Source organism: Haliotis rufescens, unplaced genomic scaffold (genome assembly GCF_023055435.1).
Source record: "Haliotis rufescens isolate VD_foot unplaced genomic scaffold, xgHalRufe1.0.p SCAF_47, whole genome shotgun sequence".
NCBI classification, from domain to species: Eukaryota; Metazoa; Mollusca; class Gastropoda; order Lepetellida; family Haliotidae; genus Haliotis; species Haliotis rufescens.
The window spans coordinates 1,441,472-1,513,560 of NW_025964190.1; the positions used below are offsets into that span (position 1 = coordinate 1,441,472).

The 72,089-nt window shown below is 38.7% G+C and overlaps 1 protein-coding gene across 1 annotated transcript; it reads right to left on the bottom strand.

Moving 5' to 3' along the window:
- Positions 1-6,449: 6,449 nt before the first annotated feature.
- Positions 6,450-35,637, bottom strand: LOC124151253 (sodium-dependent multivitamin transporter-like). The gene is made up of 16 exons (XM_046523639.2): positions 35,302-35,637; positions 33,945-34,013; positions 30,730-30,781; positions 30,284-30,351; positions 29,693-29,773; positions 25,968-26,041; positions 25,187-25,324; positions 22,541-22,676; positions 21,685-21,773; positions 21,071-21,183; positions 19,944-20,014; positions 16,382-16,468; positions 12,892-13,109; positions 10,931-11,031; positions 9,929-10,053; positions 6,450-7,244 (listed from the first exon to the last, which is right to left on the bottom strand). The coding sequence occupies exons 1-16, from the start codon at positions 35,635-35,637 to the stop codon at positions 7,116-7,118; spliced, it is 1,887 nt and encodes a 628-aa protein (XP_046379595.2). The 3' UTR covers positions 6,450-7,115.
- Between the last annotated feature and the right edge of the window lie 36,452 nt (positions 35,638-72,089).

Genomic DNA, 72,089 nt, shown 5'->3' on the forward strand with positions numbered 1-72,089 from the left:
GCAAAGTTTAGTCCTAGTAAAACAGAAATGCCATTTTAGTCTGTTGCAGAAAATGCGCAAGTAACATATCATGCAATATTATTATATTATAATAAACTAAATGGCAAACTTATTTGCTAAAGGGTTACAATTTATTAGGTGAATCTATTCAAAGAAAGTTTAATTATAGCGTTTTCAACATGGTTTCTAGCACGTAAATGTACTCACCAGTAAGATAAAGCGTGGTGTCGAGTAGTTGTCGTGGATTTTCTTCGCCCAATGCTCCCTTCTCCCAGAGAGTATTCTCCTCGGCTCTGGCTATCACCTCTGTTGGTTTCCGACAGTCTGCACCCAAACCACTTGCTCATCTTTCTCTCATGCATGCGTCTAGACCTTTTCTACATTCGTTGAATTCTCATCATCCATAAGATTAAAAGGTGATCCGTTAAGTTTGAGAGCTGAGACTATTGCTGTGAAAAAGGCCATACACCGTTATAGCTGGATAGGACGTACCATCAACTTTTCTGGCTTCAAACACACAGAATTTCATAGCAGTATTAAGATCTTCAGAGTCCATTTCCAACAGATCATCTTTCAATACCGACAGCGAAATGGCGATATTATCATCGAGAGAACGTTGCCTACGCTCTTCTTGCCACCAGTCACCTTTCGCCCAGTCAGTTTTATTCTTTGTAGATTTGGGTTCGCATGTTTCTAATTTTTTCTGGACATCTGCTTCAGTTAATGGGTCAGCAAAGCGATAAGCAAAGGCACACTCATCATTATCAGGGTTTCGGAAACTTGACTGTGTTATAAACAAAGTCTCGTATTTGTCACTCATCCAGCAAGTCATATTCGGTTGTAAGCTGCGGTAGCTAACCACGTGGTTATAACCGTGACGCAATCACGAAAATCTCGTGCAGTTTCAGCTCTTGAGCCAGCTACCTATGTTCGAGCGAGCATTCGTCAGTTCGCGTTATAAAGGTTTTCGCAAATACTTCGTTATAATGTAATGTTTTAAATAACGTTCAAAACGGTTTATAAGCCGGAGAAAACACTTACCTCGTACCTCCCCCTCGGGTTAACATTTTCTACCAAAACCTCGGAGGCATGTTTTCTCCTATACATAATACTACCAGATATTCATAGCATACATTATGCCGAAACACGAGACATGCATGCATTCAATGTAAATGAGGTAATGTGTTTGCAAGCTAATTAAATGTATGTGGATGAATGCATCTGAACTCATTGTACGCATACCAGTCCACGTTTCTCTGTCGGATGTTAATAGCAGGTCTCGATTGTGGCCGCATACGCAATGTTGAATCCCGGCAAAAAAAACCTCCATGAAGGAATTCCCTTGGCGAAAAAAAGTGTGTGGGAGAGTTTGCTTTTAACGCCACTTTTAACAGTATTCCAGCTATGTTACAGCGTGTCAGCCTAGTGTGGGAGGAAATCCCGAAGTGATGCAGGTCTCAGACGTTTACCACTTTTGTGAAACTCATGACCACAGGTGTTGTGCTGTCAAACCTAGAAACATAATCGAGGCGGACCGGAATTGGAACCCACAATCATAGTTTCCTGGAATGCCCTAGAGACTCAACTCTGCAGAGCGATTTGCGGCGCCTTAGATGAATGGGCCACCCGTGCCCCCTTTGGTGAAAGGAGGTGTACTATAATGTACACCTATATCATGGCCCCTTGCTGTAACACAATGATGTCCTTATCAAGACGGCCATTCAACAAGACATCGGTCCCTGAAATTGGCGTTTTAGGAATTATGAACATCTCATACAGGAAACTATTGTTAAAACGAACTCAAAGGGACGTGACAGTACAATAACTGCCTTATTTACCAATATTAATATTATTTACCAAAAAATGTTATATCATTATAAATAGCCAGACTATTTTGTAAATATCTTTGGAATAAAAATCAATATTAAGAACAATTGCTTGTGTAAATATCATTGCATGATTTGATTATTAGTGTCACTGGGGCGGTAGGATAGCCTAGTGGATAAAGCATTCGCTCATCACGCCTGAGACACGGGTTTGATTCTCCACATGGGTGCAGTGTGTGAAGCCCTTTGTGGTGTCCCCCGCCGTGATATTGCTGGAATATTTCTACTCACTATTTGTGTTACTACTGTTCTATCTAGTGAATCAAGTTTATTTCGTATCTCATGCCACATAGCCCACAGTACAGTTGTAAGATAAATTATATTTTAGGTCAGATCTTTGACGATCTCATTTTAAATAATATACATAAATATAAAGCGAAGTACATTAATATCACAGGACTTAAATAAACTTGCAAACGTCATATTACCTTTATAATATTTCTGTGATAGGGTAAAAAAACTATTTCTCCATTGAATATATTTATATAATTAAAAAAGACATGGTATTCATCCTCTACTACATGAAGGTCACATTCTTTACATATAGATTCTGTATGAGGTATATTTTTACGAATAATGAAGTAAGCCCGAAGTGATGCAGGTCTCAGACGTTTACCACTTCGGTGAAACCCACAAACACGGGTATGGTTCTGACAAACCTAGAAACATAATCGGGGCGAACCGGGATTCGAACCCACAATCATAGGTTTCTGGCGTGCCCAAGGGACGCAACTCTGCACAGCGAATCGCGGCGCCTTAGACGACTGGGCCACCCGTGCCCCCGAAAGATGTGAAGAGATATTCGAAAATTACACATTGTTGTAACTAATCGAGTACAGATATATACAATTGTGGTTACAGGAGAGATTTATATCAGGATAATGCACGAAAACAGTAGACGGTTACAAACGGTGGTACCATGTTTGTTGCTTCTTATTTAACGCCGCACTCAGCAATATTCCAGCTATATGACGGTGGTCTGTATAAAAATCGAGTCTGGACCAGACAATCCAGTGATTGACATCATGAGCATCGATCCACGCAATTGGGATCGATGACATGTATCAACCAAGTCAGCGAACCTGACCACTCGATCCCATAAGTCGCTTCTCACGAGAAGCATGGTCGCCTTTTACGGCAAGCATGGGTTGCTGAAGACCTATTCTACCGCGGATCTTCACGAGTCCGAAACTGTGGTACCATGATTAGAAATAGATATAGATATCCAATAATTAAATCCTAGTAAGGGGCGAGTCAAGGTATTTTTAAAGGGGGTGGGGTTGGATTGGGAGGGATTGACAAAACGGGAAACTGTGCAACCATTCACCACCTAAACGTTAATGTGGAACAAAACAAAATTACATTTCTGTGCTGATCTTAGTTTAGAACTTTCTCAAAATAACAGAGTTTAAGTGGTTGTTGGTGCAAGTGTATACTGAAGTTTTGAAAAAAATAACAAACAAGGATATTCATTGAACTTCACCAAAATAGGTCCTATCAACCAAGTAATATGCCGCCAATGCCGTATTTAAGTAAATCATGCATCAGAGAGTTCTTGGTATTGTATTTCAAACACCGTCTATTTCGTAGCCGGACAGTCGGGGAGTTGGGGTCAGATAGGGGGCAATTTGGAAACATAATATGGCAATAGGGTAAAACCACTTGCCTCAATAAATATAAATTATGGGGATAAGTTAATGAAAATATAATGGTATAGTAGCGTAGATAAAGGAGATTGGCTAAATAATAAGTAAAGAAAATAAACAAAACTAAAATTATAAAATATAAATCTAAGGTGGCTACCTCTGTAAAGCTAGGTTGATAATGTAATAAAAAAATAGAAGCTAGTAATATGTTACGTAAAAAAAAATATAGAAAAAAGAAGAGAAAAGATAAACAAACAAAACAGTGGTTACTCATAAACATAATCATATTCATATTCCTAATCATATTGCATGGTATTTCCGGAACAAGAAAAAATATTTTTTCTGCAAATTGTGTATGAGGCGGCGGCTACTGGTAGTGCTCACTCATTTTCAGTGATCCGTTCATACCACTTTCATCACTCTTTTGCCTTTTTCGCCCAATTGAATCTGTTCTGCAGATAATGGATACAGATTATTCTCTAGCCTTTTATCTTATACTTGGCATACATTGCACCTGTACACAATACTAGTCAGTGATCGTAGGATGATATCGCATCATTTCCCTGTAGATGCCTACCGACCGGTTCCTCCGTATATAGGTGAACGTGAGGGACAGTAAAATCTGTAGAAATTTAGTGTTATGCCCACTTAGACCAGCCTTTGGTTTATGGATTTTTTTCCCAAAACATCAGGTCGGTAGGACGACAAATATGTCATCAAAATGCAATACGTTGGTGTGCCGAGTTTTAAAACAGTCAATCCTTATCTAGTTGGCACGTTTTATTATTCTCAGTGTCTGGGAGAATAAAGTCAGACCAGCAGTCAGGTGTCCCCAGCATGATATTGCTGAAATATTGGCAAAAGCGACGTATGAACAATACTCCGCACTCAGCAATATTCCAGCTATATGAAGGCCGTCTGTAAATAATCGAGTCTGGACCAGACAATCCAGTGATTGACATTAGATCATCGACATGCATCAACCAGGTCAGAAAGCCTGACAACCCAATACAGGTGGTCCCGTTGGTCCCGTTGGTCGCCTCTTACTAGCATAGTCGCGTCTTACGACAAGCATAGTCGCCTCTTACGACAAGCATAGTCGCCAGTCAATTCTTATCTAGTTGGCACCTTTTATTATTCTCAGCTTCTTTGGGAAAAAAAGTCAGATCAGCAGTCGAAACAATAGATAATATAGAATTGTTTTATAAGAAACTAACATCATAATTGGTTGGAGAGGTATATAACTGTCATTCATACATAAGTATATACAACAGAAACACATATCCAGTAAATATGTGACAAATGTTTTCACGAAAATTTTCTTGGGGTAGCCTAATGGTTTTAAACGTTTACTTTTCATGCCGAAGACCCGGTATCTATTTCCCACATGGTTACAAGATGCGAATCTCTTTTCAAGTGTCCCCGGCTTGATACTGCTGAAATATTGCTAGAAGCGACGTATAAACTCTACTCATTCACTGACCCACTCACTCGTATCAGGAAGTCACATTACTCATTTAAGCATTTCATTATTGCTGAAATAAGCTTAGCACTTTCAGTTTTGGACATTATTTTCATTTATTATTTTAAATAATTAAATAATTAACAATATATCATCGCCCAGTTTTATAGCCTATATTCCCCGTGCGGATTGTGGGATGGAAAGGATCCCAGTCGTAAAAGCCCGGCCAAACTACCAATCTCACTTTCGGCTATTTACGTCAAGCCCTCTGTTGGCAAATTGCCAACCTATCGCTTTGGCAGGCTGGATGCTTGTGCGGCATGTACTGGCTGTGTGGGACTTCATCTACATCATAAGTCAATGTTTTGTCTTGTCCAAACTGTCGAAACAAAGACTGCACATTGCTGATGACAGCGTTAAACAAGAAACAAGCAAATGAAACTCATATATTAGTATAACTATGATTGTTCGTATTCTGTAGGTATACTACGTGCGCTTCCCACATTATAGTGTCATATGTGCATCTCCCAGGGACGCCGGCTTTTCATCTGTCTCATAATATTTGTTATTCTGATTAGTTTAAGCCTCGGCAGTGAAAGAGATAAAAACCTTTGAGATGATCCTGCAATAATGTTTTCATGTGATGCAACGCGAATCGACACATTTTGAAACTCGGATCACCTGAGTGAAATTTAGAACTAGTTAACTTTCTTAAGTATTAGGTTGTTTACTACTGTTAATTTTGTAACTTTGGGATAACAGTTTCCCATTATTTGGCTTTGGGTTAAAATGGGCAAGTTGTGGTTGTTTCAGTTTTTATATCTAAGAAAATAAGGAAAATAGGTTCAACGGACTGTTTTTCCAGTGTGTTATCTAGTTACAGTTTAATAGAAAAAAACAATTGTATAAATTAAAGCAGACAAAACTGATGAGATTGATCAACATTTCAGGCAGAGGAATACACACTGTGGGATATGAATGTTGCAGGGAAGTGCATGACGAGAAATCACGAGCTGCGGGTGCGTGTTGAGGTGACATTTGTTCCATCGGACATGGTAAAGTGTACAGAATCAATGAGTGAGTCAGTCTATCAATCAATCACCCCTGTGGGGGACACCAGGGTGTGTCTACAAACCCACATCATGAATATAGGATATTGGCATTGCTGCGCTATTTGTTGTTAATGTATTGCCCATCCGTGAAGATTCGGGTAGAGAATAGGTATTCAGCAACCCTTGCTTACCGTAAAAGGCGACTATGCTTGTTGTTAGAGGCGTCTAACGGAATCGGGTGGTCAGGATCCCTGACTTGTTTGCGTAGATCAATGCTCATGATGTCAATCACTGGATTGTCTTGTCCAGACTCGATTATTTACAAACCGCCGTCATTTAGTTGGAATATTGATGATTGCGGCGTTAAACAACAAACAAACCAATCCATGTCTTGTCTGTGCAGATTTTATAAGCAGAATCACTGAAAGTGTACAAATGCAAAAGAACAGGAATAGAATAACCTGTCCACCCTTAAATAAAATGGACCAACCGCTTGGACTCTTAACCCAAGCACATAAATTTATACTGAAACTAATAAAGACAAAAACTACTTGAAATGAAAAAGCTAAAACAATATCCCTGAAAACGATACAATATCCTGTTACATGAATCAGGTGATTGTTTAATTCATGCACATAACTTGACACGCCCACAGAGTCAGCCGCCAATCAACGATGAGAAGCATCAAACAGAGTTCAAAGGACCTGTCAGGCAGGAGGCAAAAACAGCAACTGTCAGACTGTATACAACGAACTGGAACAAATATGTCAGAGAGAAGACAGCTGATTCAAATGACATGGTCAGTAACGGTCAGATTCAAACATTAGTTCCATGAGAATGGGAAGACACAGTTGGGAATATGCGAGTGAGAAATGAAACCAGAAGACATAAAATTTGTGGAACCAAGACGAGCTGTTTAATTCATTCTCGGCCTTCAGGCTCAATAGGTGGTTTGAATGTTCAAGAGATTGGTTCTTTTTAGACTGAATTTCCAAACTTTACCAGGAAGTCTATTTTTAAGTGAGTCTTAACGCGGAGAGAAGTGTTCGTTCATCCATCGGATTAAATATCATATAGTTTCGACCCCGCTGCATGGTTGTAAGGGAGACAACTCCTCCGACCCTCTGACCGACAGCGGCAGTTCATGTCCTCCCTCTGTTGGCGTCATCAGCCGAGGCCTAGCAAGATTCACTGCACTCTACAACACACAATAAATATTGTCAATAAAGGCATTTATTACTTGCCCGTGAAGAGATCACCCGTTTAATAAACATACAGCTGTATTACACATTGTGTAATATCAAAACGCGTGCTTATGTACTCTCGGAACACGTTTCAGGAACAAATATTGAAAGCTCTCAACATCCCTTGGCTTATTCAACGAAATTGCGTGTGGAGTTGATAGATCACTGAGAGGAGCTTATGCACACTCGATGACCCCCAGCAACCTTGTTGCTAGGTTGATGTCACATGGCATTGTTTCCACAAAATTCCACAAATTCCACAAGGCGATGGTATTGTAGCGCAACGACAGTCGTTAGTCTTAGTTAAAGTATGTGAGTTGCGATAGTCTTAGCCCTACGATAATTTTGTGTTGTATGGTATTAAATTCATACGTTTTAACTTTTGACGTGTTTGAAGTATTAGTCTGTTAAAGTCAATTGGACTATGCCGTGGATCGTGTAGGTGTCAGCCTATTCATACTCAACAGTATTATTAAAAAAACGTTATAAATGGCAAGTAATAAATAAAATACTAAACTCCCTCCCGTTTTATACCAATTTTATTAAACTCGCTCGTCAGATACCACAACTATTCACTCGTTTCATAAAAAATGGTATTACACGGGAGCTCGTTTAGTATTCTCTATATATTTTTTTAAATAACTTCTTAACTTTATAACTTTATGCATTCTAAACTGCGAGGTTATGTTTGCTTCAATCTTTTTTCTCATTATTTACTGATTAAGCGACCCTCGAACGAACACTTAAAATTTGTTTCTCTCTGTGCAACCAGCAGCTGATGTCGACAACCAATGGATTATTAGCATAAATTTGCAAATTGGAAATACGTTTTGACCCGCGTAATCTGCACCACCTCCGTAGAGTATATAGCAGCAGAACATATTATTTTGCTGTCTAAAACGGACAGAATTACATTCCATGCATTATCTGTAAATGTAAAATATTGCTGAAATGAATATAATCTTTTTCTCACAAAACTCCGCAGAGTACTCTAGAAACAGGTTTGAATATTTTGATGTGAATTAAACTTTACTATTTGCTGCGTTTATGGTGGTATGGGTAATCGATATATTTAGGTACATCGACAATGTGTAATTTCAAAGAATTGATTATACTCTTCAAAAAAAGAAACGCAAAACGGGTAATTAGCGGACCAAGAGGTGAAAAATTAAGAGGTTTAATGTGTTATAGTGTTAGTGACAAATTTCCAGACGAACCATTAGTCGGGAAACACGTACGATTCGGAAAAAAACGCACACAGTGCATAACTAAAAGGGCCATGGAGTTGCACGCACTGCACGTGCAGCAGCATTATGAACGGTATTGAAGTGCAGGGTTTTTGGTTGCCTGGCGTCTGCATCAATCGAATAGTGACAGTTCAACATGCCAAGATTAACAGAAGTGCAAAGAAACAACGTCATAGGCCGCTTGCAGGCAAGGGACTCCCCATCAAGGTTTCCAATGTAGCGCCCAACACAATCACAAGGCTATGGGATCGGTTTCAACAGCATGGGTCAACACGTAATCGGCCAAGGTTGGGACGACCAGGAGTAACCACCCCGCTTAAGATCCCTACATGCGACTGCAACAGTTACGTGAAAGGACGATCACAGCCACCTCAACTGCATCCCAAATACCCGGACTCCAAAAGTCTTCGACCAGACCGTACGAAACTGTTTAAGAGCAGCAGGTCTACGAGCAAGACGTCCTGTTTGACGCGTCATATTGAGTCGACAACATCGTCAATAACGACTGCCTTGGTGTCGTCAAATCTGGGTATGTCCCCAACCGCGATGGAGAGATGTCTGGTTCAGTGACAAATCAAGATTTCTCCTCTGTTGAGGGGATGGAAGAGCACGGGTCTACAGACGTCGGGGAGTACTTTACGCCGGAAACTGCGTACTGGAAGTGGACAGCTGTGATGGGAGTAGCGTTATGATGTAGGCGGCTCTCTCTCATCATGGCACGACAGGTTTGGTCCATATCCAGGGCAATCTTACGGCTCAACGATACATCAACGAAATTCTTCTGCCACACGTCCTCCCAATTGCAGCCAACGGCCATGGTGTATTCCAGCAGGACAACGCTCGACCGCATACAGCACGGATCACAAGAGGCTGTCTACACAACAACAACGTTGATGTTCTCCCCTGGCCCTCCATCCGATAGAACACCTGTGGGATGAATCAGATAGACGGCTACTCCGACGTCAACCACAACCCCAAACGTTGCAGTAGTTGGCTTTTGCGTTTCATGCCGAGTGGGCGACCATTCCCCAGGATGTGATTCGCGTACTTGTCTTTTCCATGTGCAGGAGATATCAGGCCGCTATCGGTTCCAACGGGATACATACGCGTTATTGATAGTAGCTGACCTTCACCTTGGACTCTTCCTATGTACCGATAACTGATGTTCTCTCCACAACATTTCGGCTCAATACCTAGTACGGTTCTTCATATACATGTATTTTCCTACGTCACACAAATCTGGCTTTCCGGTTTTTTTCTTTGAAGAGGACATTTTTGTAAAACTTCCCTCCCCTAAGCACCCAATATGAATTTGACACCGAAAGCTCACATAACATATGGTTGTAGGTTTGAATCAACCTTGACATACAGAAACAACATCCTCAGACTACCGTGATGCTATCCTCGTTTGTTCTTCGTGAAAGGAAAGCCCTGGTCGATCTGGGAAGACAGCAGCACAGTCTGTCAACTACAGGCACCAAGTACCTGGGATCTACTGGGCTGTTGCGATTAAAACCTGAAATTATGATCAGAGATGATATTCATACTGTATGCAGCGTGTTAGGGCGAAATAATCTCGTTTGACTTGGATGCACTGTTGTGATGATAGGATCAAAACTATCCCTTTGAAAGTTTCAGATCCCAACATTTCTTCAGGCCCCCACATTTCTTCATTTTTGTTGTTGTCATTTTCGAAAACAGTTAGAAAATGAGCAAAACTTGATTAAAGCCGTGTCGGCAATATTGCAGCTACACGTATTCGTTAGACGGGATAACAATTTTGTTATCTGTTAAAGAAGTTAGCTCTATGCCCATGTGTAATAAAGAATAGGTTTGCCCTAAACTTCTTAGTAAATGCACCAGAACGCTTGCGTCCGAGTGCTTTGACGCTTGAACGTTTTTCTAAAAAAATTCTACCTCAAGCCTAAAAACGGTGTAAGAATCTACATCGAAACCTTGCTATATGCAATAAATCAGAGTTGTCATCCATAAAGTTTACGTTTTGGTTTTCTAAAGGTCAAGTATAGTTTGAGACATGTAAAGTTTCTGAAAAGATTAGGGGATCGCACAAGGCCTTACAGTTATTCAGTTGACAAGGCCTAAATAATCGTGTCTGGACCAGAAAATCAAGTGACATGCATCAACAAAGTCAACGGGCCTGACCACCCGGTCCCGTAATTCGCCTCTTAGGACAAGCATTGTTGCCTATAACAGCAAGCATGGTTTTACCTAATAATGCTGTTACCTGTACACAACTGGCAATACCGCCGATGTGTGTAGTCAAACAAATGACAAGGCCATTCATGCGTCCTGGAAATATTATAAGAAGTAAACACGTGTATGTGTAAACTCCAAAGTTAAGTTATCCAAGGTTTATCTGATAATGTTGTTACCTGTGATCCAACTGGCAGCGAAGCCAGTGAGTGTAGTCAAACAAGTGCCGAGAAGTCCAAGCCACACATAAGAGAGCCGGTAGATTTCCTCTATCCATATGCTAAAACATGTTCACTCAAGATGCAAAAAATCCAAATAGTTATGCAACACTCACATTTGTGTATGACAACAGGTGCACACATCGCAGCTAATTTGGTTATTTAATTACACCGATTCAGAGAATGGATTCATATGTCAGTTAGAAAATCACACGTCCTAGTGGAGATTTCAAAGTAGACACAATTTATGGATAACAGCAATCTCATTAAAATCAGACCTTAGTTCTCGCTACCGCTAAACAAAGATCTGAAGACATCCTATTAGGGGTCACGTCAGAACGACATTTCATCTGACCAATCAATGCGTCGCTTACCAGATTATGAAAGTGACAGTCGGAATGTGATTTCTAGTCATGCAATCTCGAAAACTTTAACATTGTGTATTCTGAACGATAGTTACGGGTTTAACGACTGAATCCTTACAATCTAGACCATCGTCAAAATATGTTTTGAAGCGTACTCGCCAATTGGAAATTTGTGCCGTAAAACGTGAGAAAGCTACCTTCTGATTGGTCATTCCATTGGTCGGTCAAAGTTCGCGCAAGGTCGGCCTGACGTGACCCGCAATGGGATGTCCTCAGATCTTTCTTTAGTGGAAGCGAGAACAAATATCTGAATTGAATGAGATTGGGATAACAACATCTTTTTTTACTGTAATGGTGACGTTTGTGTATAGATCCTTATACCGTATATACGGATCTATTTCGAATCGTCGCTATTACAGTGAAATAAAGTTGTTGTCCATAAATTGTTGTTGTCTACTCTGTCATCCAGCAACTTCTGATCAATGACCATCAAATAATTCATCAGTTGAAATTTGTTTCTCAATAATATTTTCCCATGGTCGACATAGTCACCTTTCTCGTGCCGCTTAAACTGACAAATGGGAAAATATAAACAAAGATAATGCCAAATATTTAAATAGTTTATGACAAGATTACCCATTGTAAGTCAATGAACGACAATACAGGAAAATGGTATGCCATATGATCTCAGCGGTCAGCCTATTGTTCAGACGTCATGGACAAAGGAGGACGCCATGTCATATCATTTTCCACAATGGAACAATGTCTCGTCATGTGACCAGCCTTATTTAGAAACTCTAAAATACACGAATACTCCGCATTCACACAGCTCGATCAGTCTACCGTACTGGTAAAAAAATGTACATTATTATCTGAACTAAATATTAATAATCAACTGGTTTTGAATCAGACCTTTTAACACTCAGTATTACAAAAGCAATTTGCAATAAGAAGATAAACCTACCGTGTTTTGAAATTTGATATAGACCTGCTGTAAAGTAGATACCTCTTTTTTAAATTTTGGTTTATTCAAATGTATAAATAAGAGGTATCTACTCTACAGAGGGACTACATCAAATTTCAAAACACTGTAGGTTTATTTCCATTCTACCATGACGGCAGCAACGCTTTTAAAAACGGTGCTCTTTTAAAAAATCAGTGTTTTTTGATGGACTTTCAAATCCCCTCCTGCCAAATCCTTATGGTGATCGGCAATCATTTTTTTTATGAATCTATTGTCTTCTTGCGCACGTTTTTTGTGTGAAAAGGCTAGTAAATTTAAAAGAGGTTTCAATAGCAAAAAGAAAACATCTTTTTAATCAATCAGAATCAAGCATTCTTCAATGTCATGGTAGAATATCATTTGAATCACTTAAATTTACAACTTAAAATAAGTTAAAAAGACATCACACCTGATTATTTTGCCAAGGCATGACATTCTGACTATAGCAAAATGAATGAATGATGGTCTTTAACTTCTTGTAAGTATTACATGTCACCAAGCTATTTCATTTCAGTGCTGTCTCACATGCTTTTTTCAATTGATTTGATACATACGGCTCTCGGAAGGTTTCGGCCACTGATGTGTTGTACACAGATGGTGTAAACGTCGTCCACGTAGACGTGTTTGAAGCCACTGGTGGTGTTGCAGTCATGCATTGGTCAGTTGATGCAGGAGGAAGCCATGGTGTCGGCTTCACAACATCGGAAAATGCAGAACCCAGGCAGATCCACATCATAATTATTGAACCCACGAGTGTACCGGTGAATGCCCCCTGACACATGCATAGAATGAGTTAGTGAGTGAGTTGGATTTATTGCTGCCTTTAACAGTATGCCAGTTATATCACAGCGTGTTAGCTAAATGTTGGGGGAAAGCCCGACATGATGCATGTGAAACCCACGAGCAAAGGTATGGTGCTGACAGGCCTAGACACATCATCGGTGTAGCTTAATCTAGAAGGAAAGGAACTATTTGCATCATTGGGTTTGGTGATTGATATAAACTTTATAAACACGTTATTTCTGTATTGAATTATGTATAATGTTTGGTCTGTTACTGGAAAGGGTGTCAACTCAAAGTGTGGTGTAAGCCCAAAGTGATACAGGCCCTAGATTTCCGAAATGTTCGTAGCCCTAAAAGAATCTTTAAGTTATCGTATGGAAATCGCAGTCTATCGTAGTCTATTTTCAAAACTACCGTAGCCCTAAGATATTGAAAGGTTGTCATAAATCTAAGATAACCGCATACCTGTCATAAGTATACTTTATCTTCATCAAAGATGGCGGCATACTTTGCAAACAATTTTCAAAGTTCAAACTTTGACAAACCGTGGGATTCAAACTGACACTTTCGAAAACACAAAGAAAGCATAAAGGTTTCACGCATCAAAGATTTCACGTCAGAAATGTTTTTAATAACAACAGCGATCCACATATGTTACTCAATGTTACAGTTTTCATAAACCGCAGAGTTCCGCTGTAATATTTTCTGGATTGCATATGTAACAATGCTTTAGTCTTTATTTTCGCATGTTTATTACATCAATCCACACATGTGAAATCAAATAAAAAATGGTTTCCCATGCTCGTTTGGGTTTAAAATGTCATCATAAGGTAACGGATGTTGAACTTTTTCCAAAAATCACTTTCCAATATATTTTCGTAGACAATGTTCATTGAATGAAATTTACTGATCAGTATAACATAGACATTTTCACCACGATAATCTTTGAATTTTGAATTCAGTGTACCGATTTTAAAAAAATGATCGATGTTGGTCTTTTAAAAATTCAAGTGTACATTTACTCGTTTTAAATTAATAAAATATAGATACTTGAGACCGTTCACACAATAAAAACATTGTAAAGGATAGGGTCACCGGACAAGTACTTTTAGAAGATCCTTAGCAATGCTGTCAGACAAGCCAAACGTCATCGAACAACGTTTGAGAATAGATGTCACAAATTTACAATGTGGACATTTCGCTCCTTAGACAGATTTTAATCAAATCAGACAAATCAATTTATAAGCTCAACTTAACTTAAAAGAATGGAAACGGACTACATTATATGTATGTTCACTTTAACTTGTGGTGTGTTCCATGAGACAACATAACTTGACAATTACTCAAGTATCTCCCTTTGTGAACGAAAATTAGTGTCACTTTCAAATTTTGATAAGAATTAAAGATCTAGATAGATGTGTTTTTAAATTATATAATCTAAATACAAATAGATTGATATTGTATTTGAGTCCTTTGTTTATTCCCAAAATATATTGGATATGTAAAAAACAAAAGAAACATACATTATGTCATTATGGGTGCGCTGCTTCCTGAACAATATTTGTTTTGAGTGTTTTCAGATATAATATTGGTGTTTTCTTTATAAACTTGAATTTTGACTTAAACACAAAAAGCAAGCAGTATTGTGAAACTGACCAAGTATTCATCATGTAACATCAGACTTGAAAACGTAACTTAAATGCTGAACGCCTGCTGTCCGATCATAGGTCTCGTCATTGTCATTTAGAATAACGTCCCTTACTGTCGTCCTTGACTTTGTACGCAAAGTGTTAACATAAAGTTCTGCGCGCTCGCGGGAGGGTCATTTGAAGGGAAAATAGTGAAGTATCTTTTTTCCTATTCTAATAGCTATATTGTGGTATCACTACACTTTTTGATCATAACATTAATTGGGTTTGAAAAATGCCTTTGCATGACACACGAATGTTATTTGTGTTTAGGTAGTCATGGCATCATTTATCATAAGAACAAAACGTCTACATGAAGGACATATATACGAAGGATTGTAAGGAATGTCACTCAAATAGTTGCGTGTTAAACAATGTGACCTGACAATGTGATCATGAATTCCATGTCACTTGTTATTGTCAGCGGCTGGGATATCTCCGTGACGTCATTTGGAAATACCCCGTTTTTTCAATCACTGACACAAATGAGTTCTCAGACAGAGTAGCGATAGTTATCGTTTCTTCATGCGATTTGCGACAGGTTTCTGATAGTTTCAAAAAATCTATTTTATCTTAAATTCAAGATATCATATCTTCGAACGTAAGTTCTCAAGATTTATCTCAGCTGAGATCGTTTCGAAAATCTGGACCCTTGGTCTCAGGCGTTTACCATGTTGGTGAAACCCACGAGCACAGGTGTGGTGCTGACAGGCCAAGAAACATCATCGGTGCCATATGAGCTTGTAACAATCATCAAGTTTGGGTTTGGTATTAACGTTTCCAACACATTATTACTTTATTCAATAATGTAATCTGTTGTATCTGTCACTGGAAAGTTTAAGTATTTGAAATTACAATTGCTAACAATTGCTAAGTGAGTGAGTGAGTGAGTGAGCGGACAGTATTCAAGTTATATCACGGCATGTCCATATCACATTTTATATTACAAAAATGCAAACATGATGGAATAATAGACAAAGATGACCTTTTCAATATAACTACATGACAGCAATGACTAAAAGAGGATAATGTGGGAACTCTATTTTCAGTAACCTCTTTCTGATGAGATATCAAAAATGTATTTCCCTGAAAGAGGTCCACTTTTTCTTATTACTGTATGTTTATTATTGATATTATTATTAAATTTTACTTTCCCCTTCGGTCTCAAAATTTACAGTTTTTGCTCCAATACGAAAACAATTTGGACAAATATAGGGTACTCTGGCCTTGTTTCATGATACTGACCCTTGAAGATCCGGGGTAGGATAGGTCTGCATCAACCAATGCTTGCGACCATGCTTGTTGGATTGGATTGTCTGGTTCAGCCTCGATTATTTACAGACCGCCGTCACATAGCTCTAAAACATTGCTGAGTGCGGAGTTAAACAACAAACAAACAACACCAAAACCTCATGATACTGACAAAGTTTGCTCAGTCCGAGACATATGCCTGCTAAAATCATCACTTAAAAGTTAAAGTGTTTCAGTTGACATTCTTGGTCTTCCCGACCACAAAACGCCTGTTAAAAACTATACTAATGATAGTACCAACCAGATGATGTGTGATCCGTACCTTTGCATTAGCCCAAGGACAAAATGCTGCCAAGATGAATAATCCACACAGAGGTCCGGAAAAGGCCGCTAGGACACTTGTGGATATCTTCAATGACATATTCATCATTGTGAATAGTTATAGATGCGTTTTTCGCTATCAAGGAGGCTATAATTGCCAAAATAGTGCGTTGGCACTGTAGCTCACTATATAGTCAACGAAGACAGACACTTAACAAAATTTACAAAAGTTGCTGCCAGCATTGATATTAAATATTACTTCCTGCATAAACACACGTAGGCGTCGGAACGAGTTTTCTTTTAAAGAAAAACTATTGGTATATCTTTTTTTATTATTTCCTTTTGTACATTTTATAAGATACACTCTTTGAAAGTAGTCTTAAAGTGAAAATAAAGTGGAAATTTTGAATTTGTTGCGAATATCAATTTTCCTAGATACATTATTATTGAAAATCATTGGGCTTTGAATTTAACACCCAAACCACAAACGTTGTGTTTAGAAAAGGTGGCTAGTACACAGTCAGTAGAGAAATGGTCCTGTGATAAAAAAAATATTGGTGTTGTTGATAGCTTTACACATCTGGAAATTGTTCGATAGTTACACTGGTAGCGTTTTATGTCAGGTATCAGCTTACCTTGGTTTCCTCAAGGGAGAAAATGTAGAGCGATCACACCTTCACTTCTGTAAGCGATTATTAGGTGTTTACATGTAATTCAGTGGGCTAGGGCGCTGCCTATTAAAATATTAAAGAATGTACAATAGTATTAGTGAGTGAGTGAGTTTAGTTTAACGCCTCTTTCAACAGTATTACTTTAATATCACGGCGTGTCAGCTAAATGTTGGAGGAAAGCCCGACGTGATGCGGGTATTAATGTTGCAGATAGAAAACATGTCCCAGTGATGTTGAAGAAGAATTTCAGTATCCACTTTATTTGGTAAAGCAAAATCAAACAAATTTTTTGGAACAACCCTACAGTCTTTCAAAATGTTAAGCAGATATGTCACCTAGGTATAATTCTCTTCAGAACTGACATGTTCAATAAAGATTTATCATGTGTTATGTTTATACAGTTAATTCTCCTTATAATTTTATCACTGTAATGAAGACAATGTCTACTGTGTCCGGGATTGCTCCCAATGATTATCATAAATCTCTGATAATCTTAATGTTTAAAAATTGAGAATTCAGTACACTACTGCATCTTCTATGCCGTTACTAATTCAGAGCTTATATAGTGGACACGGTAATAAAACGAATGTGCACGCAGAAAAGCCCCGTGAATGCGATTTAAAAATCCGAGGTGGAAGGAGGCAGACAAGGCTCCGACCAATCGTTGAAATTGTGCAGAGTGACAAACATCTGCTACCGTTTTTCAAATTTGATTTTAGTCGAGCATTTATGATGTTGCTATGTTATGTTTACGTGCCCTTCAAACAAAGTTACATGTATGAATCAGAATAAAATTGAATGTATAAACTGTCCTCTCACGGGTGTTCTTGAATCCTGAACAGTTGTATGCAAGGAAACATTTTGGTGCCGATGACCCTGTTACGGGAATTTTTGCACCTTAAGATTCATTGGTGTTGACAGCATATCATCGTCACAATGACGACCAATTTAGCTTAGGTTAACTACCTTTACTCTTGTAAACCAAATAATCTGTCCTGATGAGTTATATTTGTAAATCTATGTATCTGCAGCGGCGTTCAAAATGGACATCGCCACCATTGGTCCGAGGCTGAAAGATTTGTTCTCGGGCTGAGAAATATATTTCAGCAGGCCCTTACGGCCTGCAAATTATTTGAAACTGTAAGCATGGTAAATGAATCAAAACACTGAGATTGCTTGGAGAAACAGGAGCCAGCTTTAATGTACTCCACTCGTTAACTCTTTCAACACTGACCCGCCACACCGTAGCCACGTTAAAATAATTCATTTATTAAATCTATCACTTTTCGCAAAGTCGGAAAATACGTATTTGATTTCAATTTATCATATTTATCAATAGAATTAAAATATTGAACTATTTTCTGCCATGTTATTAAACAAAATAATAATCTGGGACACATGCTTTGAAAACGGATCTATATTGAACATGTAAAAGAGCAATATAAAGACGTTTCAAGCAAATCATAAATTAATTAATAAAATCACCATTCCTTGTTATGTGCTGTAATTTTTATTCCAAGAGTATGTCTTCCTGCTTCAGCTAAAATGTTTGGGCCTACAGTTTTTCATGTGGGCCTACAGTTTTGTAAAATGTGCTGGACCCTTAAGGCACTCAGTTTACTCTGCTGAGTTTCAGACACTTGTCTGCAGCCAAAAAAACAAAAAATATCTTCAGGCGATCAGTACTCAAGATTTACCTGATAACACGGATTATTACTGCAACATCTGAACGATCATTCTCAAGTCTTAGGAGACTGAAAACACATCTAAGAAGTACCTTGCCCCAGCAACGTCTTGACAAAGTAGACACAATTATCATGCTGTTGCACATTTACAAAGAGGACACTGATGCCATATGCCTTATGGACATTGCCAAGGTATTTGCACATACAAACCAGACATGTGGCACCTAACCCGCACTGCCAATTAAACAAAGCATGTGAATATGGAAGAAAATAATTTGTTGGATTTCAGGTATAACACCACCTCACTGACGTCAGTAATTGTTTTACTTTTAAAATATTTATACTAAACAACCTGCACACAGCTAAGCCAATGCTGTCCTTTATTTGGTGATCAGATGAACAGGAATGGACTCATGTACATCGTTTCTCTCCACAATATATTTGACCGCAAACTTTGTACACTATGATGCCTTCAACATACTTAATACTGTGTCTAAGATATGACAAATTATAGGTGCTAAAGGCAGCTGATTCGTCACAACTGCTTACCTTTATTATTGGGTAAAAAGAAATAAATCTTCTTGAGCACACGTTTTCGTTTGTGTTAAATTTTGAATCTCAAAACATGTTTTCCAAATGGTTGACCATGCGTTGTGAGAATCTACCTAACTTAGACGATTTGGCCCATAAGACAAAACACTAGCTAAATGGTATACGTACGTACGCACGCACGCACGCACGCACGCAAGCACGCGCACAAACACGCAGAGGTTGTCGACCTCGCACTCGCTATCACGGTCAATAACATACTACTTTCCATCTGTCATTACCCTACCTGGTAATAGTAATCGACATGCACCCGGGCACAAATGTTTTGCCCTAGTTTTAATTACACGTGTACCAAACATTTTATTACTATTTTAAAACAAATGTCTCTAAAGTGTCGAAAGTGTAAAATCAAATTCGATCCTCGGACACACAGGCCACAATAAAAGCTCACTTGACTTTCAGTCTGGTGAGCTAAACAATAATAATGTATTAATCTTGCTTTATAACACGCAGATAACAGACCCTTGAGATGAATCAATTTTAGAAAATCAACACTGCTTTTGAAAGTAACGTAAATAACTTTATTTCCCTGTTTAGAGCAAAGGAACAGTTAAATTGAATGAGTGAGTCCACATGATATTAAGATGAGTTTTCATACCTGCAACAATGTTCCACTGACCAATGATATTAGGATGGCTACCCCAAAGGAAAACACTCCGTAGATGATCACTGAAAGGAGACCATACATGTATATGATATATATATGATATTATATGAATGTCATTCTTTGTTTTCGACACGAGTGTCTAAATTCCGGCATATTCCTAGCGAGAACAAGTTTTTGTACAAGTGTTTGTTTGTTTCTTGTTTTACTGATTTTGATTGGTCAGTCAGAGGTAATCAAATCACAATAACCCCCTCTGTTTTAAACAACCGATGTGACGACCGCATCACGGCGGAGGCTATATTGTTAGAACAGTACTTCTTTTACAGTCACTGTGAGTAGGCATATTTTAATAATTATATGTAAAATTATAGGCTACAAAATGCAAAGTTGCGGATACAACAATATTCATCATGAGTGGCAATACATATTGTGCAGAAAACACGATAAAAATATAGAAAGAGAATCAATATCATGTTTTGAGGACAACAAAGAGCTTGATATTTGGCCTTTGCCTATATATAATTACTGTGACGGCATATCTTTTGCGTCACAATGCGCGATATGACATCATAATTGTGACGCGTGGCGTAGAACGAAACAATTGCAAGGCTTGGCTTAGTTTTCTTCAGGGAAGCCAACATCATGTTAGCTTACCAAGATGCCGTGCTATATGCTTTCAGAGCCTGTCATAAGTTCAACCTAAGTAATACGGTGTAAACAAACTGTTTGAGGGTATATAGCGCCATATTTAGTTCAAAGGCTGTTGTCAGTTTACTTTGTATTGCCTATGTTTTGTGTCAGGGATGAAATCGCGATTGTTTTCGTTGTCTGATCGACTTGGTCGTCGCCTATGGTAGTCGCTATCTTCGTGAAGCTATACGATATAAGAACAGTGATCTGATTGGATATCGCGTTTTCATTACGAGGGGCTCAACTAGTGATCTACGCGAGGTGGCGCCAGAGTCGAGCCAAGGAAAGTGGCCTTGTTGTGGCAAGGATAGAAACTAGGCTTTGATATAGGCTAGTGGACAAGCTTGCCTCGGGAAGACGGGTATGGGTAGACAAAAAATTACACAGACATATACACACATATCAAACATGTGTTCGCAACATCCTACCTGCTACTTTAGCTACAAGTGTTGCCTTGAAGTCGGAATGGTTTGGCAGGTGATGCTTGAGGATGTCTTCCCAGGTTGTGGCCGACAGACTGGACAGCCCAGAGGAAATAGTGCTGGAGGGAAGGGATTTTGTAAAATGTAGACTTCAATCTCAACAAACGCCATTCAAGGAATTATTTAATACCTTAACATGTTCACATAAACCATGTCGGCCTTTGTTAAAAGACATCCTACATTGACACATACTATGCGACAATTTCTTCATGGGACAAATGACATGTGTTTTATCTTCATACACAAAGCATTGTTACTTCTACTTCAGAGAACTGATGTTCAGCTGTGTACTGATAATGATAGATGCCAAGAGTCTTTACTTGCTGTTTCCCGGTCCAGTGCTCGGTGTTAAGGGGATTTAGCAAGGACTGGTCGTTTCAGAATCAGTATACTGTGTCTGAGTGAAGTATCCATTTTAAGGTGCTGTATGATGTCTCAGTTGGCTAACACTATAAAACCTGCATTAGTCCAGACAAGTGGAGCATGCATGAACGTCGCTATATTAGCGCAATGATACTGACCGCGAGGTTAAGCCACGTTTTTTTCCCCCATTCCCTCACCTCAGTGAGGCACTACAGAGAGCTGCCACAAACAGTCCCAGCATCCCAGGGATACCTTTGAATATGTCCACAGTCAGGAAGGGAACGATCTGAAAAGTATCATTTGGCCCATAGTACTTTAAACTGACATTGTGCAAAACACATTTACAAAAAACAGTTGGTGTTTTAGTATGACTATTAACGTCATCAGAGTCGTGTATCGCCGCCATCAGGCCATCTTCCCGAGGCACGGTAATTAACTGACTACAAAAATCCAGTGTCCACCCTGGCCCAACTAGGCTGGAATTATGAAGTTATGTTTTGGCTGGACTAGCGAGTCTGTGCATAGTCCAATCCAAATCCTGTAACGAAATCGACGTCCGGTTTATAAACAACAGGGCACCCGCGGTGCCATATTCGTTCGATTGCTGGATACATTCCGTCAACTGGGTGTCGACAGATATTTTCCAAATCTTTTTACGTTTTAAACCAAGGTGCTCAAGTGATTCGATGCAGATAGAATCCTCGTTTTATTACAATAAAGATCATTATTGTCGATGAAATCGTCTTGACTCGCTGCCATTTTGTTTAAGGCAAGTGCAAGATATATGAGAGGTGGAATCTGATTGGTCAGTAGAGGGGACATACATGAGACATAGCCACTAGTGGATCTACGATCGAGCCTAGAAATTCCAGCCAAGTTTGGCAAGGATGGAAATTCCCTTCCCTTGGCAATATTACATTTAGCGTGATTCCGCAGTTAGCTTACGTGCTTAAAACACAACACCTTGGCGTAGTTTTTCCATACTATACACAGGACATGAAAGTAAGACACAGTAAAATATGGGTCAGTTCTAGACGGAAAACAGGTTGGTACCTGATTTGGGTTGATGATTTGACCAGAAGCAAGCGGATCGCACCCCAGATGATCGTAATAGGAGTAAGCCACGATACCAATTAGTATGGAGAGTGTTAAAGACAGCCAGTAGATTGGACAGACGAGAAAGGTAGCTCTGGAGGAGGAAGCATGTCACAAGAATCATTACAAGATAACTTTGATCGAGTGGATCAACACGACGCAAAGACATTAATTTTGTAGTATACCTGTCTATGAATGCTAGAATTTATGGTGCCATACATAGCACACACGTGTAATCCAGAAGATAAAACAAATTGTAATTTACATGTGGTTCCTTCAGAATCAGGAATGAGAATATGGCCCATTTCAGCGTAAGTAGTTAGGTCATATAAAAGTAGAAAACAAACATATTATGAAAACAAAACTAATATTTTGTTTTCAAAATAATCACTTCCTGAAACATTTGTTAATGTTTTCAAGGACCACGTCCAAGTTGACACAATCATAGTATAAAAGACACTGTTGACATCGACATATCTACAGTGGTAAATTTATTAATATTGTTTTCATAATTAATTCTTTCAAAGTAAAAATTACAATGTAATATTATTTTATAATGAAGTTGATCTGCACATGGAGATATTGATAAAATTGAAACTAACAACGTTTTGTGTGCGTTTGATATTTTTAACTATGAATCAATCTTCTCCATAACAGTCCCCTCCCTAATGATAATATGCTTACTGACACGCCTGACACGTCAATAAATTATTCACACTGTATATATAAAATAGTGCTTTGGTGCAATGATAGCATGACATTGGCTGTGCAATACATATGCTAAATAGGTTAATACAGGCACTATATTTATTTATTTAAAAATGCACAGGTGTTATGTAGTTCATTGAACCTGACTACACACAAAATCCGGAATATACATTGGATATATGTTATTGGAAAATGTTGGTGGCCTTATATTTGACAAACGGTGCGTCAGAACACAGCCATTGTCGATTTGCAATGTCTTAAACGGCATTGTTTTCACACTTGTTTAAAAATGTCATGGAGGAAAACAGTAAAGCAAAATGCACATGCGAGTTATGGCATTCGTAACTTGTGGTTGTGGCTATAAAAAGGCGAGCATAAACCAATAATTTGTCATTCAATTGTCAAAATTCGAAAATGCCGAGACTCAGCGCTGCCGATCCGAACATCGCCATAGGACGTATCCTAAGAGGGGAATCGCAGTCTTTTGTTGCACGCCACCTCAACGTCCACCACAGCACCATTTACCGCCTTTGTGACGGATACACACAGTTCAATTCCATTGCAGACCGTCTGAGAACGGGCCGACCAAGAGTTATCACCCCTGCACAGGATTGCTACCTTGGACTGTTCCACCTACGTCATCGGAATGCCACAGCTACGGAGACTGCAGGGCGCATCCCTGGTTTGAGGAGGATATCGGACCAGACTGTCAGGAACCATCTTTGCGAGGCTGGAATCCGACCGAGAAGACCGGTTATCGTCCCTGTTTTGCAACAGATCCGATGACAGCGACGCTTGGGTTGGTGCCATACCTTACAGCTTCGGAATATGAGAAACTGGAGACGAGTGTGGTTTAGCGATTGATCATGATTTCTTCTTCACCGGCCAGATTGAAGACAACGTGTTTATCGTCGTCGAAATGAGCGTTTTGCCCCACATTGTGTACGTGAATTCGACAAATTCGATGGCGGTAGTGTCATGGCGTGGGGGTACATAGCCTACACTACAAGATCTGACTTGGTTGTGGTCAGGGAAATTTGACATGAAACCGCTACATGAATCAAATTCTTCAACCTCACCTTCTTCCAATTATTGACCGCCAACACGACAACACTCCACCGCACACAGCTCGTGTCATGGAAGAATACGCTTCATAATGCCAACCTCAACGTAATGCGCTGGCCGTCGAGATCTCCAGATCTCAGCCCAATCGCCCACCTCTGGGATGAGCTCGATCGACGTGTACGTTGACGTCGGAACACTCCGTAGACACTCCCTCAACTGGCCAACGCTTTACAAACAGAATGGCGCAAAATTCCGCAGGACAGAATTCGTACACTCATCCAGTCAGTGCCGAGCAGATGCAGAGCCGTGAATGCTGCCCGGGGCGGTCGCACAACGTTGTGGCCTTATGTGACATGACAATGAACAGTTTCCAATGCCTTTGTACAACGACAACATGTGTCTAAATTTCATATTTGTATCTGTGATATTAAATCAAATATATCGACTGTATTAGGTTCAATAAATTTACTAAAAATCTATCTGTGCGTTTCTTTTTTTAAAGAAGATATATAATACCACACGTGTAGAACAATGCCTTCCTTTAAGAGGACAGTATCATTCTGAACACATTTTCTGTTGTTTTGGAATTATTTTGTCTCGCATTTGAGATACTTATTTTCATAACATACAATACTTTGGATGGTTCTGCAAGAAACATATATCCAGTCATTATCTATCGTTTATTTATGTTCTTGTCAGACAAATAGTTGTAATTATAAGAAATGTTCAATCATATCTCAACGATGTAGAATATGTATTTCATTTCTTACACTTTAATTACTAATAAAGATAGGCGAATCTGAAACTGATTGCCTAGTTAACAAGTCATACTTCTGTGCTCCCCTCAGCGTCTTCATTGAACATATACGTTGTACGGTTGATTGGTTGAATGACAAATAGAGTCCTCTTGCCAGGTTCCCAAAGTACAGCCCCCAGAACGTGTGGCGCACAGTTGGATCAGGATCAAAGCTGTAAATTGCTAAGATGTTAGTCGGTAATGCGTTCTTCCGTGATGTGATCTTGTCACAGAAGGAACTAAGGAATCATCAAGTTTCAGTAGGTAAGAAACTTTCCCAACACGTTATTTCTATAATCATACATGCATACTGTTGTACTGATGTACCTGTCACAGGAAAATTTAAGTATCTAATACGCTAACAATTGCTAACAATTGAAAAGAATAACAACTGAGTGAGTGAGTGAGTGAGTGAGTGAGTGAGTGAGTGAGTGAACAGTATTCCCGTTATATCACGGCGTGTCAGCTTCATAAGGGAGGAACGGCTGAAGTGACCACGTTGATGAAACCCACGAGCTCGGGAATGGAGCTGACAAACCTCAAATGTGTTAGAACCGGGATTTAAGCCAACAATTATTGTTTTTTATTTCCGAGGGACTCGACTTTGCACAGTGACTTGCGGCGTCTTACATTGCTTGGCAACCAGCGCCCCCACAAGCTATGAGTTCAGCCCATTGAAAGTGTTGCATGTGAATTTGTGAATTGGTGTGTTTATTTATTTTGAGGGAGAAGCAATTGTATTTGGGAGCAGGGAAAGGCGTTTAAGAAGGCGAGTTCCACATTGAAATCGTTAGGGTGAAAGAAAACTGTACATACTTTAACATGTTAAATCTTCCGCCTTTGGATGCAGCAGACCACACTTCCACCACTCCCCCGACATCTAAGGTACCCTGGAAAGTGAAACGTGGCGTAATGAGGACAATTTTGAAGCTGACAAGCCATGTTGTGCCGGTGTGGTTTGTTTGTTTGTTGTTCAACACCGCACTCAAGATCAAGATGAAGGAGTTTTATTGTACTCAAGGTCTCCCGCCCATACACAAAACAAGGGTACAAAGAGATAATATCCGTGAGTACAACACAGCTATAGAGATGTGTGATGCATACAATACATATACAATACACTCAGCAATATTCAAGCTATATGACGGCGGTCTGTAAATATCTGGACCAGACAATCCAGTGATTGACAACTTGAGCATCGATCAACGCAATTGGGATACGATCACATGCATCAAGCCAGCGAGCCTAACGATCACGTCAGTCGCAGGAAAATGACAGTCTACTTGTCTGATCATCAAAGAACATCTAAATAGAACCCGCTAACGAGGAGTGCCCTATTCTAGTTATAGATACTGTCTGCATTAATTACCTGTCTGACAACTGCCTGTCTGACAAAAGGGAATAACCAGTGTTAATAGGATATATAGCAATCAATGACTTGCCGTATCCCTGTTAATGTATACTGAACCGCAAAAGAAACGTCACCATGGATAGATATATGAGAAACCTTATTTGTCCAAACACCGTAAACATACCTTGAGACATATTAAAAAGGTGAAACTTTGCAAAACTGATCATCAAGGTTCAAATTAAAGTGTCAAATGTTCTTAAAGTGAAACACAACTCTTGTCTCTTAGAAAATCGCATCACAAGTCAGTATCCCGTGTGTCCGCCATGTGCATTGATGACTGCCGTGCAATGTCGATGCATGGAATTGATGAGGGGGTTGATGAAGGCCAAAGGCACTTGAGCCTACACTCTGAGGAACGCCTGACGCAGTTCAGCTGCAGTTGTCGGTTTTGGTCGGACGTCATTCAACCGTCTTTGAATCTCGTCCCACAGGTGCTCAATGGGATTTAAATCGGGACTGAGGGCAGGCCACTGCATGGTTCTGATGCCATACTGCTGGATGAAGTCTCTTGTTGCTCTCGGGCACGGGCGTTATCATGCTGAATCTCGTGGTTGCGGCGACGTACCGAATGAGGTATGGCGTGTGGTCTCAAGGTCAATGTACCGAGCTGCTGTGACACCATTGCCTCTACCTGGACCGATGTTCTGGAAGACCACAGGGCCGACCCTCTGTGCATGACCAATTCCATCCCACACCATGATGCTCTGACCACTCCACAAGTCTCTCTCAACAACACAAGCATCCGAGTAACATTCCCCATGGCCTACAGTAACGGCTCTCGTCTGAGAATAGGACTCTTCTCCACTGCTGATGGCGCCAATACTGGTGCTGTGTTGCCCACTGACGAAGGTCCCGGCGATGACGTGGTGTCAGAATGGGTTCTCGGCGTGGCCTGTGACAGTGGAGGTGTCTGCACGTCAATCGTCGACGAACGGTGTCCGCACTAATGTGTCGCTGGTGTGTTCCCGTGGTCTGTCGAGCAGATTCCGCAGCAGTAACAAAGCGATCTTGAAGATGATGTCGCACAATCTTATGATCCTGACGTCAGGTGGTGTCCCTTGGCCTTCCACTACGTGGTCGATCATCTGTGGTGTTGGTGGTCTGGTACCGTTGCTGGAGCCCGTGGAATGCATTGGCTACTGACCGGGCGGTATTTCCAGGTTGCCATCGTCCAAGGGCTTGGTGTCGCTGATTTCTTGTCAATCTTGGCATGTGGTAGCAATTCAAAAACGAATGGATGTTATCCGATCTGGGTGGATTTTTATAGGGCAAGAAATGGGGGAACGCATGTGCATTTCAATTTGCACGGAAATAACGTGCTTCGAGTTACTATGGCTGTTGCCGTGATGCGTTTGGGCGATCGGTTTTATTGTCATCTGCTTTGTTTTTTTATCATCAAATTTCATTTGTCCGAAAAAGGGAATGTTAAATTTTAGAAACTTTGACAAAAATTACCCAGGTATTTAAATGACAACTTTTCATGCAATGTGACTTGGGGTGACGTTTCCATTGCGGTTCAGTATAGTAACTTAATCAACATTTGGGCACGAAAATGGGTTTCATGGAATGAATATTTGATTGTGATTCATAAGCATCTGCTCATGATGTAGTGTGAATCGGAATCGTACAATCAACACTTTTAGCAGACCCTTATATTGACACATGTCAGTGCAACAAAGGAAAGCTTATTAAGATTGTTATTATTATGACAAACACACAATAAATATCGAAATATATGTAATGGTCTAATCGAATTTCGTTAATTTCTTCGCCAAGTCAATGGTGTTGCTCAACTAATTCGGCATCGGGTGAAAGCAAGAATCGTATTTACCATGATTTATTATGTGGTGCGCACCATTCATTGCAAAACAAACAAGCCAAGCCTTATTGGTTACAGGTGATAGACAATTAGGACATCAATAATGTAATGCCCTTCACCTGTGTGCAAACTCCATGAATGTTTTAAGTACCTATTTCCTCATAACCGGTAATTGACAAGTCATATCAACTTTTTAATGAATTCCCACAATAACAGTTTTGGACTGACTTTCTTTGAATTAAGGACAATGTGATTGATTGAATTATTTTTTTATATTTTCCAACAATAAATAAACATTTGATTGGCTAACCAAGAATCTTTTGTGCGTTTCTTATGTTTTCATCAACAGAAAACAAATCAGGCCACGCCCACTTCCAAACTACTGTTTCTGGGTTGGCTGAAAATAGAACAGAACGATGTCACTGATTTCGTACTGTTGTGTACATTTTGTGTGTGTGTGTGTGTTAATCATTAGAGAAGCTGTCTGTGAAGTAATAATTGTTGATTATATTTATTTATGAGAATAGACTTCAATACTTGCGTTTATGGACATACATACAAACATACACACACATATATTTATAAGATAGCTCCGCGATAATTCGCAAAGAGCAATGACGAAGTGTGGTTTAGTTCACGATGAAACATTGTTCTGTCATGACGTCATTTCTAAAGATTCGAACAAGCGCATATGAACTTGGTGACGTCATATATTGTATCTACCTAGTTGTTCCCCATAGGTTTAAATGCCGTGCCCAAACAATCGGATCGAAAGTGCGAAATATATGACATTCGGGACTTGGATAAAAGGTACAGTTAATCGATGTGAGGATTGTGAGAATATGCGGTAAATACCAATACCAATACCTGAGCATAAAATGAACTTGTCCGACATTGCGGGAGTCATCATTATTCAAATATGGGTAAACTTTGTTAATGCTTGTACATCCTTAACGAAGCTATACATTATATTGATATGTCAAATAAAAAACCGATGAGCGTTAGTCAATTTATATATATCTCATTTTAAATCAGCAAATACAACCCGCATCATTTTATTCTTGAAAACAGTAATATCACTTGTGTTTACTACCTCATATGTCAGGAAAAATTTGGGATTGTCAAAGGTTTGTTCCCTCCCATATGTTGGGTCACGTGTTGCAAACGAGTGGTTGACTGGTTGCATACATATATGGTTGACGGATTACACACGGGTGGTTGACCAATTCCACATAAACCATTTACCGGCTGCTCACGTTTGGGACACACGTTGCCCATGTGTGTAAAGACACTCCAGGAAGTTTAACTCACCTTAATGATAATGACCAGGGTTCCGAGGGTCATAATGAAAGCCTGGAAGACATCGGTCCATACAACTGCTTTGATACCACCCTATGCATTAAAACACTTTTTACAGCATAGTCCTCACTCACTCATACAAGCAACAGCCTCACGCAAAAACACATTTAGGGTGGGTGAAGAACATGGGGTATGGTGGTTGAAAATGGCCGCTGATCATGGCGGGCTGTAAATAATCGAGTCTGGACCAGACAATCCAGTGTTCTACATCATGAACATCGATCCATGCAATTGGGATACGATGACATGCATCAACCAAGTCAGCGAGCCTGATCACCCGATCCGTTAGTCGCCTTTTACGACAAGCATAGTCGCCCATTACGTATGGGTTGCGGGTTCTAACCCGGATCTTCACGGGTTACTTGTAATAATGTGTCATATTTCACAATGCATCATGGTTTCAAATGATAGTGGCAGACGTAAGTCTCATCCACAGTCGAACACTACTTCACGCTGATATTATTAACTTGAAGGGATGTTCATTTCATACATTCATCATTCACATCTTAACACTACCCAAACACATTTGCTTGTACAGTTTACCATTGCTGTATAAATGATGGCAGCAAAGATGGCGAGGAACATTGACCACACTTTAGGTATATCAGTCACTGAAATAGAGATATGTTTGCCTGGGTATCATTTCAAAACAGTTTTACTTGAGTCAAGGCTATGTTAACTCCATTGTTAGCTTTCCTAAACACACATGGAAAGGCCAACCGTGAACCGAGCTATGGGCAAGAATTAAATACCCACACTATTCAACTAAACAAGTGATTGCTTTCAATGCAAAAAAAATGCTGCACATTTTTTTAACACAAAGGTCCATGCCACAAGTTACCAGAATAACAAAGCTTTATAAATTAATCAATTTTTCCGTTTGGGAGGCACTGATCACAAAACAGCTTTATTATTACCAAGCCAATTAGATATGTATTGTTTAGTTTCTGGCTTTGCGTTTCTTTTTTTTTAAGAGTATATATAATTACCTTCTTCGAGACCTATGGCTGTCCCAAACACTACTATTCCAATGTAGAATACCTACAAATACAAATATAAGTAAGAGCATGATTAAGTGAATCCTTTTTGTGCTAAGTCTTTAGAATAAAAAGAAAATATTTCTATTTCAGTATATTTTTGTTTGTATGAAAAAAGCAATTTATATATCCCAACGTCATTTGTTTCGAGTCTCATCCTTTACGAGGTCCTTAACAATCTTTGACCACGCCCTTAATGACGGTATCAAGGTAAATGCTCTAAAGCCCAATGAAGACATCAATGTGTTCGCCTATTGGGGCTGAAGTTATGTTGCGAATTTAGATACACGAGACATTCAATAAGTAATGAAAACAAACATCAAAATCTAGTTTTTAACTAATGCACATTTTAATCAAAATTGATCTGATAGTATTTGTGCACCACAACGATCGTATGCACCGATGATGAATCAGCTGTTGTTTGTAAATGTTCCGGTAATGTCATGTGACTGATCATATTGAGCTTCTATTTTAAACTTAACTGTAATGGAGGGGCTCGAAATCATGTGACAGAAACAAGATGGCGCCCGACTGACTCATCTCGCTCGGCGAGGCGATGCCACTTTAAAAATCATAAGACCTGAACCCGGTTGTATCAAACTTTAATGATGCATTAACGTGTCATTAAACCTTCTTTAACTAATGTATCATTAAATCCAGTTGTACTAACGTTTTGATGACGTCGTGGTGTCATTAGCGCGTCATTAACTTAATGAAGGTTCTGGGGCATCATTAGCGTGTCATTAAAAACAAACATGGCAGCGAACATATTGTTTGAACGCACAAGGAAAGACCGTGTTTTCAGAAAACGAACTCAACACCTCGAATCCATGAGCGATGAAGAAGTAGGGCCCGCTACCCTTTTGGGAAGGCAAGCATCAGATACGTCTGCGATCTTGTGAGAGATGAATTACAGCCCAAATCTGCAAGATCGCACGCACTTAGTGTTGAACTACAGGTAAATGTTTGATAATTAACACGTCGTCACTAGAAACTCAGCTAGTTTGAAATAAACATATAATTATAGCGCCACATGGGCAAATTTATAGCGGCAATCTTTACAATGAATGATACGCACTTCTGCGTGGGTCATCTCACTGGTCTTTGTTGGTAAAGTCATATATGAAGCCTAATGACACCAACCTTGTAATTATATTTCACAATTGAAAGTTATGTAAATTCATGGATCCCTTTCACTTCACTCCAGAAAGATACGTTTTCAACTTGGCGTTGGCAGCCATGATGAATTTCATAAGGGGGAGTAACTCTAATGACTTAAACTAAATGTGTCGTGCACACTAAAGAGAACAGTTTTGCGTGTTTGATTCCGGCCAAAAGAACCTTTTAATTAATTTAAGCATGCCCATCTTATATCAATCATTAACACTTTACTTACTGAGACATAATGATAACGCAGCCAAATAAATAACAAAGTAGATATAAGTATTATGGAAATATTTGAAAATTTGTCAAACCTATCATTAGCCTCTTTATAATCATTTTACCAGGTTCTGGTAGCCCTACGTTTCTTTGCAAGTGGAAGTTTCCTGCAAATCACTGGCGACACAATAGGGATAGACAAATCAACAGTCTCACGAGTTGTGAGGAAGGTTTCCCTTGCCATTGCGTGTCTTGTGTCCGAGTCTGTTACCTGGCCGTCCGAGATGGATATAGGTGACATTAGAAAGGAATTCTACAATATATCTCGATTTCCCGGAGTCATCGGATGTATCGATGGGACACATGTACGGATACAGGCACCATCAGACAACGACCCTGCCTTTGTCAATAGGAAAGGCTACCACTCGATCAACGTTCAAGCAGTGTGTGACAGCCAAGGTGTGCTAAATAGATTTTTATAATAACAAATCAAATGTCACTGTTAAACCTGTGCATGGAGCATACACGTCCTCCCTTCAAAGTCACAAGGACAATATGTTTACGACCCTGACACCATTCACATTGTTAAACGAAATAGCTATCAGACAAATCTTTATAGTATGATATGATTTCAGCATTTGTTGTATAAGGCCGCGATCAGCAATGTTTCAGCTATATGGCAGTGGCTGCTATATGAACCAGAGTTCGATGGTAATATTGACTTATATTTACATTGACCCCATTTGTCTCGTTCTGTAGGTAACTTTACTAACTTAGTGGCGAGATGGCCAGGCAGTACGCATGACAGCCACGTGTTCAAGATGAGTAAATGTCGACTATCTTTTCACTCGTCGTGGAAAGTGGGGCAATACAGGGCCCTCCCCCGGTCTTCCTCATGTCCAGCTGTCTGTTGCTGAATTACCTTTTGGCCGTCTGGTGCATGTTCGTCCATTTTGTTTTTATTTCTTTTGTTGTTCGCTGACAAACACCGAGAGCGTTACCTTTGGAAGTTATCTCTGCCCAAATAGCCTTCTTTCTTTCGTGGGTAACGGTGCTACACAACTTACTGTTAAGTATGGAGATGTGTTTCTCCACCAACTCGGCTAATAGCTGAATTTCGGAGCTGTCGAAATTCTTGTTTCTATTCCTAGGTGTGGGTGGATACGATGCCATTTTGACAGACGACCGGAAGTAACGCGTATGTGTTTACGTCAAGGAATTGTAGGAAATATTTAGGGGAAACACCGAATTTAATGACAGGTTAATGAAGACATTTATATTAAGGCATCATTAGATAATGATATGCTGATAAACGTTTGATACAACCGATTTTAATGATGCCATTAACTAACGGTGCATTAAGCATTTAATTTATCATTAGGGTTTAATGTAGCCATTAGTTAATGAGGCTTTGATACAACCGGGTCCAGGTCATTTGACCATCCAAATGTTAACAGAAATAAATGTTCTCCAAAAATAAGACTTTTTTAGTGTATTTTGATTGTTATTAGACACGTTATCGGAAATACTTTGTAGGGGCTCGAAAACACATCACGTTAGGATATATATAATTAACATAATATTGCTTTGTGATACGTTCGTGGCATAATAACGGATTTGGGACAGTTTGTTTTAATGTCATAGATCCATAATATAGGAAAAGTAAAACAATGTAACATGTTGTGTGGATGCTGGTACACGAAATAGAAGCAACTCGGAACAGACCCTTGACCGGCATATTTGACATGACATTTACAACCAGGCATGCTATTAATGAAATGACGTACGTAGAATAACAGACCAACAAAAGTTCCTAAGAGGCGGACTGCACGGGAATTGAAACGCCTTTGTATATACTGAAACATTAGAATATTTGTATTAATTTTGTATTCAAATATATCAGACTTTGATTATTTATGTCAACTGGATTTCCCCGACTTCAAGTAGGCCATGCTCCGAAACAGCTTATATTCTTAGAGGTCTGACATAGCTTGGTGTAGTGTCTTCTTAGCCAATTAATATTTGTTGATATTAAGTCTTATATATGGTGAATACACTGAATATTGTTCAGCCCCCAACCCCTTTTTGTTGGTGTACAGGGAGTTAAATACTTGAACATCTATGTCAAATCACTTGATCGTTCCTACAGAAAATACATCCTTCTTCAAAGATTGTACATGATTGACGTGAACGTTTTAACTTTCGCTCCTGCTATATTTATGGCTGTCTCTTGATTGTTCATGTTCTGGTGACGACATGCTTTGTGCCACTCCATGATCCATTCAATCAAGTTCCCCCCTCTTTGTGCCTGACTGCTGAACAATTTTAATTGACAAGAAAGCAAAGTATACCTTTGACTCTGCGAAGGGGATTTGATAAACTCAACAAGTGAGACCTTCATGTGAAATAGCTGGTATGTGATGTCAACATTATTCGTAACAAGTTTGGTATGTTAATGGCTCGTGTCACGATTATCTGAGAAAAGGACCAATGCTACTTGACAAATGTTATATATAGTGAATAAGTGAATCAAATAACCGCATCATATGTTTAATTGAATTTCTCCAATCAGCCTTCTTCTCATTCAGTAATTTATAATAATAGTGAATGTATATTTTTATATTAAACGAAAGTTGTTTAAACTTGGATGCTTTCAAATAAGAAATAAAGTTTCTCCATTAATTCAGTAAAAAATGAAGATTATTCACGGTGATATTTAAAAATGTATAGCTTAAAATTGTTCATCGCAACAGTAAGTAAGCACTCATATCATAAGATTGACACCTTGACAAAAAAAGCAAAGTATACCTTTGACTCTGCGAAGGGGATTTGATAAACTCAACAAGTAAGACCTTCATGTGAAATAGTTTGTATGTGATGTCAACATTATTTGTAACAAGTTTGGTATGTTAATGGCTCGTGTCACGATTATCTGAGAAAAGGACCAATGCTACTTGACAAATGTTATATTTAGTAACAAAAGACTATCCATGCATAACGAAACATTGTATGCACATGCTAAGATTCAGGATTAATAATAATAGCTAACATTGACCAAATAAAATAGGCAAACTGCTTTAAGTACCTCATTGTAGACATTATGTTAACAATTTAGTTATTAGGTACAGGAGTGTTTGCATGTACCTCATTAACAGACGTTATCTTGAGTGGATGCATCAAAGGCACAACCAGTAGACCAGTAAGAAAGAACACCATCAGACACTGACTGAAGCAGGTGATCCAGACCTGGGCGCCATACACGTACACTTCAGCTGGATAACCCAGGATCATGATGGACGATTCAAAGGACACCATGAGCGACAACGCGACGGGGATAATCTGCATGTTGCGACCTCCGACCAGAAACTCTGATGTAGATCGCTGACGTCCACCAGACAGGGCGAAATACAAACCGATGCCAAGTGATATGAGGATTGTGGCGCCGAACACCACATAGTCGATGATGCTGAGGCTGTTCATGATGATTTAACCGGGATTGTATCTGTACTGAAAACACCCAGAAACAGATTTGCAGAAAAATATATGTGTACCTGAATAAATAACCAGGTACATAATTAGATACATTGTTTTAGCCTAAACAGGGGTAAATCTTCACAAAGAGTACGTTTAAAGTCACACCAGCGTTATTGTGACTGGACGGTTTCATATTCTTTTTAATTGTGCAACCTCCTGTAAGGTCAAATAGTGGGTGGTCAGGTTTGCTGACTTGGTTGATGCATGTCGAATTGTGCAGATCAATGCTCATGACATCAATCACTGGATTGTCTGGTCAAGCCCCCATTATCTACAGACCGTCGTAGCTGGAATATTGCTGAATGCGCCAAACGGGCGAGATGGTGTTTACACAGCCTGAAGCACATATTGAGAGAATTAAGTGCTCACCACTCCTCCATCATAGAGCAATTTTCGTTACAATTTCAACATTGAGTGAGTGAGTCTGATTTTACGCCGCTTTTAGCAATATTCCAGCAATATCACGGCGTTGGACACCAGTAATTGGCTTCACACATTATACCCATAACAGGAATCGAACCCGGGTCTTCGGCGTGAAGAGTGAACGCTTAACAGGACAGAATAATAGATTTTCATTATGGGTACGGTGGCGGACACGAACCTTTTATATTTGGGTGTCATCGTTGGTGGAAAGAAGTAGACGACAGTGTCAAATAAACGTCAAATATTTAATTTATCGCAACCAACGGAGCCGCACATCTAATTTCACGTGTACCAATTTTCAAAAACACATGGCAGTACAAAGTTACGGTTGATGATGCAAAGTTGAATGCACAATGTAAAATCAAAATATTGCAAATACCGAAACCTATATGATGTTTGTTTGTTTGTTGTTTAACGCCCCACTCAGCAATATTAGAGCTATATGACGATGGTTTGTAAATATTCGAGTCTGGACCAGACAATCCATTGACTGACATCATGGGCATCGCAATTGGGATACGTGCCTGACCACCCGATCCCGCTGGTCGCTTTTTACGCCAAGCATCGATTGCTGAAGACCTATTCTACCCTGGACCTTCATGGGTTGAAGTAGCTGCACATATATCTCTGGGGAAGTGTCAGGTAGAGACACAGGAATTTCTCTGTCAAAAGTGTACTGTTTTAGTCATGTGTGAGAACACCTATCACCGGATGTGGTGAAATGGTTCATGTTATGTTTCTAATGGGAAGGTCATTCAGATAAAACGCTTCTGTTTTTGCATGTCATGCAAACACCTTTCTTGTACATTTAAATCTTGTCAACGACCCAATTACGGCCGTATACCTCTGCTTACTCGCCTGAGTATATATGGTAACACCGGGATCCCAGAAATGCTCCCATAATGCCACCGCCGACAACGACGACGGACAACCAGGCCATGGTATAAGCTCTTTGTTGACTTTCAGTCAAAGTGCTACATATCACACGTTTCTGCAATCAGTTATGATGAACTCTAAGCAACTAATTTTGATTGGATGACGTGGAGAGTCAAGGTCACTCGGTATGAAGCAGACGCCCTTTAAATATTTTGTACACGATATTTATACCTGGAATTTGATAACCATGATATCCAGGAAATTCATGGCTTGGATTGAAGGCAAAGGTAATTGAATTAAAAGAGGACCTAACTGTGTTAGTGTGGTAGCTACAGGCGAAGGCTTTTCTGTTTCAAAGTTGTACTGCATTTGGGCAAATGCTTTCTTGAACCGAAAGTGATGTTACTAAACCGGAAGTGGTTATAAATTTGTTATAAAGGAAGCTAGAGACATATGATTTTCTCTGTCAAAGGTTGTTATTGTAACATTGTTTCGCAGGTGTACTTGTAGCCTACCTGGGTTTGATACAGTGTCCCTCAGGTGTACTTGTAGCATAACTCGAGGTGAAACATTGTCTCGTAGGTGTACTTGTATCCAAAATCGAGGTGATAGATTGTCTCGCCGGTGTGCTGGTATCCAACTTCGAGGTGATACATTGTCTCGGAGATGTACTTATAGCCTACATCGAGGTGATACATTGTCTCGGAGATGTAGTTATAGCCTACCTTGAGGCGATGCTTTGTCTCGCAGGTGTACTTCTATCCTAAATCGAGGTGGTACATTGTCTCGCAGGTGTACTTGTAGCCTGACACGAGGTGATATATTGTCCTGGTAGGAGAACTTGTATCCTACCTCGGTCTGAAACATTGTCCTACAGATGTACTTGTAGTCTACCTCGAGGTGATGATTTGTCTCGCAGGTGTACTTGTATCCTACCTCGGTGTGATACATTGTCTTACAAGTGTACTTGCAGCCTACCTTGAGGTGATGCTTTGTCTCACAGGTGTACTTGTATCCTACATCGAGGTGATACATTGTCTTACAAGTGTACTTGTAGCCTACCTCGAGGTGATACTTTGTCTCGCAGGTGTACTCGTAGCCTACTTCGAGGTGATACATTGTCTCGTAGGTGTACTTGTATCCTATCTTGAGGTGATACATTGTGTTACAGGTGTACTTGTATCCTACCTCGGTGTGATACATTGTCTGGTAGGTGTACTTGTATCCTACCTCGAGGTGATACATTGTGTTACAGGTGTACTTGTATTCTACCTCGGTCTTATACATTGTCTCGTAGGCGTACTTACATCTCGCGCATCTCGTTGTGAACTCTTCCTGTATTTCACAAACCTCGTACAGCTGCTTTTTCTCAATATGGTCACATTTATGTTTTTCACAAGAGTAGAATAAAAAATTAATCCACTACCGCTGATCGTCGTGCAGGACGTTATACCGACAGTGTCCTCTTCAGGAGCTGCCGCCTCACCCGTGTTCACTGTGTATTCCATGTGCATGCATCCATCACTCAATCACTGCATCACTGCATCACTGCATCACGGCTTCACCAGCGTATGCATTTGTTTACTGAAGCGCTATGTTATTGATTAGGAGATAAACATGCTGTTTTCATAATGAAGCGGCATGGGTTGAGTCCATTGTGATAAGTGGGTTGTCGACTTGAAGTATGGAATCACCGACAACAGCCTTTTAAACAACATATGGCGCTGCATATGCTCAAGCGGTTTGTTTACACCGTAATAATTCACTCAAACATATCACAGAGGTTGAAAGCATATAAGGACGGCAGCTTGGTAAGCTAACATGAGGTAGGCATCACTAAAGAAAACTAAGCGAGCTTTCCAATGCCTTCGTTCAACACCACACGTCGCCATTATGACGTCATATCGCTCATTGTGACGCAAAATATGATTTCACAGTCGTATATAGAACAGCGCCCAATTCCAAAATCTCTCTTGTCCCCAAAACTTAAAATGCCTATTCTTTGTAGATATCTATCGTGTTATCTGCATGAAATGTATTGCCACACATCCTTTGACAATTGTAATAACCACAAATTTGGATTTTGTAACCTATATTTGCATAAATAATTATTTAAATATGCCATCTGACAGAAAAAAATCCCATCTCAGCGGGCATATCATCATAAATTACTTGAAAGAAATTGGTCTGAATGATAAATTTTAAATATGTATGTGAATAATAAATTGCTTGTTTTTAACTTTGGTGTGATCCTACTATTAACAGACATTATTGAAGGCTCTGTCCAGGAGGTTAAAGTACCGTAGAAATATTGCCCCCCCCCCCCCCCCCCCCCCACACCCTGTGTGACACGTAATCCTATCATAATTAATGTAACTATCATCAACCAGTGTTTTCAAGCCAACTCATTGATGAGTATTTTAATATTGGCTAGCATTGTGCACAAGTGGCTAAAGTGATGACGTAAATCCTGCTGGGGTATCATGCAGGAAGCAGAGGTACTGTAAGTCCCCATGATCCCCAGAGAGGTGGCCTAGCTTTGGTTACTGGTGGCCTATAGCCCGTGTTTTAAAACTGTTTATATAATATTGTTAATGCTCGAATATGTTTCATGAATTGTTTCTAAATATAGTATGCTCAAATATGTTTGACCAATTGTTTTTAAACAAAACTTTGCATAAATGACTAAATTGTAAATATATTAACTTGGTCTCGTCGCTATATGGCTGAGATAATGCCGATGCGGCGTTACATTTTTAACTCACTCACTCACTTGTTGATCTCTACAACATAGGAAGCCTACCTGCCACAGGTGGTCCGCTCCTGTTGTCGTACCCTGAACAGCAACGCTGATCACGTCTTAGAATGGTACCACACACCCGCGGGTCCAGCGACAGCAATCCTCAAAATCAACAACGTGTAATTCGCTCAATCGTGCGGCAGTGATGACATCGTACTGCTTGGCGAGACTCTGCTGTGTACGCCGTGATGTGTTTAACTCCAAGCAAAAATTGTCTGCATGGAACCCTGAAGCATCGCTGTCTGGTATATTATAGCCTGGCGCATAAACGAGACAACATGTGCAATAATCATTATTTGATGTTTCGTTGAATTTAGAGTTGTATAGCTTGTCATCTGTAAACTGTAATACATTATGTGGATGATTCAAATGATAACAGATGTCATGCCAATAAAATTTCGTGTATATTCAGTCAAGCGATGAACTGACAATTCGAACTGAGTTGATGGAGTCTATGTTTATTAGGGTCCACCAAAGATAGTGTACATACATACAACAGGTACCCGTGGCCACCAAAGATAGTGTACATACAAACAACAGGTACCCGAGGCCATCACAGATAGTGTACATACAAACAACAGGTACCCGTGGCTACCAAAGATAGTGTACATACATACAACAGGTACCCGAAGCCACCAAAGATAGTGTACATACATACAACAGGTATCCGAGGCCACCAAAGATAGTGTACATACAAACAACAGGTACCCGAGGCCATCACAGATAGTGTACATACAAACAACAGGTACCCGTGGCTACCAAAGATAGTGTACATACATACAACAGGTACCCGAAGCCACCAAAGATAGTGTACATACATACAACAGGTATCCGAGGCCACCAAAGATAGTGTACATACATATAACATGTATCCGAGGCCACCAAAGATAGTGTACATACATACAACAGGTACCCGTGGCCACCAAAGATAGTGTACACACATACAACAGGTACCCGAGGCCACCAAAGATAGTGTACATACATACAACAGGTACCCTCGGCAAACCAAAGATAGTGTACATACATACAACAGGTACCCGAAGCCACCAAAGATAGTGTACATACATACAACATGTATCCGAGGCCACCAAAGATAGTGTACATACATACAACAGGTACCCGTGGCCACCAAAGATAGTGTACATACATACAACAGGTACCCGTGGCCACCAAAGATAGTGTACACACATACAACAGGTACCCGAGGCCACCAAAGATAGTGTACATACATACAACAGGTACCCTCGGCCACCAAAGATAGTGTACATACATACAACAGGTATCCAAGGCCACCAAAGATAGTGTACATACATACAACAGGTACCCGAGGCCATCACAGATAGTGTACATACATACAACAGGTATCCGATGCAACCAAAGATAGTGTACATACATACAACAGGTGTCCGAGGCCACAAAAGATAGTGTACATACTTACAACAGGTTTCCGAGGCAACCAAAGAAAGTGTGCGGCGTTAAACAACAAACTCACTCACTCAACTCACTCCAAACTACGCTATTATTAGAAAAAATATGTATTATTATACACATGAATATGATATAGAAATGGCTTAATATGGTAATGTTGAAAATTATGTACAGGAAAACATTGAAATATTCAATCAATACATGCATTTATGTCAGAAACTGTTAGATTTCATCAATATGGTAATATACTTCAATTATCTACTGACAATTACTACATTATTACGTTACTGATAGTATTGAACTTGTACTTTATTGTAATTAATACTTTTTGTGTATTTGATTAGCATATAGATAGGCAATCAGATTGTTTGCAAATCCATTTCATTTTGAAATAAATATGTTCAAAACAATAGTAGTACATATTATTAAGAAGATGGCAATAGTTATGACATGAAAAGACATTATGTGTAGGATCCTCAAAATGGTATCCACAACGGCAGGTAGTAGAAACATGTTGTGTTTGTTGTTTAACGCCACACTCAGCAATCTTCCAGCCATATGGCAGTGATCTGTAAATAATCGCGTCTGTACCAGACGACCCAGTGATTGACAATATGAATATTGATCTAAGCAATTGGAGCAGAATCGTGAATATTCACCTAATGAAGGAGTAAGTATATACTCCGAAATGTTGTGATCCTCATAATAAATAAGTTCACATCAATACATTCTCTTCCTTTAAGTCCTTATGTGTATCACTTGTAAATAACTTTCATAGACTTCAGGAGTATATCTGTGATATATGTGTGCACTGCATCCTTACCTGAGGCAGGAATAGATAATTTGACAGAAACCATAGTCAAATTTATAGCCAAATACAGGTATTTGAAGATTTTCAGTTGTGGCGACACTTTCAGTGAAACCCATACAGTATTTCATTTGTAGTAGTTAACTGTTCTAGTATTTTCTGTCTGTAGCTGTAAAGAAGTTCCGAAATTGTAGCGAGCACCTGCTCAGACATTAGGAGAAACAAGATGACATAGATATTGACCCATTTGTAAAATTTACAGCCTGAAGTATGTTTGTTGCCACATATCAATAAAATAGTTCCATATTGGTTGATTTATTTGTTGTAATGTAAGGGCAGAAATAGCATCAGCATTACTGACAAATATCTCTTGTAAAACCTTTCAACATGTTCAAATGACACATCGAAAGGCCATTGTGAATAATTGTGATCTGACAGCACCATGTTAGGATTCTTAAATACAGTTTCAGCTTAACATTGAGTACTTTAAACTTCAAAGCGTATAATATATTCACAATATGTTAGCTGCGTCTGCCAATCTGAGTCCGCGAGTAAATTGGAGTATGGGGCTAATTTCTAAGGTAAACTTGTTTTAACGTTTCACAACTATTTGTGTTTGTATGAGACGATGTGTGTTTAAATCCGTTTATTTTACTTCAAAGCATGTTATCACAATAAATTGAACCGCGTATAGGATAAGTTTGAGTTAAGGCTAATTTCTAATGTAAACTTGTTTTAACATTTCACAATTATTGGTCTTTGCAAGTTATCAATCCAAGTTTAAATTCATTTATTATACCAAGGTAAAAAAAAATAAGGTGTCATTTCCGCCAAGTAATAATCGCCGTTTTCGCTTTCGGCGAGGTTTTCGCCAGTCGGTGACGTTTTGCAAAGGTGTCGTTTTAGCTATAACCCACTTATTGCATATTTTAAGTTTGAATGTATAATCATTTTAACCACTGGAATAAGTAAAAAATAAGCTAAAAAACATATTAAAAATACTTGTGTTTTCATAAACAAGCACTCGTTATAAAATGCACAGCCGCAGGCAATATTTAGTAAACAAATAATTAAAACTGTCAACATTGCTGGGCTTATGCAACAACATAGCATGTCGAGACGATAGACCACTGAAAAGAGCATATATATGCACACCCAATGACCCCTGACATCACAGGGAAATGTTTTGCAAGTGTATCAGGCAATAAAATACTACAAATTACATCACAGGGTACTGTGACATGTTTGAAAAGTTTGTGGTACTGTATTCTAAAGGTAGGTCAAAGATTCTAGACAATCCATTGATTGATATTGTGAACAACAATCCACATTGTCAGATGGTCACCGTCACTGGTCAGTCAGACGGTCACTGTAAGATGCCATGAACCAGGTCGAGCCTGATCACCCGATCTATTAAGTTATCTCTTATGGGTGAGGCTAAAACGGCACCTCAGCAAAATGTCACTGATTTTTCGGGCGAAAACAGCACCTTGTTTTGGCAAAAAGGGCTACTAATAGTCGTTGTCTGTTATCGGGAGAGACATTCTTGAGATGTTGGTTCCTGGCAGAAAGGGGAGATATATATGAAATTTCTATAAAATTACTATTTATTTCCTACTTACTAACATAAATATGAAATATATAGTATACCTGTAGTCCAATTTCTTGACACTTTCGCCAGACTCACTTTCAGCTTGACATTGAGCTAATCTGAGTAAAGCTACTTAAAACTACAAAGCATGTGATCTTTCAGTGATTAGTTTAGTTACACCTCCCAAATCAGAATCGTGAGTAAATTTGAGTAGAGGCTAATTTCTAATGCAAACTGTTTTTAGGTGATTAACATTTCAAAATTATTTGTGTTTGCAAGTTTAATTTCATTTATTTTCCTTCAGAGTAATAAAAGCATGTTATATTTTGACAATAAGTTTAGTTGCATCTCCAAATCAGAGTCGGCGAGTAGAGGCTAGTTTCTAATGTAAACCTTTTTGAACATTTCTCAGTTATTTGTGTTTACAAGTGACCATGCGAGTTTCATTTCATGTATTAGGGCACGTTCAGAACTAAGGTAAAATAAATAACTAGGTGATGTTTTCACCAGGCAATAGTAGCTGTTTTCGCTTTCGGGGAGGTGCCGTTTTCGCTATATAGTATAACCCTCTCTTACATCTAGCATGGGGACCAATTCCAACCCGGAATCCCCACATGAGTGGGTATGGTTTTACGCTGCTTTTAGCAATATTACAGCAATACCACAGCAAGGGACACCTGACATGGACTTCACACATTACCAATGACATGAATCGAACCTTGGTCTTCAGCACTTCAACCACTAGGCTATCCCCACCGCCAAAATTCCCAACATGATAGTTCAAATGAAAATGTCCATACCTTTCAAATGTCCTATCTTCCACTTCACTATGTTCACCGTTGCAAAACTTCTGTCATTTAATTTGTTCTTGATTCTTCACCCCTGCAAAAGTAAGTTTAGTCTATTAATCATTCTCATAGATTGGTGAGTACCACAGATTGATTTGTCGGTACGGTATGAAATAAGAACATGAGTCACATTAGAGTATCAAGTTAAAGGAATATAAGTAAGCAAACATATTTCTACATCATATACATTAGCAAGGATTAACATATGATAGATAGGCTGCTTGTCCTACAAAAATAAAATCACACAATTACTAACATATATAAAAGTGAATATGTCATAAGTGGTTTACAGATGATAAATGACTTTAATACGTGATCAATAGTATTCACATATTCCCTACCTGAATCAGAGACCATATAATAGTCTATAGTCACGTCTTCAGCTCCCTACAATCGCCAATTTTGACGAGATTGTGAAACATTTCTGCTGTGGGAATATTACGTCCGATGGGGTATCCCTTGTCACACTGCCTTATCTAGGCATGGTAAGCAAACACATATTCCATACACGCCGTAAGTATACTTCCTAATACACACTGTCGAAATCCCCGCGGCTCCCAATATGGCCTGTATGAACTGTAATCCTCGCCTCTTTCCGTAACTGCTGCAGAACATTCGTGACCAACTCGTGTTATTCCGGGACAAGCCGAATAGCGACTCGTGCCCCTCTCGTGGCCATTTTTGCGACCGGGTTCCGTCTTAGCGCAAACGGGCATACCTAAAACAATTGTCAACTCGTTGCGTAATGGTTCACACATTTTCCCCATATATTATATATATTTCAGATGCAATTAAAAGCACAGGACGTGCGGAATTATACAGTATGATTGAACACATTTAACTGTGTCTTTGGTATATTTTTAGATGCAAGACATATGTGAATTCAAAAATTATTCCTCAGGGATTCTTTGACGAAGAACTTGAAATCATACGCGCATTCTGATTGGTTTGTCGTATTTTCGCACATAACATTCATCGATAGGGAGACGAGTCTTCTTGCAGGTTACGGAAAGGGGCGAGTGGTGACGAATGTGCTGCAGAAATGACCGCTCGTCATTCGTGACCAACTCGTGTTATTCCGGGACAAGCAAGTTTACCCATAACTCCCTGTATACCCGAGGGAGCCATTTTGGAACACAAATGTAAACAAACACTCAAACCTCGTGTAATCGATGTACACCTGATGCTCGATTGCGATATGCTTACCTCGTGTGTCGATACATTGTTCTCAATCACCTCTAACACGGATTTCCCGAACGAGGGCGTCAAGTATTTCAAAAACTCGATTGTCAGCCGAAGTAAGGAAGAGCAGCTTGCGGATGCCAGGTACGTAGCATGGCTTCGAGACATAATGTTCCATGATTTCTATGCAGAGATCTTATGGAATTGATTGATTTAGATATTTTCCTGATCTCCATGTTTTACTGTAAACGTCAAGGGCGTTTTAGTTGTGTTGTTTTCGGAAACCTTTTGTTATTATTATGATCAAGTGTTTGTTAGTTACCAAGGGTATAAATCTGGCAAAGTGCTTGTCATACAAAACGTGGCATTCAGTTCCAATCATGTGTTGCCACCTGTGTGAAACATCACACTCACAATATTCCAGCTCTGTGATGGCGGCCTGTAAATAATTGAACATGGACCAGGCAATCTAGTGATTGTTATTATCAGCAAAGATCCATGCCCTCAGAGTATGATGACAACCGAGTCTGACCACCCGATTCATTAGTTGATTAGTGTTTGGATGTTGTTTTGTCGTTGTGTGTGTGTGTGTGTGTGTATTTAACTTAAATCATGAATCTTATACTTGTTTCTCTGTGCTTTTACAATGTAACCCAAATTTCCTTGGGAATAATAAAGTATTATCTTAATCTTATTCATATCATTTCTGAACAAAGTGTCATATCAAGGTTAGATCTCTGTCAAAACAGTGCCATGGAAAAGCCAGACAAATAGCCTAGAAATACAAGTAAATACTGCATTGCATTAATCTGCATTTCAAGAAAATTTGGCAATAATTCATGGAATGATATTGACCTCGGTGAGGATCTTTCTGCATTGTCGAACAATCGATTCCTTATGTAATGTATGTTTTGAATGACCCTGACTTTGTTGTCAAAATATTGTTTTGACATTTGTTAAATATGGGGATAAATGTCATCTCTGAATGTTTGACATGAATTATTATAATTAGGGCAATTCTAAGTGGGAATCACAACTGGGGGTCTTTTCATTTGAATCAAATGTACAACATGTACAGTTTGGACATTTCTGTGATGTGAATGCTACTTATGTTTGTAGAATGTTCGGATGAATAAAAGGGGTGGTCATCTGTGCAGCATCAATGCAAAGAAAGACCATAGAAGAGAAGCAATGAGGAACAAGAGAAGAGCAACAGTGAGTGATAAATATTTTGAAATTAATCTGTGCCAATATTTCTTCAGTTTGTTCCTTATCGCTGTGTGGGCACTAAGGCACTACAATTTGCTGCGCAGAGTTGCATCTCTTGGGCTTAGCAGAAAGCTATAGTCATGGTTTCAAATCCTGGTTCGCCCCGATTATGTTGCTAGGTTTGTCAGCGTTAAACCCATGCTCGTGGGATTCATCAGAGATCTGCATCACTTAGCTTGATGTGGGAAGAAAGCCCTAACAGGCGGTGATATATCTGGAATACTGTTCAAAGCAGTGTTAAACCCAACTCACTTATTTAACACCGCATCCAGCAATAGTTTGGCTATATGACAAGGATTGTAAATATATGACAAGGATTGTAAATATATATTTTTTCCATGTTGATGAGCTGAAACAATCACTAAATGACATCTCTTAAAAAGATTCCCAGCAGTCTATGCTTGCCATACAAGACAAATTAATAGATCAGGTAGTGAGTAGGCTCATTGATCGCATGTAATCATACCACAATGATGTGGGATATTGTCAGTAACAGTTATAGACCCGTGAAGATTCCGGGGTAGAATAGGTCTTCAGCATCCCATGCTTGCCGTGAAAGGTGACTATGCTTGTCATAAAAGGCGACTAACGGGATCGGGTGGTCAGACTCGCTGACTTGGTTGAAGCATGTCATCGATCCCAATTGCGTGGATCGATGCTCATGATATTAATCACTGGATTGTCTGGTCCAGATTCGATTATTTACAGACCGTCGCATGACCCGGACGTGGTCGATCTCTGGTGGTCCTTGCCTGCTGGTATCTGCTCAGTAGCCTGATGACTGTTAAATGATGGCATTGAAACCGTTGTGCAACGACTCTACTTGACGTACCAACTTGAAGCATGCCAAAGGCACGTTCACGTTCCTCTGCTGTTAACCTTGGCATTTCTTGTGTCAGTAGGGGCGGTCGGGTAGCCTATTGGTTAAAGCGTTCGCTCGCCACGCCGAAGACCCAGCTTCGATTCCCGACATGGGTACAACGTGTGAAGCCCATTTCTGGTGTCCCCCGCCGTGATATTGCTCGAATATTGCTAAAAGCGGCGTAAAACCATACTCACTCACTTGTGTCAGTACCCTTTACGTCTGCAGCAACAAGTGATGTGGCCTTTAAAAGTCTGTCTTTTATAGCCCTACTCTGCATGCTTTCCGTGAAACAAAACACGTTTCCCATGATGTGAACGCAATTTGTTGCGTTTTTGCGATTTTGCTCACAAAAAAAATAGGAATGTGTTTTGACGAGCTGTTCTTCATGCTTCGTCCAGAACGTCGTATATTACTCTTTCACTTATATATTTTCATATGACTTAAGGCCGGATAAAAATACATCCAGTTTCATGGTGGTGCGTTTTCAATGCTGTTCAGTATATATTTTGTTAAAAATTTGTTCAAGAGCAAATTTTAATTTAATTCAAATGGAGATGCAAATGTCATCACTTTTGACAGCGATAAAATATAATCAGTAATTTTATTATTTCATACTTTTCAGAATGAAGATTCGTGTCATAATTAGACATTGATTTCTTACCATCAGTTAGCATTACCATACTATTTCATACAGCACAGACTGGATAATGGTTTTATCCGACATGCATACCATTTATCTTCCACCACATACCTGTTTGTTCACATATCTGCAGCTCACTGATGTTAGCTTCGATTCAAGATACCATTTTCCGATCTTCGTCTTCTTCAAGGGAGTGAAGTAACATGCATTTTCTGATTATTCACAAATAGGCTACACGTACTTCTTAATACCGTGGTTATGAGCAAATATGATAAATTGGCATAAATCGAAAACTTACCAAAGAGACTTGTATTTTTCAAACAGTCGAAGGTAGCATCTTTCTGGGTGTTCGATATTTTCATAGGCGCGGACCTTTTTCTTTTGCATTTTACGATGTTTGATCCCTCCTGGATTGGTTTTAGAAGCATCCCCTGTGTACTGCAAATATCTGCGCCCGTTCTGGTCAGTATGTGGACCTGTAATCTGTGGGTTCTGGTGTAGTTTCAGACTGCGGTGTTCCTTCCCACCACGCAATGCAAAGTTTAGTCCTAGTAAAACAGAAATGCCATTTTAGTCTGTTGCAGAAAATGCGCAAGTAACATATCATGCAATATTATTATATTATAATAAACTAAATGGCAAACTTATTTGCTAAAGGGTTACAATTTATTAGGTGAATCTATTCAAAGAAAGTTTAATTATAGCGTTTTCAATATGGTTTCTAGCACGTAAATGTACTCACCAGAAAGATAAAGCGTGGTGTCGAGTAGTTGTCGTGGATTATCTTCGCCCAATGCTCCCTTCTCCCAGATAGTATTCTCCTCGTCTCTGGCTATCACCTCTGTTGGTTTCCGACAGTCTGCACCCAAACCACTTGCACATCTTTCTCTCATGCATGCGTCTAGACCTTTTCTACATTCGTTGAATTCCTCATCATCCATAAGATTAAAAGGTGATCCGTTAAGTTTGAGAGCTGAGGCTATTGCTGTGAAAAAGGCCATACACCGTTATAGCTGGATAGGACGTACCATCAACTTTTCTGGCTTCAAACACAAAGTATTTCATAGCAGTATTAAGATCTTCAGAGTCCATTTCCAACAGATCATCTTTCAATACCGACAGCGAAATGGCGATATTATCATCGAGAGAACGTTGCCTACGCTCTTCTTGCCACCAGTCACCTTTCGCCCAGTCAGTTTTATACTTTGTAGATTTGGGTTCGCATGTTTCTAATTTTTTTCTGGACATCTGCTTCAGTAAATGGGTCAGCAAAGAGATAAGCAAAGGTACACTCATCATTATCAGGGTTTGGGAAACTTGACTGTGTTATAAACAAAGTCTCGTATTTGTCACTCATCCAGCAAGTCATATTCGGTTGTAAGCTGCGGTAGCTAAACACCTGGTTATAACCGTGACGCAATCACGAAAATCTCGTGCAGTTTCAGCTCTTGAGCCAGCTACCTATGTTCGCACGAGCATTCGTCAGTTCGCGTTATAAAGGTTTCGCAAATACTTCGTTATAATGCAATGTTTTAAATAACGTTCTAAACGATTTATAAGCCGGAGAAAACACCTACCTCGTACCTCCCCCTCGGGTTTACATTTTCTACCAAAACCTCGGAGGCATGTTTTCTCTTATACATAATACCACCAGATATTCATAGCATATTATGCCGAAACACGAGACATGCATGCATTCAATGTAAATGAGGTAATGTGTTTGCAAGCTAATTACATGTATGTGGATGAATGCATCTGAACTCATTGTACGCATACCAGTCCACGTTTCTCTGTCGGATGTTAACAGCAGGTCTCGATTGTGGCTTCATACGCAATGTTGGATCCCTGCAAAAAAAACCTCCATGAAGGAATTCCCTTGGCGAAAAGAAGTGAGTGGGAGAGTTTGCTTTTAACGGCACTTTTAACAGTATTCCAGCTATGTTACAGCGTGTCAGCCTAGTGTGGGAGGAAATCCCGAAGTGATGCAGGTCTCAGACGTTTACCACTTTGGTGAAACTCATGAGCACAGGTGTTGTGCTGTCAAACCTAGAAACATAATCGAGGCAGACCGGAATTCGAACCCACAATCATAGTTTCCTGGAATGCCCTAGAGACTCAACTCTGCAGAGCGAATAGCGGCGCCTTAGATGAATGGGCCACCCGTGCCCCCTTTGGTGAAAGGAGGTGTACTATAATGTACACCTATATCATGGCCCCTTGCTGTAACACAATGATGTCCTTATCAAGACGGCTGTCCAACAAGACATCGGTCCCTGAAATTGGCGTTTAGGAATTATGAACATCTCATACAGGAAACTATGGTTAAAACGAACTCAAAGGGACGTGACAGTACAATAACTGCCTTATTTACCAATATTACTATTATTTACAAAAAAACATGTTATATCATTATAAATAGCCAGACTATTTTGTAAATATCTTTGGAATAAAAATCAATATTAAGAACAAGTACTTGTGTAAATATCATTGCATGATTTGGTTTATTAGTGTCACTGGGGCGGTAGGATAGCCTAGTGGATAAAGCATTCGCTCATCATGCCATGGACACGGGTTTGATTCTCCACATGGGTACAATGTGTGAAGCCCTTTGTGGTGTCCCCCGCCCTGATATTGCTGGAATATTTCTACTCCCTATTAGTGTCACTACTGTTCTATCTAGTGAATCAAGATTATTTCGTAACTCAGGCCACATGGCCCACACTACAGTTTTAAGATAAATTATATTTAAGGTCAGATCTTTGACGATCTCATTTTAAATAATATACATAAATATAAAGTGAAGTACATTAATATCACAGGACTTAAATAAACTTGCAAACGTCATATTACCTTTATAATATTTCTGTGATAGGGTAAAAAAACTATTTCTCCATTGAATATATTTCTATAATTAAAAAAGACATGGTATTCATCCTCTACTACATGAAGGTCACACTTTTTACATATAGATTCTGTATGAGGTATATTTAACAATGACCTTTTCCGAATAATATTGACTCGAAAGATGTGAAGAGATATTCGAAAATTACACATTGCTGTAACTAATCGTTTGTCTCTCGAGTACAGTTATATATATTTCGGTTTACAGAAGAGATTTTATATCAGCATAATGCATTAAAAAATATAATGCACTCCAAACGGTGATACCATGTTTGTTTGTTTTTGCTTGTTATTTATTGCGGCACTCAGCAGTATTCCAGTTATATGACGGCGGTCTGTAAATAATCGAGTCTGGACCAGACAATCCAGTGATTGAAATCATGAGCATCGACCAACGCAATTGGGATCCATGACATGCTTCAACCAAGTCAGCGAACCTGACCACTCGATCCCGTAAGTCGATTCTCACGAGAAGCATGGTCGCCTTTTACGGCAAGCATTGGTTGTTGAAGACCTAATCTACTGCGGATCTTCACGAGTTCGAAACTGTGGTACCATGATTAGAAATAGATACCTCTTAATGCAGACAAAAGCAGGTGGTACATAGTAAACACTGTAGCCTGTTTTGTAGACATACTATACCAGTTTATTGAATTTACAACAATTGCCAATAACTAATTCCTAGTCAGGGGCGAGTCAAGGTATTTTTAAGGGGGTAGGGTTGGATTGGGAGGGATTGACAAAAAGTTAAGCTGTGCAACCATGCACCCCCTAAATGTTAATGTGGAACAAAACAAAATTACATTTCTGTGCAGATCTTAGTTTAGAACTTTCTCAAAACAACGGAGTTTAAGTGATTGTTCATGTAAGTTTAAGTGTATAGTGAAGTTTTGAAAAAAATTTAACAAACAAGTATATTCATTGAACTTCACCAAAATAGGTCCTATCAAGTAAAATGCCACCAATGTATTCAAGTAAATTATGCATCAGAGAGTTCTTGGTATTTTATTTTCAAACAGCGTCTATTTCGTAGCCGGGCAGTCGAGGAGTCGGGGATCAGGTGGGGGAAAATTTGGAAGCTTAATATGGCAATAGGGTTAAACCACTCGTCCCTAAAAACATAAATTATAGGGAAACGTTTATGAAAATATAATGGTATAGCACCGTAGATAAAGGAGATTGGCTAAATAATAAGTAAAGAAATAAACAAAACTCAAATTATAAAATATAAATCTAAGGTGGCTGCCTCTGTACAACTAGGTTAAGAATGTAAAAAAATAGAGGTTTGTAATATGTTAAGTAAACAAACATATAGAAAAAAGAAGAGAAAAGAAAAATAAACAAAATAGTGGTTACTCATAAACATAATCATATTCATATTCCTAATCATATTGCATGGTATTTCCGGAACAGGAACACACATTTCTTTTGACATCAGGCGGCAGCTACTGGTAGTGCTCACTCATTTTCAGTGATCCTTTCATACCACTTTCATCACTATTTTGCCTTTTACGCCCAATGGAATCTGTTCTGCAGATAATGGATACAGATTATTCTCGGGCGTTTTATATTATAGTTGTCATACATTGCACCTGTACACAATAGTCAGTGATCGCATGATGATATCGCATCATTTTCCTGTAGATGCCTACCGACCAGTTCCTTCGTATACAATCTCACGTGACGGATACAGTTTATTCTCGGGCGTTTTATATTATATTTGTCATGCATTGCACCGGACCTGTACACAATAGTAGTCAGTGATCGGGTGATGATATCGCATCATTTCACTGTAGCTGCCCACCGACCGGTTCCTCCGTATACAGATGATCGAGAGGGACAGTGAAAATCTATAGAAATTTAGTATAATGCCCACTTAGTTTGTGGATTTTTTGCCCAAAAAATCCGTTAGGTAGGACGTAACATATTTCATTAAAATGCAATACGTTGGTGCTGGTTGGTGTACCAGGTTTTAAAACAGTCTATCCTTATCTAGTTGGCACCTTTTATTATTCTCAGTGTCTTGATATTGCTGAAATATTGCTAAAAGCGACGTATGAACAATACTCCGCACTCAGCAATATTCCAGCTATATGAGGGGTAATAAAGTCAGACCAGAAGTCGAAACAATAAGAATGTCATCCGTTTGATAATCGTTTTTCTCATAATATAGAATTGTTTTATAAGAAACTTACATCGTAATTGGTTGGAGATATATATAACTATCAATCATACACATAAGTATATATAACAGAAACACATATCCAGTAAATGTGTGTCAAATGTTTTAATGGAAATTTTACTGGGTTAGCCAAAAGGTTTTAAACGTTTACTTTTCATACCAATATCCGGGATCTATTTCCCACATAGTTACAAGGTGCGAATCTTTTTTCAAGTGTCCCCAGCTTGAAACTGCTGAAATATTGCTAGAAGCGACGTTTAAACTCTACTCACTCACTCACCCACTCATTCGTATCAGGAAGTCACATTAATCATTTAAGCATTTCATTATAGTTGAAATAAGCTTAGCTTTATCTACATCATATTTGTGGTAACAAAGACTGCACATTGCTGACGACAGCGTTAAACAAGAAACAAGCAAATGAAACACATATATATGTATAAAGGTGATTGTTCGTATTCTGTAGGCATACAACGCTCGCTTCCCACATTATAGTGTCATATGTGCATCTCCCAGGGACGCCGGCTTATCATCTGCCTCATAATATTTGTTATTCTGATTAGTTTATGCCTAGGCAGTCAAAGAGATAAAAAACCTTTGAGATGATCCTGCAATAATGTTTTCATGTGATGCAACGCGAATCGACAAATTTTGAAACTCTGATCACCTGAGTGAAATTTAGAACTAGTTAACTTTCTTAAATATTAGGTTGTTTACTACTGTTTATTTTGTAACTTTGGGATAACAGTTTTCCATTATTTAGCTTTGGCTTAAAATGGGCAAGTTGTGGTTGTTTAGTTTTTATATTTTAGAAAATAAGGAAAATATGTTCAACAGACTGTTTTCCTACTGAAATTATTGAGTATGAAGCATCATGGTTATCTCCCTTGTTCAGGATTGACTGTGTATCCTGATAATTAAATTCGACAACGAAGACATGTGTTATCTAGTTACAGTTTAATATAAAAAAAACAATTGTATAAATTAAAGCAGACAAAAATGATGAGATTGATAAACATTTCAGGCGTAGGAATACACACTGGGATATGAATGTTGCAGGGGACGTGTATGACGAGAAATCACACGCTGCGGGTGTGTGTTGAGTTGACATTTATTCCATCGGACATGGTAAAGTGTACTGAATCAATGAGTGAGTCAGTCTATCAATCAATCACCACTGTGGGGGACACCAGGGTGTGTCTACAAACCTACATCATGAATATAGAATTATGGCATTGCTGTGCTATTTGTTGTCAATGTATTGCCAACCCGTGAAGATTCGGGTAGAGAATTGGTATTCAGCAACCCTTGCCTGCCGGGAGAGGCAACTATGCTTGTTGTAAGAGGCGACTAACGGGATCAGGTGGTCAGGATCCCTGACTTGTTTGCGTAGATCAATGCTCATTATGTCAATCACAGGATTGTCTTGTCAAAGTCAAAGTCAAAGAAGTTTATTGTACAAAAGGCCACCGGCCCATATACAAGAAAGAGTTACGCATGTAGATACAATCATATATGTTACACACTGGGATATACACGTTGTTTGATTAAATCATTTCTTTTGGCTCATGCATGCTTAATATAAAGAGAAAGATTTAATATATTTGATCCGTTCTTTGTCGTCAGCATAACTACAAAGGCGTTTATCGGTGACATTGCTATTAAATAATCTTTTATATATTTCTTTCGTAGATCATTGTAAAATGGACAGACAAACACAAAATGAATTTCATTTTCTATCTCTAGCTTACACAATGGACAAATTCTTTTCATTTTTTCAATGGACAGTTTTCTTCCTTCATTTACAAATAGGTCTAGCAAACCAAGTCGATATTTAATTAACTGTTTTCTTAAGTTTTCCGTAGTGAGTACTGATAAATATATTTCTGGTTGAAGTAAAGTCTTGAAAGTTTTGTAATATTCATAACGTGAACTATCCTCTAAAGTGGAGTGCTATCCTTGGTAGAACATATTAATAGACCGATTCCGAAATTCATTAAGAAACATATTTACATTTCCAACTGACTGACATAGCCATATAAAACCAAAACCATGCGAAACTAAAAGATTTCTTATATGCGATGTCCAAGTACTCTTTCCCATGTTATCTAAATGTAGAAGCATGTTATAAGATAATTTGGGGAGACGTTGTTCATGCATATGAAGAATTTTAAACCAGTATTTTAAACATCTGATCTGAGAGTTAATATATAATGGTATCTACCACATTCACCATAAACCATGCAATTTGGTGTAGAAGATCCGACACAAAGAAACTTTTTACATGCTAATAAATGAACCTTCTCTAAACAGTCATAACGTTGAAATCCCCATACTTCAGAACCATACAATAAAATTGGTTGTATCTGGGTATCAAAAAGCTTAAAGAAGATATTAGGTGACATCGATCCCACTTTTATGAGAAATAGACATTACACTTATTAAAGCTTTCTTTGCACGCAAGGACAAGTCAAGGGCACATTTTTTCAAATTCATTGTGTGTGAGAACCAGATTCCTAAATATGAGTAGTGATCTACTATATTGACTAACTGACCATCGAACGACCACCTCTCTTTCGACGCTATTGGACCACCTTTTCTGAAGATCACAATTTTAATTTTCCAAGTTTACTGATAATTTCCGTTCTTTGGTGTACGTACTTAAAATTTTTAATTGCCTTTGAAGACCAACAACAGTATCTGACACTAGAATGACATCATCTGCGAAAAGGAGCATTAATATTTCTATCCAATCTGGGAACATTTGGATACCATGTTTACCACTGGCAGCTATTTCGTAATATAATTCATTAATGAAAAATGAAAATAAGATCGGACTCAAAATACAGCCTTGTCTTAGGCCCAAAGGACAATCAAAGAAATCTGTTAAACTATCCCCACAACGAACACATGATCTCACATTAGAATACATTGATTTTAGAATAGTAAACATTTTCCCACGTAAACCAACTTTTCGTAGACATGTCCATAGCTTAAAGCGATTGACAGAATCAAAAGCCTTTTTAAAATCTACAAATGCTACATACAGTTTATGCTTACGCCGTTACAAGGTTTTTTGAATAAGTGCATAAAGTGTAAATACATGATCTACGGTGGAATAACTTTTTCTGAAGCCAGCTTGAAATTCAGGAATCTTATCACGCATGGTCGCCCATTTCGAAATTCTATTGTTTAATATTGTAGTAAATACTTTTCCTAAAATGCTCATTAATGAAATACCTCTATAGTTATCTTGGTCACTCCTGTCTCCTTTTTTATGCAGGGGGATTATTATAGAACATGACCAATTGCTTGGGAAAACTCCATTTTCAAATAGCTTATTAAAACATTTGCAAAGAAAAGGCATAACTTCAAACTTAGAACACTTCAACATTTCGATAACTACATCCTCAGGACCAGCTGCTTTTCCCTTCTTGAGGTGATTTATCGCATCTAATATTTCGTTTTCAACAATGGGTGAATCTAGCAGAACTTCATCAACATCCGTGTAGCATTCACTAAAATAATTTTGCATATCATCAGTTGCCATAGTGAATATTGCATCATTTGAAAAAACCTTCTTAAAATGACTAAGCCACTGCGACTTTGTTATGTCATCTGTAGCAGAAGATCTATTCTTAAGAGATCGTACTTGATCGAACGCAGAAGGGTCGTTAATAGACTTTTTCAGTTTGTCTTGTCTATGTCTACGCATATCAAATTTGTATTTCCGACAGCAACCTTTATATTTATTCCTATTTTCGCAATATTTTTTTCTGTCAAGACTAGTACGGGTTGTTCTAAATCTTCGCAGCGCTTTGCGGGCGTTACGCCTTGCAATTCTACATCCAGTATTAAAAGTTTTAGTTTTATCCATGTTCAGTTTTAATTTTTTTCTCATACAAGCTGCTGAAGTTAGCATAATTTCAACAAAGTCATCAATTGCCCCCTCAATATTGTTATCAAGTTTATCTAGAAGTAACTGTTTAAAATATGTTATACTTTCTTGTAGTTTGATTAGAAAGTTGTTCGAAAGTTCGTTATTCCATATTAGTTACTTCTTAGTGACACCCTCATATTTTAATTTGGTATGTATTTGATTCATATGAGGGAACTTACAGGTCAATTCCAAAGGTAAATGATCAGATTCTAGACGATCGCCAATATTCAACATCTTAATATAATCGAAAAAATCGGGGGAACATATAAAATAATCATTAACGCTCGCACCTTGGTTTCCACAATAGGTAAATTCTCCAAGGGTATCCCCATACACTCTCCCATTGACAATGAACAACTGAAATGTATACAACATATCTAGCAGTATCTGACCAAATTTATTAATAACGGTATCATGGGATTTCCGATCTCCAACACATACGTTTTCATCTTCGGGGAATGAACAGTTACTATGAACAAAATCGTTTTGTATATCGACTAGAGACTACACTGATAGAATCTTTAAGCTGCGACTGATTATCTAACATAAACTCTTCAAGATGATCAATACTACAATTTGAGACCACATGGTTATAATACGGCGAACCAGCTGGTGGTATGTATGTACATAGCTTCAAGTTTACGTTATTGTCAATTGTAAGTAACACTTTTGATATGTTCAAGCACAGGAGATTATCTACATCTGATTTAATTAACTTACAGAATTTACTGACGGATTGATGGACACATACACAAATTGTCTTGTCCAGACTCGATTATTTACAAACCGCCGTCATATAGTTGGAAAATTGCTGATTGTGGCGTTAAGCAACAAACAAACAAATCCATGTCTTGTCTGTGCAGATTTTATAAGCAGAATCACTACAAGTGTGCAAATGCAAAGTAACAGGAAGAGAATAACCTGTCCACCCTAAATACAATGGACCAACCTCTTGGACTCTTTACCCAAGCACATACATCTTATGGTAAAACTAATAAAGATAAAAACTACTTGACATGAAAAAGCTAAGACAATATCACTGAAAACGATACAATATCCTGTTACACGAATAAGGTGATTGTTTATTCATGCACATAACTTGCCACGCCCAAAGAGTCAGCAGCCAATCAACGATGGGAAGCATCAAACAGAGTTCAAAGGACCTGTCAGGCAAGAGGCGAGAACAGCAACTGTCAGACTGTTTACAACGAGCTGGAACAAATATGTCAGAGAGAAGACAGCTGATTCAAATGACATGGTCAGTAACCTCCAGATTCAAACATTATTTCCATGAGAATGGGAAGACACAGTTGGGGAAATGCGAATAAGAAATGAAACCAGAAGACATGGAACCAAGACAAGCTGTATAATTCATTCTCGGCCTTCAGGCTCGATGAGTGGTTTGAATATTCAAGAGGTTGGTTCATTTCCGACTAAATTTCCAAACTTTACCAGGAAGTCTATTTTTAAGTGAGTCTTAACGCAAAGAGAAGTGTTAGTCCTCCTACCATCCATCAGATTAAATATCATATAGTTTCGACTCCCCTGCATGGTTGTAAGGGAGACAACTCCTCCGACCCTCTGACTGACACCTGCAGTTCATGTCCTCCCTCTGTTGGCGCCATCAGCCGAGGCCCAGCAAGATTCACTGCACTCTACAACGCACAATAAATAGTTTCAATAAAGGCATACATTTTCTGAAAAAACTTCTAAACTTTATAACTTAATGCATTCTAAACTGCGAGGTTATGTCTCCTTCAATCTTTTGTTCTCATTATTTACTGATTAAGCGACCCTCGAACGAACGCTTAAAATTTGTTTCTCTCTAGGCAACCAGCAGCTAATGTCGACAACCAATGGATTATTAGCATAAATCATCAAATCGGAAATATGTTTTGACCCGCGTAATCTGCACCACCTCCGCAGAGTATATAGCAACAGAACATATTATTTTGCTATCTTTTACGGACTTTTACAGTATTACATTCCATGCATTATCTGTAAATGTAAAATATTGCTGGAATGAATGCAATCTTTTTTTAACAAAATTCCTCAGAGTACTCTGGAAACAAGGTTGAATAGTTTCATGTGAATTAATCTTTACTATTTGTTGCGTTTATGGTGGTATCGTTAATCGATATATTTAGGTACATCATCATTGTTTAATTTCAACAAATTAATTATACTCTTCAAAAAAGAAACCCAAAATGGATAGTTTGGGCCATAAAAGCAAAATTAGAGGACCAAGGGGTGCAAAATGAAGAGGTATTATAGTGTAAGTGACAAATTTCCAGACAAAATATTAGTCGTGGAACACGTACGATTCGGAAAAGCGCACCCAGTGCATTAACAAAAGGGCCATTGAGCTGCACGCACTTCACGTGCAGCAGCATTATGAAGGGAATGTAAAGTGCAGGGTTTTTGATTGCCTGGTATCTGCGTCAATCGAACAGTGACAGTTCAACAGGCCAAGATTAACAAAAGTGCAAAGAAACAACGTCATCGGCCGCTTGCAGGCAGAGGAATCCCGAGCAGGTTGTTCAATGTAGCGCCCAGCACAATCACAAGGCTATGGGGACAGCATGGGTCAACACGTAATTGGCCAAGGTCGGGAAGACCAAGTGTAACCATCCCGCCCAAGATCGCTACATGCGACTGCGCCACCTACGTGGAAGGACGACCACAGCCACCTCAACCACATCCGAAATACCCGGACTGCGCAAAGTCTCCGACCAGACCGTATTAAACTGTTAAAGAGCAGCAAGTGCAAGACGTCCTATTTGACACGTCATATTGAGTCGACAACATCGTCAATAACGACTGCGTGGGTGTCGTCAACTCTTGGTATGTCCTCAGCCGCAATGGAGAGAGTTCTGGTTCAGGGAGGAATCAAGATTTCCGTCGAGGGGATGGCGGAACACGGGTCTACAGACATCGAAAATTGCGTACTGGAAGTCGACAGCTTTGATGTGGGCGGATATCTCTCATCATGGCAGGACAGGTTTGGTCCATATCCGGGGCAGTGTTACGGCTCAACGATACATCAACGAAATTCTCCTGCCACACGTCCTCCCAGTTGCAGCCATCATCGTTTCCATGTGCAGGAGATGTCAGGCCGTTGTCGATTCCAACGGGGTACATTAGCGTTATTGATAGTACCTTACCTTCACCTTTGACTTTTCCTAAGTACCGATAACTGAAATGACTACAATCACCAAGTGTTCTCTCCACAACATTTTGGCTCAATACCTTGTACGGTTCCTCGTTTAAATGTATTTTCCTACCCCACACAAATCTGGTTTTGCATTTCTTTTTTTGAAGAGTATATTTTTCATTTCAACGAATTAACTATTTTTTTAACACTTCCATCCTCCAAAACCCGTATATGAATTGACACCACCAGCACACTACACACATGGTTCTAGGTTTGAATCAACCTTGACATACAGAAACAACATCCTCAAACTACCGTGATGCTATCCTCGTTTGTTCTGCATGAAAGGAAAGCCCTGGTCCACCTTGGAAGACAGCAGCAGAGACTGTCAACTACAGGCACCAAGTACCTGGGATCTACTGGGCTGTTGAGATTAAAACCTGAAATTATTATCACAGATAGTATTGATACTGTATGCAGCGTATGAGGGCGATTTTATCACATTTGACTTCGATGCTCTGTTCTAATGGTAGGATCAAAACTATCCGTTTGACAGTTTTCTTCAGGTCCCCGCATTTCCTCACGAGGTGAGTAAAACAAGCAGGCGCATTAAGTCCAAAATGTTTTTTTCGCTTTTGAAAACAGTTAGAAAAAAGGCAAAACTTGATTTAAGCCGGGTCAGCAATATTGCACCTACATGTATTCGTTAGAAGGGATTACAATTGTGTTATCTGTTTTAAAAGTTAGCTCTATCCCCATGTATTGTGTAAAAAAGAATAGGTTTGCCCTGAACTAGTACAGTTAATGCACCAGAACGCTTGCGTCCAAGTGCTTTGACACTTGAACGTTTTTCTAACGTTTTTCTAACTCAAACTTGAAAACGATATAAGAATCCAAATAGAAACGTTGCTCTATGCAATAAATCAAAGTTGTCTTCCAAAAAGTTTTGGTTCTCTAAAGGTCCAATATATTTTCAGACATGTAAAGTGTCTAAAAAGACTTGAGGATCGCAAAAGGCCTTACAGTTCAGATTACAAGGCCACGCGTTTCCAGTAGATACAATGTTTATCATAAGATTTGTGTTTATTTGTTGTTTAACGCCCCTGTCAGCAATATTCCAACTATATGACGGGGGTCTCTCAATAATCGTGTCTGGACCAGAAAATCAAGTGACATGCATCAAACAAGTCAATGAGCCTGACCACCTGGTGCCGTTATTCGCTCTAAGGACAAGCATTGTCGCCTATTACAGGAAGCTTGGGTTAACCTGATAATATTGTTACCTGTACACAACTGGCAATAATGCTGATGGGTGTAGTATATATGCGTCCTGGAAATATTATAAGAAGTAAACTCCTGTGTGTGTAAACTCCAAAGTTAAATTATTCAAGGTTTATCTGATAATGTTGTTACCTGTGATCCAACTGGCAGCGAAGCCAGTGAGTGTTGTCAGACTAGTGCCGAGAAGTGCAAGCCACACATAAGAGAGCTGGTAGGTTTCCTCTATCCATATGCTGAAACACGTTCACTCAAGATGCAAAAAATCCAAATAGTTATACAACACTCACATTTGTGTATGACAACAGGTGCACACATCGTTGCTGTACTGGTAGTTAAATTACCCCGATTCAGAGAATCGATTCACATGTCAGTTAGAAAACCATACGTCATAGTGGAGATTTCAAAGTAGACACAATTTATGGATAACAACATCTTTTTTACGGCAATGGTGACGTTTCGGTATAGATCCTTATACCATATACAAGGATCTATACCGAATCGTCACTATTACAGTGAAATAAAGTTGTTGTCCATACATTGTGTCGCCTCTGTCATCCGACAACTTCTGATCAATGCCCATCAAATCATTCATCAGTTGAAATTTGTTTCTAAGTAATATTTTCCCATGGTCGACATATAAGTCACCTTTCTTGTGCCGCTTAAACTGACAAATGGGAAAATATGAACATAGATAATGCCGAATTTTTAAATAGTTTATGACAAGATTACCCATTGTGAGTCAATGAACGACAATACAGGAAAATGGTGCCATATCAACTCAGCGGTCAGCCTATTGTTCAGACGTCATGAACAAAGGAGGACGCCTTATCATATCATATTCCACAATGGAACAATGTCTCGTCATGTGACCAGGCTTATTTAGAAACTCTAAAATACACACGTGCGAATGCTCCACATTCACACAGCTCGACCAGTCTACCTTACTGGTAAAAAATGTCCATTATTATCTGAACTAAATATCAATAATCAACTGGTTTTGAATCAGACCTTTTAACAGTCAGTAATACAAAAACAATTTGCAATAAGAAGATAAACCGAACCAGTTTGAAATTTGATAAAGACCCGCTGTAAAGTAGATACCTCTTATTTTAATTCAGCACAAGGTTTCAAATGTATAAATAAGAGGTATCTTCTCTACAGAGGGATTACGTCAAATTTCAAAACACTGTAGGTTTATCCCCATTCTACCATGACGGTAACAACGCTTTTAAAAATGGTGCTCTCTTTCACATGGTACAATCTCAGAACATTACGAAAAGTGGTCACAGATAGTTATATATGAAACAAATAGTACAAAAGTTCAACATTAAAATACCCATAGTCTTCCTTAGTTCAAAATAAGAGTTCAAAACATATCGTTTTTCAAAAAAGATTTTGACAACTGACCCTCCAAACTTAGTCCAAAGATAGATGTTATAATTTCATCGCAGCCTGCTGTGCATTGTTTGGACATTTCTTGGAAATGAGCTTGAGAAGTCATTTCTTGGATATCGAATATGCCATTTCCATGGTAGTGGGGACAGGTTAAAGAAATAGTTTTAAAAACGAAAAACGAATAGAATTCTCCAACAAACGTTATGAAATAATATTCTACTATTTATTTTACATATGTAATTCTTATTAGTTAGTTACCAATTATCCCAAGTAAATAATATAGAAATCAAAATAAATGTCTCTTCATCCCAAACTTGGATATGGCAGAGCTTGACCTACATCGCGGTTACTAACACCTCACAACTGTTAATGGCTGACAATGAAGTGTTTTCATTCTCCGTATTACAGGAAGCAAGATGACATCCCTGATCTATATTTTGGTTCAACATTAAACTGTATATTTACTGGGAATAAGCCTGCTGGTACAAAGTGATTACCAATGGAACTGAGTGTGACTAAACAACTGCTTTTCAGGCTGCAGACGAGCCCGATATTTTGACACGAGGAATCTGCATGATTTGACCTGTCAATTTCAAGATTTCACGGATTCAAAGCCGGCGAGTGAAAGGAATGAGATACTTATGGCCTGGAATGGTGGTTCGTGTAAGATTTTCTTAATTGTGCGTGTTCTGAAATGAATTTCATTAAATTTGATAAGTTGTGACTTCAGTGATGTCGGGACATTGTTTTTGTGGACTTTCGAAGGAAGGAGTGTTTTCTGATGGACTTTCAAATCCCCTCCTGCCAAATCCTTATGGTGATCGGCAGCCATTTTTTTTATGAATCGATTGTATAGGGTATCGATGTATTCATGCGCACGTTTTTTTGTGTGAAAAGGTTAGTAAATATATAAGAAAACCTTCTTCAATTTCATGGTAGAATATCATTTGAATCACTTAAATTTACAACTTTAGTTAAAAGGACATCACACCGGATTATTTTGCCATGGCATGACATATTAACTATAGTAAAACGAATGAATGATGGTCTTTAACTTCTTGAAAGTATTTCATGTTACCAAGCTATTTCATTTCAATGCTGTCTAACATGCTTTTTTCAATTGATTTGATACATACGGCTCTCGGAAGGTTTCGGCCACCGATGCGTTGTACACAGATGGAGTAAACGTCCTCCACGTAGACGTGTTTGAAGACACTGGTGGTGTTTCAGAAATGCATTGGTAAGTTGATGCAGGAGGAAGCCATGGTGTCGGCTTCACAACACCGGAAAATGTAGAACCCAGGCAGAGCCACATCATGATTATTGCACCAACGAGTGTACCGGTGAATGCTCCCTGACACATGCATAGAATGAGTGAGTGAGTGAGTTGGGTTCAACCCTGCCTTTAACAGTATTCAAGTTATGTCACTATCTGTCAGCTTAATGTTTGGGGAAAGCCCGACATGATGCATGTCACAGACGTTCACCACTTTGGCGAAACCCACGCACAAAGGTATGGTGCTGACAGGCCTAGACACATCATTGGTGTAATTTGATCTTGAAGAAAAGGAACTTTTTGCATCATTGGGTTTGGTGGTTGGTGTAAACTTTATAAACACGTAACTTCTGTATTCAATCATGTAAAATGTTGTGTCTGCCACAGGAAAGGGTGTCAACTTAATGTGTGGTGTAAGCCCGAAATGATACAGGCCCTAGATTTTCGAAACGATCGTAGCCCTAAAAGTATCGTTAAGTTATCATATTGAACTCATAGTCTATCGTAGTCTATTTTCAAAACTATCGTAGCCCTAGGATAAAAAAAAACACATAAATCTAAGATAGCCCCCATACCTGTCGTAATTTTTTTTTATCTTCATCAAAGATGGCGGCATACTTTACAAACAATTTTTTTCAAACAAATAATCTGCTTTACGTTCAAACATTGACATTTCTGATAACTGTGGGATTCAAACTGACACTTCGAAAACATCAAAGATTTCACGTGAAAAATGTTCTTAATATCAACAGCGATCCACATAACTATGGGTTCGGATAGCTTACGATATTTTTTCTATCCGAGTCCATGTGAAACAACATATTTTTTCGATAATTTGGGAAGGATAAAAACGGAAGGTGTCGGCAGGCTATAGTTCTGACCGTGATCTTATTGTCAACTCAGAGGCTGCTAACCATGCTCTAACTGAGAGTGGTTTCCCTTTGTATTCGCCCAGCGAGACCTTGCTCAATGTTACAGTTTTCATACAGCGCAGAGTTCCGCTGTTATATTTTCTGTGTATTTTCTGCATGTTATAAAATTACATCAATCTACATATGTGAAATCAAGTAAGAAATGGGTTCCCATGCTCCTTTTGGTTTAAAATGTCATCATAAGGTAACGTTTTTTGAACATTTTCCAAAAATCACTTTCCAATATATTTTCGTAGAAATTATTCATTGAATGAAATTTACTGATCAGTATAAAATAGACATTTTCACCACGATAATCTTTGAATTTTGCATTCAATGGACCGATCTTAAAATAACAATCGATGTTGGTCTTTTGGAAATTGAAGTGTACATTTACTTGTTTTAAATTAATAAAATATAGATACTTGAGACCGTTCAGACAATGACAACATTGTAAAGGATAGGGTCACCGGACACAATACTATTAGATGACCCTTAGCAATGCTGTCAGACAAGCCAAACGTCATCGAACTACGTTTTGGAATAGATATCACACATTTACAATGTAGATGTTTCGCTCCTCAGACAGATTTTAATCAAATCAGACAAATCAATTTATTAGCTCTACTTAATTTAAAAGAATAGAAACGGACTACATTATATGTATGTTCACTTTTAATTGTGGCGTGTTCCATGAGACAACATAACTTGACAATTCCTAAAGTATCTCCCTTTGTGAACGAAAATAAGTGCCACTTTCAAATTTTGATAAGAATTAAAGATCAAGATAGATTATTCCAATTCTAATAGTAATATTGTGGTAACACTACACTTTTTGATCATAACATTTATTGGGTTTGAAAAATGCCTTTGCATGGCACACGAATGCTATTTGTTTCCGGGTAGTCAATGGCATCATTTATGATGAGAACAAAACGTCCACATGAAGGACATATATATGTAGGATTGTACGGAATGTCACTCAAATAGTTGCGTGTTAAACAATGTGACCTGACAATGTGATCATGAATTCCATGTCACTTGTTACTGGCAGTGGCTGGGATATCTCTGTGACGTCACTTGGAAACACCCCGCTTTTTCATGCTCTGACACAAATAGTTTCGAAAATCTATCTTATCCTAAAATTAAGATATCATATCTTTGAACGTAAGTTGTTAAGATTTATCCCAGCTAAGATCGTTTCGAAAATCTAGACCCTTGGTCTCAGGCGTTTACCACGTTGGTGAAACCCACGAGCACAGGCGTGGTGCTGGCAGGCCTAGAAACATCATCAGTGCCATATGAGCTTGTAACAAAAGGAACTATTTGAATCATCAAGTTTGGGCTGGTTTAAACGTTCCCAACACGTTATCCCTGTATTCAATTATGTACACTGTTGTATCTGTCACATGAAAGTTTAAGTATTTGATAAGTAATTGCTAACAAGTGTAAAGTGAGTGAGTGAGTGAGTGAGTGAGTGAGTGAGTGAGTGAGTGAGTGGACAGTATTCAAGTTATATCACGGCATGTCCATGCCACATTTTATATTACAATAATGCAAACATGATGGTATAATAGACAAAAATGACCTTTTCAATATAACTACATGACAGCAATGACTAAAAGAGGAAAATGTGGGAACTCTATTTTCAGTAATCTCTTTCTGATGAGATATCACAAAATTATTTTCCTTAAGAGGTCTATCTTTTTCTTACTATTGTATTTTCATCATTTTTATTATTTTGACTTTCCCCTTCGCTCTCAAAATTTGCATTTTTGTCCAAAATTCGAAAACAATTTGGACAAATATAAGGTACTCTGCCCTTGTTTCATGATACTGACCCTTGAAGATCCGGGGTAGAATAGGTCTTCATTAACCAATGCTTGTGACCATGCTTGTTGTAAGAGGCGACTGACGAGATCGGAGTGTCTGCCTCATTGACAAGGCTGATGCACGTCATCGTATCCCAATTGGATTGGATTGTCTGGTTCAACCTCGATTTTTTACAGACCGCCGTCACATAGCTCTAAACTATTGCTGAGTGCAGAGTTAAACAACAAACAAACAACACCAAAACCTCTTGATACTGTCAAAGTTTGCTCAGTCCGAGACATATGCCTGCTAAAATCATCACAACGTTAAAGTGTTTCAGTTGACATTCTTCCTCCCGACCATAAACGCCTTTTAAAAACTATGCTAATGATAGTACCAACCGGATGATGTGCGATCCGTACCTTTGCATTAGCCCAAGGACAAAATGCTGCCATGATGAATAATCCACACAGAGGTCCGGAAAAGGCCGCCAGGACACTTGTGGATATCTTCAATGACATATTCATCATTGTCAATAGTTATAGGAGCGTTTTTCGCTATCAAGGAGGCTATAATTGCCAAAATAGTGCTTTGGCACTGTAGCTCACTATATAGTGAACGAAGACAGACACTTAACAAAATTTACAAAAGTTGCTGCCAGCATTAATATTAAATATTACTTCCTGCATAAATACACGTAGGCGTCGGAACGAGTTTTCTTTTAAAGAAAAACCTGTGCTATTGGGATATCTTTTTATTATTATTTACTTTTGTACATTTTATAAGATACACTCTTTGAAAGTAGTCTTAAAGTGAAAATAAAGTGGAAATTTTGAATTTGTTGCGAATATCAATTTCCCTAGATACATTATTATTGAAAATCATTTGGCTTTCAATTTAACACCCAAAACACAAACGTTGTGTTTAGAAAAGGTGGCGAGTACAGTCAGTAGAGAAATGGTCCTGTGATGAAACAAATTTTGGTGTTGTTCGAAAATTGTTCGATAGTTACACTGGTAGCGTTTTATGTCAGGTATCAGCTAACCTCGGTTTCCTCAAGGGAGATAATGTAGAGCGATCCCACCTTGACTTCTGTAAGCAATAATTAGGTGTTTACATGTAATGAAGTGGTGTTTGCTGGGCTAGGACGCTGCCTATTAAAATATAAAAGAATGTACAATAGTATAAGTGAGTGAGTGAGTTTAGTTTAACGCCTCTTTTAACAGTATTACTTTCACGGCGTGTCAGCTTAATGTAGGAGGAAAGCCCGAAGTGATGCAGGTTTTAATGTTCAAGATAGAAAACATGTCCAAGTGATGTTGAAGAGGAATTTCAGTATCCACTTTATCTAGTATAGCAAAATCAAACGATATTTTTGGAACAACCCTACAGTCTTTAAACTTGTAAAATTATGTAGCATTTAAAATGTTAAGCAGCTATGTCAGCTTGGTATAATTCTCTTCAGAACTGACATACTCAGTGAAGGTTTATCATATGTTATGTTTTAAATTTAACTCTCCTTATAATTGAATGAAGACAATGTCTACTGTGTCAGGGACTGCTCCCAATGATTAACATAAATCTCTGATAACCTTTTATGTTCAAAAATTGAGAATTGAGTACACTGCTGCATCTTCTATGCTGTTACTAATTCAGAGCTCATATTGTTGACACGGTAATCAAACGAATGTGCAGGCAGAAAAGCCCGGTAAATGCGATTAAAAAAACGGAGGTGGAAGGAGGCAGACAAGGCGCCGACCAATCGTTGAAATTGCGCAGAGTGACAAACATCTGCTACTGTTTTTCAAATTTGATTTTAGTCAAGCATTTATGATGTTGCCATGTTATGTTTATGGGTCCTTTAAACAAAGCTACATGTATGAATCGAAATAAAATTAAATGTATAAACTGTTCTCTCACGGATGTTCATGAATCCTGAACAGTTGTATACACGGAAACATTTTGGTGCCGATGTTACTTCAAAACATGGCAATTTGCCTTTGACACTGTTACGGGACAGGGGTCATACAAAATCTGTGTCAATGTTTGCGCCTTCAGATTCATTGGTGTTGACAGCATATCATCGTCACAATGACGACTAATTTGCTTAGGTTAACTACCATTACTCTTGTAAACCAAATAATCTGTCCTGATGAGTTATATTTGTAAATCTAGGTATCTGCAGCAGTGTTCAAAATGGACAGGGGCCCATTGACCCGAGGCTGACAGATTTTTTCTCGGGCTGATAGTTTTATATTTCAGCAGGCCCTTACGGTAAATGAATCAAAACACAGAGACTACTTGGAGAAACAGGACCCAGCTTCATTGTAATCCGCTCGCTAACTCTTTCAACACCGTACAGGCCACACCGTAGCCACGTCAAAATAATTCATTTATTAAATCTATCACTTTTCACAAAGTCAAGAAAATACGTATTTGATTTCAATTTATCGTATTTATCAATTGAATTAAAATAATGAACTATTTTCTGCCATGTTATTAAACAAAATATAATCTGTGACACATGCTTCGAAAACGGATCCATATTGAACATGTCAAAGAGCAATATAAAGACGTCTCAAGCAAATCGTAAATAAATTAATTAATGAAATCACCATTCCTGGTTGACTTGTTGTGTTTTTCCAGTGGGCCTACAGTTTTTTAAATGTGCTGACCTTTAAGGCACTCAATTTACTCTGCTGAGTTTCAGACTCTGGTCTGCAGCAAAATAAACCAACATGTCTTGGGGCGATCAGAGGTCAAGATGAAAGATCATTCTCAAGTCTTAGCAGACTGAAAACACGTCTAAAAAGTACCTTGCCCCAGCAACTTCTTGACAAAGTAGACACAATTTTTCACGCTGTTGCACAGAGGACACTGATGGCATATGCCTTATGGACATTGCCAAGGCATTTGCACATACAAACCAGAGATATTGTACCTTCTGTGGTGTCTTTGTATGTCAAGTCAAGTCAAAGACGTTTATTGTATCAAAGGCCATCGGCCCATATGCAAGTTCAGATAAATACAGTGGGTGAGAATTTACAGATTCGGAGATACAACAAAAATTATATAAATATAACATTAATTTAACAATCGGTGATAATCATGAGGACTTTTATAGAGTGAGGTAATTAAAATCATGAATTTCCACTCAACATGTTATTTCGTAGTTCCATCCCATGTTTTACAAATAAAGACAGTTTAAACATTACATCGGCATCATTTGATGACAAAATAGAAACAAACGCTATTCTACTCGTCTTAGATAAGAAACATTCTGGTATATATTTAGTACGTAATTCTGCATAATAAGGACATTCAAAGGTAAAATGTATTTCGTCTTCTATTGCAGAGTTACAGAATGGACAAATTCTTTGTTTTCTTTCAAGTGAAATATTCCGTCCATAGGTAATCATAAGTTTTGACAAGCCAAGTCTGTATTTAATATATCCATTTCTTAGGTGACTATTTGTTAAAACTGATAGATATTTTTCTGGCACTAATAGAGTCTTAAATGTTCTGTACAAATCATAACGTGAACTGTTTTCCAAGTTGCATTGCCACCCTTGATAGAACATATTTATTGCTATTTTACGAAAATCATTTAGAAATAAATGTTGATCACCAACAGATTGGTTAAGCCATATATAGAGGTTATCACGCGAGTGTGTTTGGGGATGGTAAATATCCTGCATTAGGAATAAACATTGTATTTAGCGAGCCTTGGCGAGCTAAATACATAGTGTTTATTCCTAATACAGGATATTTACCATCCCCAAACACACAAGCGTGATAACCTCTTTATCATATAATGTCATTCTTTAATTCCGTGCTTTAAAATCGCTTTCCCTCTCTCACAAACATTACCGAAACATTGCGAGTTTTCCTGGAATGCGCGCATTAATATTTATTACGTCACAGGGTAAGTGATGTGTCAGTCGGATAGTGACAGTAGCCAATATAGTTCCAACTGAAATCTGTTTCTTATACAGTGGCGAAGCAACATATACGCAAAACAACAGTTGTTTTTAATTGCCTTTCGCGGCAATCCATCGGTCTGTCCGCTAGAGTAACTGCCCTTTGTCAAAGGGAAGCTACTCTTACCCTAGTCTATGAGGCGTCACGGCCACGGTCAGACGATGTTGGCAGTCGGTCTGCCCTGTTATAACGTTAAGAAGTGTAGTCAAATGTACACCCAGAGACAAAACGAAACAAGGTAACAATTCAAACATATTTCAGCCAAATCCAACTTTTTTAATTTGTGGAGAAGGTTTCAAGCCGCAGAGGTCTACAAGCACAGATATGGCTACTGGTCCCGCTTGGCTAGGCCTCGTGCCCTCGCAAAATTGTTTCGAAATTTATATTTCCAAAGTTGCCAAAACTTATAAAATGCCTTAGCTACGTCACAGTTAGATACTGACTTTCAGTATATTAGAGTGTTCTGTTGATAATGATAGCCATTATCCCTGTAGTTTATCCAGATTCCCGATGGTTAATTCTGACTCGATCGCAGAATGACGAGGGCGACGCCATGTTTGTTTATAAACAGTGAAAGTAGTCCTACTTGACCTTTGATATTTGCATCTCTATCCGCATATGACCCCAACGGATATCGTTTTTATCCGTTGGCTTTATCCTGCCGAGAAACCTACCCATTATATGATAAATACCCATATCCATGTGAGAATAATAGTGTCCTAATATGCGATACCCATGTAACCTTACCGATACTATCTAAATGAAAGAGCATGTTATAAGCTTTTTTAGGAAGCCGATGTTCTGGCATACGGATGATATTAAACCAATATTTTAA

Bases quoted from the DNA above. Each gene is read 5' to 3' on its own strand.
- LOC124151253 (XM_046523639.2), bottom strand. From the start codon at position 35,637: ATGAACAGCCTCAGCATCATCGACTATGTGGTGTTCGGCGCCACAATC. The intron at 29,774-30,283 runs GTAAACTGTACA...TTTAATGCATAG, and splicing joins CCATCATTTATACAGCAATG to GGTGGTATCAAAGCAGTTGT. The intron at 26,042-29,692 runs GTGAGTTAAACT...TTCACTTTCCAG, and splicing joins CCCTGGTCATTATCATTAAG to GGTACCTTAGATGTCGGGGG.